Here is a 72089-nt window from a genome sequence, read left to right as displayed (position 1 = left end):
CAGTTTTAGGTTTCGGAGGTATTTTGGTCATTTTTACGTTTCGAGGGTATTTTGGTCATTTTTTGAGTTTCGGGGGTATTTTGGTCATTTTTTGGTTTTTAGGGGGCATTTTGGTCATTTTTTGTGTTTTGGAATTATTTTGGTCATTTTTAGGTTTCGGGAGTATTTTGGTCCTTTTTTTTTTGTTTCGGGGTATTTTGGTCATTTTTTGGGCTTTGGGGGATACTTTGGTCATTTTTGGGTTTTGGAAGTATTTTGGTCATTTTTTGAGTTTCGGGGTATTTTGGTCATATTTTGGGTTTTGGGGTTATTTTGGTCATTTTTTAGGTTTTTGGGGTATTTCGATAATTTTTTAGGTTTCATGGTATTTTGGTAATTTTTTTAGGTTTCGGGGGTATTTTGGTCGTTTTTTAGGTATTGAGGGGTATTTTGGTCATTTTTTAGGTTTTTGGGTATTTTGGTAATTTTTAGGTTTCGGGGGTATTTTGGTTATTTTTGAGTTTTTGGAGGTATTTTGGTCATTTTAGAGATTTTGGAGATATTTTGGTCATTTTAGTGGTTTTTAAGCATATATGGTGATTTTAGAGATATCAGGGGTATTTTGGTCATTTTAGAGGTTTCATGGGTATTTTGTTCATTTTAGAGATTTTGAGGATAATTTTGGATGTCCAAGGGTATATTGGTAATTTTGAAAGTGTAGGGAGTATTTGTATCATTTTAGGTATTTAAGGGTATTTTGGTAATTTTGGAGGTCAATAAGGTATTCAAGTTGTTTTAGAGGTATTTGGGTCATATTGGGTTAAATGGGTGGGTTACTAATTAAATGGGTTAGGTTGGTAATAGATAATTAATTTATATATAAACGGGTCATAAATGGATAAATGGGTAATTACACACCCAACCCATCTATGACCCAACCTATTTATGACCCAACCCGCCCATTTGCCACCCCTACTCATCACTGGGTCGACGAACACGAACCCGCTCCGAAAATTGAAACCTATCTTTAAATCTACCCACGGTGTTAGCGTCCAGCCCACAAACCTCCTTGAGGGCATAAAAAGCCCTAACCACTTGAGGGGCAGAGATGGCTGTATCCCCCTCCATTAGGCCACCGTTAGATGATAACCTAGTCTCAAGTTCACTAGACCTAACTTTAGACATCTCCTTTCCCTCTCTCACCAGACCCTTGAACCAATCAATTGACTAACGTAGTAGAGGCAACAACTTAGCTAATGCCACACCCAGACTATTGCCCTAAAAACCAAAGTCCTCTAGGTTTGGAAAAACACCTAAAGACCCCTCTAAACGTGTGAAAAGGAAGGAAATTGAGGGGCAAGCTATCCTAACTTCAGAGCTACTAACCATGGAAAACCAGACAAAGCACAAAAGGAAGAGATACAGGCTAAACCTCCAAAAAATCCAAAAAAAAAAAAAAAATCAGAAATTTACCATAGTTTATGCCTACACTGAAATGAAAAAAGAAGCAGAAAGGAAGAAGAAAAATGTACCTCGGAAAAAAGGAGATGAAAAGCACCATTGCACAGCACACCAGTTTGGAGAAGAGTCGCAGAGCAAGAGTTTGCAAAGAAAACGATGATTGGAAGTTTTTTGAGAAAAGTGAAAAAAAATGAGAAGGGGAGAAGTTTTAAATCAAGGCTCAAAACAACTGGAAACTAACGGGAAACCCAATAGTCCCATAAATTATAGCATTAACTCTACCAACTGGAACGTGCCATGTGGCTAGGACCTATGGAGCGCCGCCACTGCGCATTTAATACGGTGCGAAATCCCAAGAGTTGCCTACAGTCCAAAAACCTTTCATCTTCTATGGCCGTCATGACATGACACAACGACCACAGAATCTGAGGGCAGATGTTAGGACTGACAAATTCAACTACAGACGAACTCAATAAAACAGACGGAGCCATCCTCTAAAAGACGAGCCTAAATAAGTGCCTATCACCGATGAGGGTAGCAGGACCATTCAATACTGCCAATAATGTCTCGGACGGTTACAAAACCAGCTGTACAGACCGTTGTGAGCATATTAAAGCCCCATTACTAAGCAAAAGGTGTTACCAAGAAAGGCATTAACACCACAATAACAACCACAACGGCTATAATCCAAGGCAACATATATAAAGCCCTCACATTGCCAAACACAAGCATTGTTCTTTTTCAAAGAGTTTCTTGACCTAGTTCATCTTCCTTCAAGAAGTTGCTGTGTATTTGCACCGTAGGGTTTTGTAACCAAGCATCTTCCTGCTATTCATCATAAAGGATGAACTGAAGAACTTTGTAGCCAACCTTTTTTCCTTAGTTGGTGTTCTGAGGTCGCGTACTGGGATCCGCGCATTGGTTAGTCATGTACTTGGGAGCCGTGCATCAAAGGTGGGAACTGTCGCTACAGATCAAGTCTAATTGGGTATTGGGGTAAGGGTTCAACTATAGGTTGGTAAGGTATTTGGGATTCCTTTACTTGTAACCGCTTGATTTGATAATAGTGGAGTTTCGGGAGTGGTGACCTGAAAATCACTCGGTGGGGTTTTTGCTGTTAGGGTTTTCCCTATTCGTAAACAAATCACCGTGTTATTAAATTTCCGTTGCATATTTAGTTTTTGGTGATTTGTTTGTGCTTCCACGCAATTGCATGATTAATTGATTAATTAATAACTTGGCTAATTAATTAATTAGGGTTAATCACAAGGGGTCATTCAGATTGTGGCCTATCAGTTGCCAAACCACAATCCCTTCAGTGCTACAAGAGTTTAATGTCGATTTTAATGATATAGATAACAATTCAAGTAGAGATGATGATGAGCATTGCAATAAGTTTGCTTTCTTAGTATGCGTTTGGATAGAGTCTGCGTTTCAATGTTTGCATTTTAGGTTTTTTTTTTTTTTTTTTTTTTTTTTTTTTTTTTTTTTTTTTTTTTTTTTTTTTTTTTCGTGCCTTAATTCAACTGACATTTCTTGGTCTATCTTGACTGCTTCCAAGCCATAAATGAACGGTACACTTGTCTCATCTGTCACTCTTAAATGTCAATCCCCACACCATACCCGTATGTACAAGCAAAAGTGATCATAAAAACTCATACCAAAATGCAAAAAGCACTGCTTCATTATATGCCTCAGAGCTCAGATTATTAAAACACCAGGCGTTTTGCTGACTTAATTTTCTTATTCATTGGTAAGATTTTCAACTAATTTTTATTTTATTATATTGTGTTCATTGCTAGTAATGAATTATTAAAAGAACCAGACTCAATTAATTTTTCACAAAACTTTAAAAATAAAAATAAAAATAAAAAAAACTTTTGTTAACAACTAGTATATAAATAAAAAGCTACAAATTAAGATAAAATTTTATTGAAAAAAAATAAGACAAAGAAATGAGTGGACAATAGTTCATCTACACTTTGCTATATATATATATATATTGTGACTTTGAGAAGCAATTTCTTTTGAATAAAGTTAGGAACACAACAAAATTTTATAGCAGTTTCACAAAATTCTTAAATTAGTATAGTAAAATTTTTTAATTAAAGATTGTGATGGGTATATGTGTTAGTTGGCATGTTAATTTAAGAACATTGTAAAATTATTGTGATGTTTTATTGTATTCATAGCATTAATTTTTTTATTTTTATCTATTGGCTAATATTTGAGACCTAATTAATTCTCTTATAAGTATAGAAATATTCTTATTGGATAATATTTAGAGGTCTTGTTCAACTTTAGGGGTTTCCTTTGTATCCCCAACTGCAGCCACAATAAAAGCTTGAAAAGTCTAATGTTACGTACGGATAGTTTATAGACAACGGGTGAGGGAGTCTATCATTGTCAGGGTAAATTTCCCAATAAACATCCTTTCTATTGTTGAAGGAATCAAGCATCACTCGCGAATTTTGGTCCAGTTATTTATCCGCCACTCCAGCACCATAGGAAAATGCATTTTCATTTTCTCCACTGAAAAGGGACTGGTCATAACTTGTGACAGAAACCATTTTTCGTCTACTAAGTGAGCATTTGGATCACGTCCATATTTGGACGTTTTGCGTTTCAGCCCCCTTTTTTTTTTGGACCCGCNAGAAGATGTCAGTTGAATTAAGGCACGCAATTGACGAACTGATCCTCGCTACGTGCATGTTACTCCAAGGTACGTAAAGTCGTAACTAGACATATAGAGGACGTGGCCAGCGGCAAGTGGCAGCTTGCATTCGTTATGTCAAGCAAAATGATATTCACTATTTACCTTGAAGATGTACATGAAGAGAAGAGAAGAGAAGGTTTAACTCATGCTACTGATATAACAATTTTTCTCAGGTCCAATTCGCTACGATTTCTACAGTACAACACTCTCTAAATAAGCCACAATTTGGTTCCGAAAAACAATGCTACACAGAAACAATAAAATTTATCCCCAAAAAAAAAAAAAAAATTGCCATAACCTACGTGAAGAAACACACGGAGCTAGAGAGAACACTACTCTTGAAAACCATGTTACAATGTTGAATATCAAAAGCTTCAATAAAAAAAAAGGCACAAGATTTGCAAATTAGAGCTTGAAAAACTAACCGAAACTTCTGAGGTGTAATTATAGATAAAGAGAGAGAGAAAAGAGAAAGGATAGAGAAAAGGAAGAGAGCCTTTCTCTTTTCTTTTCTTTCTTTCCTTTTTTGATTTATAGTTTGGTTTTATTTATATTTATTTCAAAGTAGTTTCCATTTATAATTATTTATTTATTAATTAATGGATATCATATATGTATCTTAAGAATCAGGATATCATATATGTGTTCGTTTCTTTGTCTTTCGGCTTCTGTGCGCTCTATCTAATCCAACGGATACTTTTTTGGTAGATGCGTGGTGATGGAAGAGAAGTAAGGAAGGGAAGCAAGGCAATATAGATAGATAGAGTGGAAGACCAAGGAAAGAATCATCATTTTCTTCAAGAAAGTTTATAAAAAAAAAAAATTTAACAAAAAATTCTACATTTGCTTGGATTGGTAGATTGTCAGTAGTATGTAAAAAAAATAATGTCAATAGTAGTTTAAATAAAAATCAATAAAAACTTATCAACTCAATTGTTGTAAGAGATGTTATGAAATTTTTTTTATTCGTGACAAGCTAAGCCATAGCTGACTGCTTCCTCCCTCCACGCGCCGCTCTAACTTGCATTTGTAATTTGTTGCCAAGTAAAACTCTTTTTTAAAAATAATAATAATAATAATAATACACAAATCTTATATTTTATTTTATTATTTTTAGTTTCTAACCAGGTGAATGATGATTTTTTTTTTCTTTTTTGATACAAGATAGAAATTTTACAAAAATCTAATCTAAGTGTATATGTATGTGAAGCTCCCTTCTCGAGACTTGAACCCAGCTCTTGCCTCCCACACCCTATAAACACTTATACTTGTGGAATGACCATTGCGCCAAAGGTATGCAATGGTGTGAATGATGATTTTTAATTTTTAATTATTGTATTAATAAGAAAGAGATTGCCATATTTATTGCATTGCTTATGGGAATTTTTTAATATGGTTTTGATATTGGTTAAATATGAAAAAATTGCTTTATTTATTGAGTTAATGTGTTAATTTTTGAATTTGACCTTGATCTTTGGTTGAGATTTTAGTTTTAAAAAAGCGGGAAATTTTATGATGTTGGTTTGTGACCTTTGGTCATTTTGAATAAGTATGGGGGTATTTGGCAAACTACAGAATTAGTTCAATTTTTATACATTGTACAAAACATTAAACAAATTAAAATTTTAACTCGTTTTATTTCTATTAACTGTATAAAAAGCGGCTATTCCGCTATGGTGTTTGTATTTCACTGTTCATCTACAGTGATATTTTGGTAAGCCACTTTTTTTTCTTTTTTTTTTGGTTTTAGCCTTCCGTTTGTTCTCTCTCTCTCTCTCTCTCTCTTTGTGATGTGAAGCAAATGTGAGATACTGGAATGTTCTTGAGGTGAAAAAGAAAATAAAAGAAGAAGGGCTGAACACTTCTATGGAGGAGAAAAACAAGAAAAAGAAAAAAGAAAAAAAGAAATGAAACGTCGATGAAAATGAAATGAAAGGAAGAAAAATAATATAAAAAATAAAAAAATCCTAATTGAAAAATACTACTACAATATTTTTACAATAAATTTTAAGTAACAAATTGTTATTAGTTAATATTGGCGAATAAAAAAATAATTTCAGTGGTGGGTTCAAATTAGAACTAGTGACAACTTTTCACATAAATTTTGTTGTGAAAGTATTGCGTAAAATGTTGTGAACATAACACTTCTTATTGAAAAATATATTTGTTAAAAAAAGAATAAATGATGATTAAAAAAAGAATAAACAATGAATGGAAAAATAATATTTAAATGAGATAGAGAATGAGATAGAGAATCTGTTGAAAGTGTATTTGAAAAAGTGGGTAGATAAAAACTAAATGTCACTGTTTATTCTCTAAACAGTACAAAAATTTGGAGAAGCTGCTGGAGATGTTGTAAGAGGGGGTGACAAATTTTGATTTGCATAAACTATAATGTAAGAGTCATCACCGACTTGCAATTTTCATCCAATTTTCGGATAGCAAAATGTGGGCCCAACGGAATTTGTATATGTGCTTTACTTTTCTCCCTTAGAGCATCCACAACAGCTGTGGCATAATTTATGCCATTTTGCCACACCAAAGATCTACTTTATTATTTTACCACATCATTTTATAACATTCCATTTATCAGATGTTTTATCATTCAATTCTATACATTAAAATAATATTTACTACACATTAAAATAATATATTATCTCCTCCCTATCATCACCATCAACAATAACCCACACTCGTAAATCAACCACCACAGCCCATAACCACTGCCCATCCCCACAGATCAACCACCGACCACAAATATCAGCCACTGCTACCACACACACACACACACACACACACACACACACANAGTTCCCGGTTTTTAAGGTCCAACCTCCCGGTCCGGTCCGGTTTTGAGAACTATGATCTAGACAACCCCCCCCCCACACACACACACACACACACACACACACACACACACACACACACACACACACACACACACACACACACACACACACACACACACACACACCCACACACACACAAAAACCTCAAGCAAACACTACACAGCCACAAATCTCACACCCATAATCCAATCTCACTCCCAACCCACAATTCGATCTGAGACCATCCCAAATCTCACACCCACAACCCGATCAACCTACCACCATCAACCAAAATTAACCAATCAAAACAACCAACCACCAAAAGAGAGAGAGAGAGATCGGCGAGATCGGAGATAGCGCTTCTCGTCTTGGACGTCGGCGATGACGATGGCTCGTGCGCCATGAGTGGCGAACTCGCCACCCATGCCGCTGCGCCTCCAGTGATAATGGCTACCGTCAAACTGATCTTAAATTAAGGGAAAAGAGAGAACAGAGGGAATCGATAGTTGAGAAGAGAGGGAACCGGTGAGAGAGAAGAGAAAAGAATAAAGTGAAGAGAGAGGAAAGAGAAAAGAGAATAAAAAATTATTAAAACTTATACATTATGATTCCGTACCGTTGCAAATTTGCAACAGTATTGTTCACATGTGACAAATTTTATGAGATTTGGTACATCTGATAAAAGGGTTTTTGGTGTTTGGTGTGTCAAATGTGCCAATATTGGCATTTGGCACATTTAGCACATCTGATGGTAATGTTCTAACACTTCCTTTCTTTTCTCTTATTTTCCCTCAATTTCCAGTCTTTCCAAACACAACATTAAGAGAAATCTCAATCTTGAGAATCAAAAGTTTATCAAGCAAACAATCTTTTAGATAATTCTCTGAGTCTTCATTGAATAATTACACAAATTTTTATTTATTATTATAATAAGAAATACTATATATATATATATTCGATTCCATTGGCAATTTGAGCCCGGAAGCCAACAGCTCAGGCCATCCCCGTTGCATTGGTGCAGCCAATACAAATATCGCGCCCTAATGTCTATGAATATGTTCACCAGTACATACTAAACATTATGTTAACCAGTACACACGAAACATACACCAGTCACTAATCAATGTTGTCCAGGATTATTTAAAAATAAGTATATTGGTTTATTTTCGTCTTAAAAGTTAAAATAGAATATATACAGTTTTTAAAGCATTACATTTTTCAGAAGGTAACTTTTACATGATAAACAAAGACGACAATAACCAACTCTGACCTAGAGAGAGCAATATATAACATTCAAGTACAGCGAGTGATCTATCAAAAACAGCACAGCTAGAGAGTTTCTTAAATTTGAAGTTCATAAGAAATAATAGGCAGCTCGAAAGCTGAACCTCCTTCGCCCTTTACATAAGTAGTTACACAAACAATGAAACAATCAGAGTCCTACCTATTATGTTCCTCAATTAATTAACTAGTACTCTGGCTGCCTCAATTTCACATACCTTACCAGCTATTCAGCCACAACCCCACTGAATTACACAGTTTGGTCCATGATTTGCTGATGTAGCAACTTAATGCTTACAAATGTATTAATGTACTTGCTTATACAGCTTACTTACACCACACATAATGTACATATGAAATATTAGGAGGATCTAAACTTTACAAAATTTGTCTCCAAACTGCTTTTGGAAGAATCTTCTTCAACTGTGTGACAATTTCTATGACTATCCATGTATGCTTGTGATCGTATGAACTAAACTAGTTAGATTATTGAATACTTCATGTGATTAAAAGCACTGTAGATGGTTATTTCTATCATCACTTAGTTGACTTGAAGAATATTCCTCCAATGCAGTTTGGACGAAAAATTCTGTTAATTTAGAATGACATGAAACACAACAGATACTTCCAACACTTTTTCTTTTTGACAACAGGAGCCATTTTTTCTTTATCTGCAGCTAAAAAATTATGGCCACTGAATGGAGGGGTCACATTGTGAGAATTTGATGATGGGCCTTCATTCCTGAAGTTTGGCTTCTGAATTCTGTTCACTTGACAGCGCACAGCTGATTCGGGTGTGGACGAATCAGTCTTGAGGATTGCTGAAGGTGTCAACATTTTTTCTCTATCTCTATCAAGAGATCCTGCCGAGCAAACATAAAGTAAATTAATTGATGTATATTATTATAGAGAAACAACAGTAGCAATTGAGAGTAGAAGGATTGCCTGTTTACAGCAATAAAAGAAAGTGTAACAAAAGCACAGATGTTAGTCCGGGCGTCAAATTTGACGAGAATGCTATAAGAATTGAACAGGAGAAATTCAGAACTCAGTAGAAGACGGTTTGAACAGTGACAAATCATGGACCTACTAGGCATCTAAAAGAAAAGGAATTGATGCAATTTAAAATCCTAATCTCACTAAAAACACATCTGGACTTACTTGACAGCCTAAGAGCTGAATAAGATATTATTAACATATTTACAGCAGAATGATAACACACCAAGAAACAATTGTCACAATGAAATCTATAACAAATAGCTCAAATAGGGCTTACAAAGCTTTTATTTATTTATTTTTCAATTAGTAATTACACTCATCCAGTGGGTCTTGAACTCATGACCACACCCTCTATCTTACTCTTACAACTGGAGGAGTTGTCATCTAAGCTAGAGCTTATTGGTGAATGTACTTAGGAAGCCTTCTTGTTGTGAATAAAAATTTGAACTTAGCTAAGGACCAAAATACTAAACCTCAGCTGTAGCATGATACTATATTATGAATTCTAAAAAAATTTCTTAAATCAAATCATAATCCCACTGGACTGGATGGGAATATCATTGGTGCACATCAAACAATAATCTTAAATTAAGCAATTATGCCAGATATTGAACAGCAATGTTTCACTGAAATCAAAACCCATAAATCTTTAAGCCATGTGGCTGCCCAGCTTAAACTTAGTTGTAGCATGAACATGATCTATAATACTAATCCTTGGCTGTAGCATGATACTATATTATGAATTCCAAATAAATTTCTTAAATCAAATCCTAATCCCATTGGACTGGAATGGGAATATTGTTGGTGTACATCAAACAATAATCTTAATCTAAGCAATTATGCCAGATATTGAACAGCAACATTTCACTGAAATCAACACCTATAAATCTTTAAGCCATGTGGCTGCTTAGCTTTAGCTATAGACAGCATGAAAATAACAAAGCGTGTACTTTTTGATAAACACCATAATCACATATGTAAGAACCAGTACCTTGGATTTCCTCATGTTCAAAGGTGTTTGTGTTATTCAAGAAAGATGATAATGATACCAATAGTTCTCATAAAAACTACAACAAAAAATAAAGTGGAGCAGAAAACAGTTGAAAATGTTGACAGACCTGCAGTAGCTGGAAGCACCTTCACCTCATTTGGCTTGACAGGTGCAGAGACACTGAACTTGCAACCAGCACCATTCTGGTTATTTTCAGGCTTTAGTTCTTGCAACAATGCCAAGGAATCAAAACATTCATCAGATGACATGGTCACGCAACTCGATTCTGAACTTGAAGGGGATGCTGGATCATCAAGAAGATCCTCTAATTCCAAGAAATCGCCTTCGGGAGGGTAATCTATTTCATGCAGATTTTGATGCTCTGTTAAACCCAACATGACTATGTCGTCATCCTCACTTGCCTACAAAACATAATTACACTTCAACATACAGAGATGAACCCCATCCCCCCCTTTCTCCTCTGCCCAAAAAGAAGAAATAGAAAACATAAACCACCAAACACACAGAAGCAAAAGAAGGGGTAAAATCCTAGTAATAACCAAAAGTTTAAATTCTTCTAGATGAATTTTTATTGTTTTAAAGAATAAAGAATGCCTTTATGTTCATTGTTTTATCATACAGAATTGTCTTGAAACATCTAGTAGAGAAATATCCTCATTTCATCAATACTTAGCAATTAAGAATATTTGATATGGTACAGACTTTTAGGATGTGGAAAACCCAAAGCAATATTCAGCTCTAATATTGATAACTCTGACAATTAAAATACAGAGCTTCTCCCAATTTACTAATAAGAGGATAATGCCTTTCAAGGCATTCTGAAACCGGCAAGTTTTGCCTTCCTTGTCAGTTAAGTGTTCAGCCTATTGATTGACACTGCACCACGCCAGTTTTTGCCCTTGTTCCCCTTCTTGCCTCACCCCACCTGAATGGACATCACATCTTGTCTGCAACTTGTGTTTGGCTAAGCTAAATATCCCTGACCAGAAATTTCATTCTTAAGGCATTTGGTATATTCTTGTATTAAGTGATTCAAATGCATTTGCCAATGAGCTTTAGCTCAATTGGTACCCTCCCCCCTTATATGTCCTGGGTGGAGGGTGAGGTTGTGGGTTCAATACCTATTTGGTGCATCTATAACTTACCAATCAAAAAATAAGAAAAGTATTATAATGCATTCATTATTATTATTATTATTATTATTATTTATAAGCATTATTATGCATTCATTATGAAAGCAAATAAGCAAACAGGAAACTGTTGAGATCCCATATAGAAGCCAATGACTCAGAAGATTACTTCAAAATAACAATTAAATATTTGCAAGGCAGCTGCTCATCAACTAGTGTCAAACAAATATATTAATATTGATGTATGCTATTAAGTAATAATAAAGCAATAAAATCAGGCCCAAGCCATCAGACATGAACGCCAGGAACATGAGGTTGACATACCTGGGGCTGGCTTGAGGAACTTTGTCCAATACTATTGTTAGTATTTGGAACAATTGATCGCGTAGGGTGAATGTGGTTTTCACTTGCAGTATCAGTACTACCCAGTTCTGACTGTTTTACATGGTTTTGGTTCTGCTCACCATCAGAAAAGATTATGCACAATGTGCTGGTTTCCTGCACATAATCACCAAACCAGCAGTTGACCGGTGTTGATAACAAAAAGAGAAGATATTATCCGAGGTAACAAGTATATAGTACTAACAAATTCCATAGAATACCTTCACGTTGCTGCCTTCAGAATGTCCTTCCTGCAATATACAGTATTCTTGCATGACCCTGTTTGTTATACGCTTATGAGGTGCTTGGCTATCATAAAATTCAAGAGTAGTTCTCAAGCCAGTGGTCGTAGAGTCTGAGAATACATTACTGGCTGTTCCTTTGACCTTCCAGATCCCATAATCATTAAATGTCTTCACCTCAGAGTGCCCTAAGAACCATGTGCGATCTGCATAGACCAAATTACCAACTTGTAAGCTTCTTCAAGCTGAATTTGGCATGTTATTGTTTGTATACAAGATGAGAACAGCATTCCCAAAAGTATACTACATAAACTACTCTGAATTAAAGTAATATGCTTGAACTAATTGCAGTCTGTCACCTAAAAGTCTTTGCTTGTCTTAGGTACGATATACTACATGGAAGATCATTATAGCAACCATGCCAAAAACAATGATTACACTTATAAAACATTAAATCAAAACCCAGGAATATACTAAGAAGAGCAATTTTTATTCAAAGAAGAACACTATTTGAGCATATGTCAAAGAAAAAAACTAAAATTTTTCTTACAATAAACATGTTCTCAAGTATAACCAAACATTCTTCTTGTCTAATAAATAAATGCTTTCTAATAGGTATGGTGGCCGTTTACATCCCATTGGTCCCAACCAAGTAAAAGATTGTTACATCAACATTTATCAAAAAAGAAAGAAAACCCCATTTTATTTCTTCCACATAGTATGCATAAATTTCAGGACAACGTCTCATTCACAACATTTAACTTCAAAAGCCTATGATGGTGTTTTACTTATGTATTTTAGAAATCTTTTACCACTTGAAATCATAGATATGAAATACCAGCATTTATAAAGAGCTTTTGCTGGCCACTGAATCTGGGACCTGATAACAAGAGTCAGCAACCATAATGGTGAAAGGAATATACCCAAGATTGTAATTTTTGCAGTTAAATGATAGAACTTTGGAAGTGGAGACGTAAACAGTTAACAATCTAAATTGATACCAGAAGCACAAGTGCACAACCAAAACTATTTTGGAATATATATATTCAGAGGGGGATTACATTTCATTTAAATTTTTTTTTTCAATGAGACTATTATTGAATAAAATTCTCTTTATGAAAAATTTCTTTATTTTCTTGGTGGTGATTCCAAGCAACCCTTAGCTGGGGAAGCCTAAGGTTCTTTGGCTGCTCTAGGTGGTGAGTCAGTGAAGCCTAGATTGTCCTGCATCATAATCACATATAATATTCGTGTACAGTTCTTCTAGTTGCTGATACCTTAATCTCTTCAAATTTTACTGATCACTGAAATGAGAATTCAAATAGGTACTAAAATGGGTGATATTTTGGGAAAACAAAAAGAGGAAAAAAAGGGAGGGGGGGGGAGGTGCCAAATAATATAAACTACCAAGATTATACACTATCAAAATATTACAATCTAAAAAAGAACATGAGACTTACCAGGTAGAAATTCAGGGTGAGCATCATAAGGATCTATATCCTTTATCACATTACGAGGGAGAGGGCATCCCTGCTTGAATTTGAACAAAGTCCAAATGACTTCCTCATCAGGACAGTTTGATTCAAGATCACTGGGTAGGGGAGCTGCTGGATGACTCATTGTCAGAAAATTCAAAAGGAAAGGAAACAAATCTGCGACCAGAATCCGTCCCTGCACAGATTGTAAAACAAAGGTTCATCAAGCTGGCCAAGAGGATAAATAATTAGATGATATGTTGACAATTCAAAATTGGCTAGGAAATGATATGTTAGTTTCAGTGTGCAAGTAAACCTCAACTTCATGATAGACAATCATGCCGCATCATCGGAGATGGCCCTTTTGGGATCAATATTAAATGAAACACTCAAACACAGGAAGAATAACAACAAACAAAAACCAAATTACAGTATCCTCAAGAATTGGATCTGATATAAAATCTAAAGTTCAAACTTTTAGTCACCCAGACCAGTATCAGCTACCAGTAAGACTGTAAGAGCACCCCAATTGCAAAGTTCAATGCTTGGGACAAGATTTACATCCAAACATAATAGACAAACATGAATTAACCAAAAAAGCTGATCAAATCTCAATTAAACAGTATATACAAAGTCTAAAAAGTTAGTTTGGCATTCAAACAATCCCATAAAGTTCACTAACAAATGGTCTAAAACAACAAATCAATAACCAATATGATTTTGCACAATATTGTGCTTGACCCAACCAAAATTCAGAACAAAAATTCTTACCCACAAAAACTCTAAGCAAAAAACAGATAAATTCATCAAATTCAAACATCGATTACACTCAAACTAACTCTAACCAAAATAACAGAGTTTATTCTAAAATTAAATTTCCAAAATATATCAAAATACCAGTTTGATTCATAAGGGTTTTCTCTTTAAAAAAAATAAAAAAATCCAAAACTTCTGGGTTTCCTAAACTTTTCCATAAAAAGTAAATATATATCTTTTTAAAAAATTTAAAAACTTTCCTTCGCTTTTCTTTCACTTTCTCGTTAAACAAACAAAAAAAAAAAACCCAAAAAGGAAAAAAGGCCATGAATCAAGAATAAAGGAATTGAAGATCTAAAAGGGAAATCAAGGACAATTAATGAAATTATATGACAAAACCAAACAGAAAATTAATGAGAAATCAAACCTCAGAAAGAAAAAAAACAACTTCTAAGACGGATTGGTCACAGAGAGAGAGAGAGTGAACACTGGATAATTACTATACCAACAATCACCAAAGCAAAAAACGAATACAAGTATGGCTTTGGTTGTTATTTTATAGGCAAGCTCTACTCAAGTGAGATTGACTTGAGATTGACCATAAATAAAAGCAGTAATTAAGTAAATTAAGGTAATTAAAACTAGCCGCCGCAATTAAAAATTTAATTACCACCCAGAAATTTTGATTACGTGGCATTTCTTTTTGTGCTTATATAATTTAGATTGTGATATCATGAAAAAATTTTGTGGACCCCACCATAAAGTTTTACGCGGCAAAGACCTTGCTGTGCACGCTATCCCATTATTAACGGAAAATTAATTTGTTTTGTGCGTGGGAAAATATATGTGGGTGATGTGTCAAATTGTGGTTAGCTAGTGTTCAGACATCGAAATGTGGCAATGATTTTATTGCAATTTTCAGTTACAACTAGTTCGAAGATTCGATTGCTGATAAAGTAATCACTACGCCTCAACATGGTACATGTCATATGATAGATTAATGCATGCATGGCACATTGAATTGGACATAATAAGTGGCCAAATATTTGGAAAACATGAAATAACATGTCACTCATGATATGTAGCAATTGAAAATATTTGAATAGTTTTTTTGCATTAGCTAGCCATACGAAACCTAAGCATGGACCAAAAAAATTATTATAATTTAGGCATAACCTCATTGTTAGAGGAAAAAGTGTCTAAAGAATATATTTAATACAATAAAAGTTAATGCATACACCGACTTATATTTTCAACTCAAGATTTCAAATGTTTTTTATGCGTGTTTGTAAGTTGGTATGTGTAAACTTTAGTACAATTAATGAGTATATTTAATTAGAGAACTTTATGTATTACATCTAAAATAATAAATCCTATACCTAGGTTTTATCTTATTTAAAGACTAAAGATAAAGACTTTTTTTTTGAGTGGTTGTCTCATGTATGTGACTTGGACAAAATATTTATCACCGATTTATAAAAAACAAAATTATAGGTCCATTTTGCGTAACCTTATTTTGGTGAGGTGAAAATAAGTTGAAATTTAACCAACTTGTAACTAATATATCTATATGTGTGTGTACCCTTAGGGCACACATTAAACTATTCAGTTTTAGAAACATTTTTTTAAAAATTAAAAAAACTGTCAATACTTTTTTAATTTTTAAAAAAATATTTTTAAAAATATATTAATTATTGTGTGCCCTTAGCAAATTCCTATATATATATATATATATATATCACTGGTGCTAGATATGTTCCTGAAATGAAGCTTTAGATGCGCATCTTGAAAAAGAAAGGGTTGTCAAACTGGCAAAGAAAATCTAAAAGTCATGTCAGTTTCAGTAGATGCATGTAATCCTAAACTTCATAAAGACAAACACGTGGCATCCAGGAATGTTCACCCTTTGGAATTTATATCAAGTGAAAAGAAAATAACAATAATAAATAATAATAAAAAAGTCAAAAACCAAATGACAATGTCCTCCAATATTTCAGAAAAGGATTCGATATAATAATTTATAGTATAACTTAAAACTCAAGCTCCAAGTTTTAATCACCCAGACCATTATTAGCTACCAACTAACAGCATGATCTATGCTTTGGCCCTTTGGGAGACCATTTCATTCATACGTAATAGACAAAGATATGTTGATGATAAGATAAACACTAATCCAATCTCAATTAAAACATTCTTAAAGGGCATGCATGTTGTCATTCAAGTTTTCCCACAAAGGTCACAACACATGGTCTAAGAAAATAAATCAATAAATAATATGAATAATTAATGCTTGAAAAAGAAACATAATTAATGTTCAGAAAATAATCACTATATTAACTAGATGTCCCTGTGACTCGAATATGAACACGTTGATCAATAAATATTGTGCTTGAACCAATTAATGTTCAATTATTCAAGTATTGGTTTTCATGAAAATTAATTCTAACAAACAATATCTGAGTTGAATATTATAATCAAACATAGAGTTTGGTTCTTAAGTGGGAGACCAAAAAAAAAAAAGGTATTGACTAAAACTAAGATTCCAAAATCTATCACTGTTATAGATCCAAAAGAGTTGTGCTTTTCTTTTCCATGATTTTAAATAAACCCCCAAAAAAAAAAAAGTCATATTCCTATTTCTTGTCATACCCCAAAAAGGAAAAGGCAACGAATCAATACTAACGAAATCGTAGCTCGATTTATATCAAGAAGTTAATGAAAGATTAGAATGTAAGATCGTAAAACTAACCAAAATTAATGCCCATCTGGTTAGTGATTAGCTTTTAACACAGCACACAATTAAAACTTGATTGTCGACTTAGCTGTGTCATTGGCCACCGACCCAAAATGTGAGGGGATAGGGTTGGTAGTAACTACATATATTATATATAATATATAGTTGAAAATTTGATGCTTAATACCACTATTAAAAGTGGCTAAATTTGACACTAAATACTAGCTAGTAGTGGTGTGGCCGTGTGGGTGACTCTTAACCATGGTTAATTTTTAACCTGGCACACAATTAAAGTTGGGTCTGTCACTTGGCCACCCACACTAAGACACTTGATTACGTGGTCTTTCAGCATTCGCTGAGCTCATGCATTCTTTGTTATAAATTTTTTTCTCAAAAAAAGAAAAAGAAAAAAAAACATATTAATTTATTAGCTTGGAGTCTTTGACCCACTTTCCAATCGTATCGTGCATGGGAGATTTATGAAACCTTGTAGATGATGACGTGTCACATTATGGTTGGTTTTTGTCTATATTCTACAATAGGGTTCACATGAATTTAGTTTTTTTTCCCCCTTAATACTCTTATTGGACAAAGTGAATTTCCAATTAGGTTTCCCTTAAAAAAATATATTTCACATTTCTCTCTCCCACTATCTAACTAAAAAAACAAAAACAAAATTGTCCATATATGATATGATATATATTCCACAAGATTGACATGCGGCCAGGCCAAATTATTTGATACGCTAGGCTCATACGCCTAAACGTCGTAGGCATAGTTTTTTTCCCCCACGTATTGGATAAGCACGACAACTTGGCTCTTGGGTACATCACATTTCACAAGATATTAGAAATCAAATCATGTCACTCACTACATATAGCATATTGAAATATTTTGGATTGTTTATATCGTTTTAGCCATTTGTGACCTAACTTAACCTTTTAAGCTTGGACAAAAATGATCATGATCATGACATGACCTCAATGTTAAAAGTTAAACATCGGATTGAAGTTCATTGTTTCTCAATATATTTATTCACAACACTAAGTGCGAAGTGACTTCTATAGCCATAAAGGGAGGTGTATCATGAATGTGATTTGACCACATTTTTATTGTCGAATCAATAAGAAAGAAAGATATAGAAGTTATATAAGTCAAGAACCTTGCAGATTTAGTTATTGAGAAAAGAAAGAAAATACACTTTTTTATTTTTTTAAGAATACTTACTTAATTAGTTAAGGAAGTAAGGATATTGGGTTGAAAAAATACTAATGATGTAGCATATTTTGTTATATATGACTTTACAATACAAAGTGACATGGTAATGATCGTGATAATAGATGGATTTTAAATATTATAAGTTATGTTATGGTAATGACTGTGATGGATGGATTCCAATTATTATAAATTGTGTTATGGTAATGAGTAATGACTGTAATAGATGGATTTCAAATATTATAAGTTATGTCATTTTTTTCTATCTTTATCCTTCTCTTAGCCAAGGCATAAATTCATTAACTTTGTTTTATGCATTGTAGAAGGCAGATCTCATGTTCAACTCACCATAAATATGCAAAACTTGATTCCTAAGATGCCAAATAGTCTCTTATTTTATTATTATTATTATTATTATTATTATTTGCTAAATAAAAAAATTTAAAAAAAAAAAATCACAGTCACGGATGTGATCACTGTTTTCAATTCACTTAACCTTATCATGTATGATGTGGAACTATGTGCACTATAGTGAGACTTGTTAGTACTCAAACTCAAAACATACTCCTAGACTTAAGGTGTGATTTGTCACAAAAACTTCATACCAACACCTCAACAAGCGGATAATTACTAAACAGAAAATAGACTCTATGCTAATTATTAATTGTTCCGCAAATGTCAGCAACACCGTGACATTTTTTCAGGTGGAGAGAATGCAGTACTACTATAGTAGTACTTCGCAAGCAAGCAAAAGCAATCAATATTATTCCAACAAGTCTACCCATAAACGTTGCCCTTATATCTACCACAAAGTGATCTCCAATTCCTAATTGGCTAGTTATAAAAATATAATTATTTAAATAATATAGTTAAGCAATTAAAAGTTAAAAAAAGAAGAAGTGAGACATTTTGAATGTAGTCACTCATACCACATGTTATTGGAGACGTGCGGAACAAGGTAATAGAGTTGTGGTCAAATTTTAGTGGACCCCAACTAAAGGGTCTTATATTATTTTGTTATGATTGGTCAAAAAAATAAATTAAAAATTTGTAATAAACAGGAACCGTTGCATATAATCGTGCTTTATGAATAGATAGATTAAAAGTCTGGGGATTAAAACCTCAAAATCCCTAAAGAGCCAGGTTGCATCTCCAGAAAATATTACTTCGTATAGTCAAGGTTTGTCTTCTTCAACAACTGTTTTAGCCGATTTGAATGGAAGTAAATTTCCTAGGTTTGATGCCTCTTCCACAGTTAGGATGGGCAATCTGGCACAGGAACAGGGCGGTTGTAATTACAGACGAGATGATACTACTGCTTTCATGGGAGGAGGCAGAGATTTTAAGCAGGCAGAAGAGGCCATCAGTCTTGCCCCACTTCGACGAATCAGGGTGGATTATTCAAGAAAGGAGGATTGTGGACTTCAGAGGAACGGCTTCGAGTCACATGGGGAACCATCCCATGTTGAAACTGATTCAGATTCTCGTACCAGTCATGAGATGCGACCTGTTGATATGTTGCAGAGAGGAGATAATGGGGATTCTCAAATACACGATGGTATGGAAACCGGAGTGGGAGTCGTCCAAGGACCTGCTGAGGAGGCTCGGGTGGACTATGGTGGATGCTGCAATGATGAATCCTAATCCTGTGGAAGTGCCGCTCGGTCAATTTGTAGCAATGAATATATTATTGTGGAATTGTCGGGGTGCTTTAAATCCCGATTTCAAAAGACGAGTTTATGAAATGGTTGTCAATCATAATCCAGCAATAATGGTGATTACGGAAACTAGAGTGGGAGGACATAGAGCTGAAAGGATCATTGCTGACCTTCCTTTCGACGGTTTTATCACTACAGAGACTATTGGTTATGCTGGGGGTCTTTGGGTGCTATGGAAAAAGGAAGAAGCTGATGTTGTTCTCCTTGCAGCTACGGAGCAGGAAATTCATGCCACGGTGAAGGTATGTCACTCTAACCTGACCTGGTTTATTTCTGCTATTTACGCGAGCCCTCGATTAGCTGAGAGGAGACTTGTCTGGTCTAATCTGTCTGAAATTGCTAAACTCCATAATCATCCTTGGTTGATGCTTGGTGATTTCAATGAAGTGTTGAGTAGTGAAGAGAAATTTGGAGGGAACCCGATCAATCTGAGCAGGGCATTAGAATTTAAGGAATGTTTGGACAATTGTAATTTTATGGATTTGGGCTTTGCTGGCCCAAAATATACATGGACTAATAAAAGGCCTGTTACGAGTCTTATTCTTGAAAGGATTGATAGATGTTTTGTTAATCCTAGCTGGAGAATGTTATATCCTGAAGCTGCTGTAACCCACCTTCCCAGGACTTTCTCGGACCATTGCCCAGTCTTAATTGAACTTTTGGGCAGTAAATCCAATGTCACAAATAGACCTTTTCGTTTCCACACCATGTGGTTATTGCACCCCCAATTCCCGAAGGTGGTTGAGGAAGCTTGGTCTGGGGATAGATCCCTTCCTTTAGCCATATCTGATTTTACTGTCAAGGTAAAGCAATGGAACTCTGAAGTCTTTGGGAATCTTTTTGCAAGGAAAAGAAGGGTGCTTGCTAGATTGGGGGGTGTTCAAAAAGCTATAGCCTGCCATCCGAGTGAAGGTCTTCTAAGATTGGAGAAAGAATTAATTGAGGAGCATGCCTTGATCTTGCTCCAAGAGGAGGAATTCTGGGCATTGAAATCCAGGTTGAATGCTGCGACTTTTGGGGATCGGAACACATCGTATTTTCACATCACAACGGTGGTTAGGAGACAGAGAAATAAAATTAGATGTTTAATGGATGGTGCTGGTGATTGGATTTATGATGAGGATAAGGTCAAGGAACATATCCAGTCTGAATTTACTAAGTTATATACTTCTGAAGTGTGTTTGGCTTATTTACACTCTTCTATCACAAATTTTTCTTGCTGTATGTTGTCGGATGTGGAGAAGTGTAGAATGGGTAGGGAAGTGAGCAATGAGGAGATTAGGGATGCTCTTTGGTCTCTAAAGGCATTCAAGGCTCCTGGACCAGATGGTTTACATGCTGGTTTCTTCCAGTATTTTTGGCATGATGTGCAAGCCTCTGTTTGCCAGGAAGTGAAGAAGGCATTTATTTCTGGGTCCATTCCAGCTTATTTGAACACTACTTTAATTACACTCATTCCTAAGTGCAACAACCCGGAGTCACTGGCCAATTTTAGACCCATCAGTTTATGTAACTCTGTTTACAAAATCATTTCTAAGGTACTTGTTGCTAGGATCAGACCTTTGCTTAATAATCTCATTTCCCCAGTTCAAACCGCCTTTGTTCCGGGTAGGAGAGGAGTTGATAATTTTGTTATTGCTCAAGAATTACTATATACGATGGATAGAATGAAGGGAAGAGAAGGTTATATNATTGATATAAATTATAGCTTCTCATAAAAATATATATAAATAAATATAAAAGTGAGCACAACCAAGGAGAAAGGGAGGAGAGAGAGAGAGAGGGGGGGGGGGTAGGGTTCAACAAATCACTAACTAGCACTAATAAACTTAAACCTGTGCCTAGTGTTTATCCTTTTTACTACTAAACTAACCAAGCATTCTTCAAAATAGATCATCTAAACAAAACTTTATCCACCATTCCTCTCTAGTTAGGCAATCTATTTTGCAGAACATCATCACCTCATCCCATTTCTTCACATTTTAAACCGTCTTGAATTGCTGCTCTCATCTTGCCCTCGGTTGTAAGCAATACCTCTACTTTCCCACTAATGCATACAACACTTTCTGTTTCTTTTCTAGTTATGCTTATTCACCCTAAATGAGTGACAACAACAACTGTCACGCCCTCAACCCAACTATAAAGATAGGCATGTGACAACCGCCACGCGCTTATAAAGTAAGTACCCTACAAGTGTGCTAGGCCTTCTTAGCAACTAAAATTTATCCCCAAAATTTATAACAATTAAATTCAAAATACCTCAACAATTTCTTTATTTTTTATGAATAGATCTCCAATAATTTAGAAGAAACAAAATTCAAATCTTATGTACATAATGCCAATCGGCCAAAAGATATAAGAACATCAAAAAGCCATCCAATCCCAAAATTCACTAAGCTTCTTTTCTTGCTCACAACACAACATTAAAACTTCCAAAACTTGCTATTCTTCACGATCTGAAACTAGAGGGGAAAAAAGGGTGAATTGACAACTCAATAAGTAAACAAAACCCTAATAAGTTCTATCAAGGAATAGATCTGTAAAATATAAGATGTAATATGAGTCTTCAAAAGTTATAATATGCTATGGGTTTTCAAAAATAATTAAAGAAGTTCCATAGTCTTAAAATAATAAGTTGCAAATAGATCACATACTTTAATCTTACAAATATATAATGGATGACTTAGAAAATAGTTAGTTTTTCATATATCAAACCTATAACTTACAATAAGTTCCAAAAATACATAAGCAGTTTTAATGACTCAAAATAGTTCAAATACTCAAACATTTCCAAAATCAAATATATAATTTAAGGACTCAAAATAGTTCAAATATTCAAAATCAAATATGTAGTTTTAAGAACTCAAAATAGTTCAAATATTCAAACATAATTCATATTTTTAACAATCTTATGACTATGGTCATGCTATATCCCTGTGATTAGGTATCAGAGTACCAATGAATAACCCTAACTGGCTAGGTATCAGAATACTAATGAATAACTCACATTGGCTGGGTATCAAAATACTAATGAATAACCCCCATTAATTTGGGTATTAGAGTACTAATGAATAACTCCCATTAGTTTGGGTATCAGAGTATCAATGAATAACCCCCATTGGCTAGGTATCAGAATCAATTCATAGTCAGATTGTCCATAATCATATATATGAAATCATAGTTTCTAACAAAAATATATCTTATCCAAGTATGTATATAAAAATCATATACTCAGTATTAAAATATATTTGTAATAATTCTTTACTTGAGATCAGTAATACAATAGAAATAAAAATTATAACAATTATAAATAATTTTCAGTAGTTAAAAATTCATTAATATAAGCAAAATAAAACCCAACTAGGATAAGGTTATTTACCTCCAAAAGTCATACCAAAAAGAACTTCTCCCTAACAATTCTTCTAAAATTCTTAAATATCACCTAAAATAATTTTATAAGTATCATTTACTCAATAATCAAATAATTTAAAAATAACTTATAATGATATCCGGTCAAAAGACTACTAATAATATCCAATAATACTTTTTTGCTATCTCAAAGTAAAAGTCCTTGTATATATCCTTTACTGCCTCTATTAAATCCTAGGACACATATTGTCATATAGGGTCAAAAGCCTAGACCATGTTCCACGATCTCTTGCTGACTTCCCCAAACGCCTTAATTACCAAACCAATTAAACAATAATAATAATAATAATAAAAGGAAAGGTCTTCCTTCTTCTTCTAATTGGAAGGCTATTAAGGTTGGGTTTCCTATATTTTCTAAGGGAATTTGGTGGAGGGTTGGGAATAACTCTAGAAAGAGTGTTTGGATGGATAGCTGGATCCATGGGCAAGCTTTAAGGGAGCTTGTAGAGGGGCCATTAACTAGGGAGGATATGCAGCTTACCATAGCTGAGTTTCGGAGTAATTTTGAGTGGAAGTGGGAGGCTTTGTCCTTTGTCTTGCCTCCTTGCATTAAAGAGAAAATTAGAGCTATCCCAATCCGTGAGTTTGGAAGTGGTGAGGATAACTTGATGTGGAAATTTACTAAGGATGGGGATTTCTCTACCAATTCGGCTTATCAGAGTATTCTGAAGGATGTTGGTGTGGAGAACATATTTAAGGGTGCTTGGATATGGAAGTTGGATACCATTCCAAAGATTATGAGTTTTTTATGGCTGTGTATGCATAATAGTGCACCTGTGAGGGAGGTCCTTGCAAGCCGTGGCATCAATTGTAATACTCTCTGTCCTGTGTGTAAAAAACAGAGAGAGTCCATCAATCATCTATTAAGGGAGTGTTCCTTTGCTCTTCATTTTTGGTCAAAGATGCGGACCCCTCATATCAATCAGCCTATACATAGTCAAAGTTTGGGTGATTGGTTGTATGAAAATTGTCACAGCCAGCGTGTGCATCACAGTAGCATTCCTTGGGGTATGGTTTTTCCTTTTGCTGTTTGGTTTTTATGGAAACACCGTAATAGTGTTGTATTTGAAAACACTCCACTTAATATGAATCTTCACAGTCATTGTTTAAGCCAAGCTGTGGACTTCTTCTTCTGTGTTGGAAAGGTGAGAAAGGTGAATCAAAGAAGTTCTATCCAAGTGAGATGGTTCAAACCGCCTGAAGGGTGGTTTAAACTTAATACGGATGGCGCATCAGGTGGGAACCCAGGCAAGGCAGGGGGTGGGGGACTGATCAGAGATAGCAGTGGACATTGGGTCAAAGGTTTTGCGAGATCCATTGGTTTTGCCACTAGTGTCACAGCAGAATTTTGGGCTTTAAGGGATGGGTTGAAATTGGCCTTGAGTGAAGGAATTCATAATTTGATTGTGGAGTTAGATGCAAGAGTGGTGGTTGATCTTATTAGCTCTAATGTGGATGTTGTTAAACCATATTCTCCTTTATTGTGTGACTNATCCTAAAAACCAAAAAAAAAAAAAAAAAAAAAAAAAAAAGATAATTCCATTTATCATATATACATATATATAAATGTATATTTTTTTTTTCCTGCCACTACTGCCGACCCTAGTTCTCTTTTCGCATGAGGACAAAACTAAGAAAAACACCATATCAAATCAGAATCAAGCTCCTGACATGCTTTTACGGAAAAATACTATTTGACATATATATATATATATATATTTTACCTTTGTAATTTATCACACTACCGGCCTACACCATAACTTTTTGCTCTTCACCAAAACTCAATTTGGTAAATCTGTGCAGCATTTACAGTTAACGCAACACCAGCACAGGAAATAATAGATCTAATTCCTTCTTCGTTTACATCATCATATTCATTGGATTTTTTAGATGGTCTCATTATTGTCCAAAATATTTACATAAAAAAAATACTTTAATTCTAAATAAAACTTAGATTTGACAATAAAGCAATTTTTAGACTCTTACTTCAATTGTGCAGTCAAACTTTCTCTACTTGAGTAATTTGGGTAGTCTCCTCTCTCAAAACTTAATAAGCTTATATATAGCTAGAATTTCAACTTTATTTTCTAAAAACTCCTTTATAATTATAAATTATAAAATTGGCCCAACAAAAAATTTACTTAAATACCCCTCCTTTTAAATCCTTTCCCCCACCCCCCAGGTTATTACAACAACAATAACAACAGGAGTAATAATTTGTTACTAGTAGGGTTGTAGGTCAAATTAAAGAGCAAAATAAGCAAGTACAAAATTTTCATTGATATGAAGGCTTTAAAACCAACAAAGAAGCATTTTATTTCAAGTCATTTAATAATAGTACATTTCTATCCAACAAAAACTTAATTCACTAAGAATTTGATTCTAATATGCTTGAGAATTGGGATGATAAACAAAATTGTGTTCTGACTTTTGACATCGTTCATAAGTTCGTAACAGGATTTGGATTGCCTTGACATGTAAACTTTTGATGTGACAAAAATGCATATTTAGCCAGCAACCTACAAGAAAATGATAGGAAAGAAACGCTGATAAGGATAGCATATGATAGTTCTATTATTGGGGGTGTCAATAAAAAAAAACGTTAAATCTCTAAGTAAACAAAGACTTTAGAACGTAACGGCATTGTTGATTGTCAAAATCAAGCTGGTTTCTGTTTTCAAGCTTATTGAAACAAAAAAAATTTGAGGTAAAAGGCATTTCAATTTTTATAGATGACAAAGTTTTCAAGAAAACAAAATTAAAAATTCCCGAAAGTGAAGCATAAAAATACATTTCAACGTTATCAGGGAGGGGAGAAATCATTATTGATTATTGCACACTTTGTAAATGACAAAAGATTTCAAGAAAAAAAAAACATAAAAATCCCCAAAAGTGAAGCTTAAAAAGACATTTCAACATTATTAGGGAGGGAAAAAACATTACTGATTATTAAACAAAGGAAAATATTAACAGATGCCCTAAGAGCATTTGTTAATGAACCAATTTAAAAAAAAAAAAATTATAAGAAAAAAAAATTAAGCTATGTTTGGTAACTGTTTTTTTCCTTTATTTTTTGCTTCCAAAAACAAGTTTACATTTTTGAGACTAAAAAACTTATTTGACAACCCAAAATGGATAGAAAACAAAAACTGTTTTCAAAACTTAATTTGTGAAGGAAATTGAAAACAGGCAAAATATGTTTTCAGTTTCTAGTTTTCAAAGCCAATGAAAACATGAGTCTGATTTAATGAATCCATATCATTTAATGAGTTGGAGCCAGAATTCGAATCCTAATAACAACATATTTTAATTTTTTTTTTATTTCAACTAACAAAGCATGTTTTTTTATTTCAAAAATACAAAAAAAAAAAAAAAAATTGCCTTTTCTTTTTGTTCCCAAAAACAAGTTTTTGAAAATAGAAAACAAAAACTATTATCAAACATAACTTTAATGTTTTAACAGCTTTTTTTATTTCTCATAAAAATATTATCAAAACTTTTCTAAAATGGTTTGTTAACAATTATTCTAAGGGCCCTTAAACAAAGCCTTATATCCAGAACACTCTTCTAATACCACTTTTCACGTTATTAACCACAGCAAAATAACATTTGCAATTAAAATAGGAATAACAAAAAAGCTAAGAAATTGCTACTTGGACTATATATCACTCTTTTTAAGAATAAAGAGTACAGTTGTTAGGAAGAGAGTTAAGCTGCATCGACCTTAATCAGCTATCAATTCATTAAGACATACATAGTTACATACCAAGGCTCTTTATGAGAATTGTGAGTGGAACTCTGATACTAAAGCAAAAAATGTAGGAAGCATAGTCTCTACATAATACAGCTAGTATAAATACAACACAAAGGGATGGCATCTTTGATTGTCCAAATCAAGCTGGTTTTCTGTTTTCAAGCTTACTGTAATTAAACAAAACCTCCAGGTAAAAAGGCATTGCACTCAGCAAAAGTTTTCAAGAAAACAACATTAAAAAAAATCCCCAAATATATAGAATGGAGGGGAAAAACATTGCAACATTATCATGGAGGGGGAAAACATTATTTTTTTTTTTTTAAACCTAATATATAGAATAACCTTCTTATACCACTTTCATGGTTACCAAACACAGCAACATATATAACTTTTGCAATTTTAGTTGGAAATAACAAAATAGCTAAGGAAGTGCTACTTGGAATGTCACTTTTAAGGAAAAAAAGCATGCTGTTATTAGGAAGAGAGTTAAGCTGCATTGACCTTGTTCAGCTGTCAATTCATTAAGACATACATACCAAGGCCCTGTATGAAAATTGTGAGTGGAATTCTAATACTGAAGCAAAAAAACGTAGGAAGCAGAGTCTCCCCATGATATAGTTTCTATAAATAGAACGCAAAGGACTGGATTGAAAAGATGGCCAAAAAAAAAAAATTACAATCTAGCTAAATTACGTGGTATATGAAACCTTCAACTCATTATGTACAAACAAGGTTCAGTCGTCTCCCAGCCATAATGAACAGTTTAAGAACCACCCAACAGTTTAAGAATAGCCCAAAAAATCTATCAAGACACATATAATAGATATATGATTTTTGGAATTGAAAATCGCAATCCACATACTTGCTGCTTCTTAAAAAAAGCACTCCATATCATGACACCCATTTTATAGATGACTTTTCATAGTGGAGATAGATTGAATATCAATGGCAATACACAGTGCATGAGAATTAAATGCCATACTGGGCCTTTTGTATGCATAAACAGCAATTCATAAACCACATGCTTACGACTCCAAAGTCCAAAGTAGGATAAAACAATATTATAGCTTTTACTATAAGATGCAAATGATGCAACTGAGTTATTTATTAGAATTTAGAACCAAAAGCCATACGAAAACATTGAACAACTAACCTATGAAGAGACCCGGGAGATGATTTACAACCAATGGGGGACACAACGCTCGATGGTTTGCCTCTTTCTGTTGGCGAGCCTCAAACATCTCTTCTGTCTCAACTAAAACCAATCTTTTCACCTTGAAATGTAACACAACACAAACAATTTGTTCCACAATGAACATAACATACAAACCAGATATGAAAAGACATGACAAAATAAAAATTATTTCATCACCAAACTAACTATAAAATAAAAAATAAAAAATAAAACACACCTAGTTGCAGCATTCCCCTGATAGTGAGGTTGTTCCAGCACATTACAGTGCGATTGCATTTGCAGAGATGCAACGCCTCTAAAGTGCGGCGGTGAAGCCTCCTAGGGCCTAGAATTCCCCTCACAAGGGTTATATGCACATTGGGGCTCCATTCAATTGGGGCACAGGCTTTGAAAGCTTTGAAAGCATTCATTTCTATCCACTAACACTGCCTCGTTGTAGCAACAACAAACACATTAACTAACTAACCTTTCTTCTTAACAGAAAAGAAAGCATAAAAATGGAAATAATTGCTTCAAGAAGTGCATGAACCTGTTGGTACCAATATTTGATCAAACAGTATGAGAAATTCTTGAGGGATTAACAGGGCTGGCCCAAGCGTTTCTGAGGCCTAAAGCAAAATTTTCAAATGGAGTTTTTATGTTATCACTTAAATAATATTTAACTAGTATTTTATATAATAATTTTTTTTAAATCCATTCTTTTTACTCTTTAATATGAATTTTTTTAAGAAAATACAAAAGTTATAACAAGTTTTACTACAAACTAGTGTTGTAATGAATGTGATCAATGACATGAGGCTTACAAAAATACTAAAAATATTATAAAATTTACAACATGAGAATTACAAAGATATATCACCAATCACAAATATTTATTCAAAAATGCATTCAATAATTTGTTGAAATCTACCTATCATATTTATTGTCATATTAAATTATATAAGTTATGGAGATCGCCACGTACACTTGGTGCAGTGATCACTCCGCAAATATAAATTCTTGTGAAGCGTAGGAAGCACTGGCCGAGATTTAAGTCTTTAGAAGAGAGTTTCGCACACATATACACTTAGATTAGACTAAAGTATAATTTTTATTTTGTATAAAAATAAATAAAATTTATGTAATAAAATTTATAGTACTTTTAACATTTTTATATTTGAATTACTTGTGATTAGTAACACGTCTATTTGTAAGACCTATTTATTTAAATTTGTATTATCTCTATCTCTAGCATTACTTAATTCTTTGAGCCTTCTTAATAGTAAAAAAAATGTAAACTAAAATGTTTTAATATTTCTCAAAAATATTTATATATAAAAAAAATAAAAATTTGCCCCCAAATTTGAGGCCTTCTCTAGTAAGGGGCCCTAGGCAATGGCCTAATTGGCCTAAGCCTAGGGTCGGCCCTGGGGATTAATGAAACCAAATAAATATGAAACAGCTAAGTATACCTATAAAGCAAAGCAATTAAGCTCTAAACTAGTAGCCGGAGCTTTCAATTTCTAAGAAATTCCAATGCGGAAGTGGGAAAATGAAATCGTATAAAAGAAAATTCTTCAATGAATTGGCCAATTTCGCATTGGTTTTGTGTGTGTGTGTGTGAGAGAGAGAGAATTAAATAGAAACATGAAAAATAAACATTTCAATAAATAGAAAGATATAAATAAAAACTAAGCGAGTGATGCTGGATTTTTTGAGGAGATGATGATATACAGAATAAATATTGGTAAGAAGGTTAAACGACGTCGTCTCTTGGTTCAGATATGGCCAAAGGGGCTTTCCTTTCCCTTTTTTTATTTTTTATTTTTTTAATTTATATATTAATATGTACTTTTTTTTAATAATGTCGTTTCAAATAGAGATAGTAGTGACAGTAGCAAATAGACCAAATAGATATAATATGATGTTACAAATAGATAGTAGTGACAGTAGCAAAGAATGACGGTAATTAATGATAATGGAAGACACGTTGATGATAACGATAGGTTGTAATAGATGGTAGTTTGGCAATGGCAACATCAACAACGACATTAGTGAAAGCGTTTGCAGTGGCAAGGATGCAACAATGATACTAGACTACTAGTAATACTATAAAAAGTAATAGAGTGAAGATGATGACAATGATACTTATGATAATATGAAAAGTAAAATATATTCTTTAATGAATTAGCCCTTAGAAATTAAGTGCTAGATTTTTTTTTTTTGGTGCATTTAGGGGTGGCAAAATTTGACATGACCCGCGAATCCGACACGACTAACCTGTTTATAAACAGGTCATGGGTTGAGACTAAATGAATTCGGGTCATATTCAGGTCGACACGACTGACCGTGCATTATATGAATAGAAAAAAATTAACCAACCGACTTTATGCTGGATTTTCCAGCGTACAGCCCAGATAGGGGGAAATAGGAGTTCCGGGGAGCTCAACTTATATGAGAGCAGATATGGGAGGCCTTGGGCAGGAAGGTTAAACAACGTCATCATTTTTGGGTTCAAAATTCTGGGCCTAGGTGGGCTCAAAGAGTTTCATTTTAAAGCCCAATTTTGTTGTCAAAACTCAAAAGTGAAAGAAGAAAGTGTCCCTTCATTTTTCTTTGAACAAAAAACATTAATACCATGAACATAACATTTTCCATAACAAATTATATAATGGTTGAAGTCTTTAAATGTGAGTGGTGAACTTCCGGACATAACTGACATTTAAAATTAAAAACTTACCACATTACTACTTACAATGAATCGCTTCAACAATTATGAATTTTTTTTTAAAAAATTGTATATATAACATTATTAAATGAAAAAGTTTGAAGGTCAAATCATTAATATCAATCCTACCTAATATGTTAGGAAGAGAGCTACATCAAGTGCCCCAACACCACACCCCCCCCCCCCCCCCCCCCCAAAACAAAAAAGAGAGCTACATCAAGTGAGTTAAATCATAATTTAATCTTTAGTCCTGTTCAAAGTGCAAATAGTATGGTACGTCTTGAGTTCGAACCATTGGGATCACATTGGCCGTCCCCAAGGTTCAAACTCAAGGCTCACTCTATGCAAGACCTTAAGCACTGGACCATGGACCATGAATTTGAGTGGTGGATGGACCACGAATTTGAGCAGTGGAACAAAAAATCCATGATTGTACCCCAAAAAAAAATCCCCTTTGGAAAGGGATGATTCATAAGCATCCCAAAAAAATAATAGTTGATGATTACTTCGAAACAACAACCATATACAATCAACCTCGAAATGAGTACATTCAATTTCAATGATCTTAACAAAAGGTGGGTTTCAATTAAATCAACTATAAAATTTATGTGATAAATTTTATTTTCATAAGAAGAAAGATTTAAAATCTATCTATATGAGAGGGAAATTTTAATGGATTTAACTCATAATTTCTTGAAAATTATAAAATAATAAAAAGAACATATTGTCATATGATAATAATAAATTGGCGAAAATGCACTTTTGGTCCCTACATTTTGGGCCGATTATCGATTTGGTCCCTAAATTAATTTCGCTCCTAGGTCAGTCCCTAATTTCCAAAAATCGTTTTTATTTGGTCCCTACCGTCAACCCAGTAACAGAAAAATCTAAGATGGCAAATAGAGTGCATTGCTGGCATATTAAATGCTGATGCAGCCGAAAAGTAATAATAAAAAATATGAAGTCAACATCCATGTTAGCATTTAATTTATATATATATATATATCAATTTTAACAAAATTTAAAACATAAAAATACATCAATTCAGATTTGAATAAAAATAAACAAGAACATGAACACTGATCACAAGAACACAAGAACATCAGAAAATTTATAAAAAAAGAAATTAAAATTAAAAAAAAAACTTAAATCTAATTTAATTAAAATTATTTTTAAAAAAATTTATCCTTTTAATTCTTTTTCTTTTTCGTTAACCTTAATTCTTTTTCTTTTTCTTTTAACCTCATCAGCAATTAGACCCAAACTCTAAACTCTCTCTATCTCTAATTCTCTCTTTCTCTCTTCACCCTTGACAAAATCTCTCTCAAACCCAAACTCTCTCAAAATCTCATCTCTGCTGATCTGCCAAACTCCGATCTGACCCAAACTCTTTTAAATCTCAGTGATGAGGTCGCCGCAGTTGAACTCGTTCATCCGTCGATCTGCCAAACTCTGATCTGACCCAAACTCTCTCTAATCTCAGTGATGAGGTCACCTTTTCTGGTGAAGAAGAGCATCGCGGCCCGTGATATCTACAGCTCAAGCTATTGCTAGTTTACCTCATTATCCATGCTTAGCTTCTACTTATTAATGTCCTTTGATGCTTAGAATTTTTGGGATTTTTGTTGAGGCTGGGTTTATGATATATGAGTTGTACCTGTCCTGTATGTAGTTGCTATGTTTGCTTGATTCTTGTTTATGCCTTTTGTAGTTATTTTTGCTTCTCTCTCTTTTCTGTGTTTAATGGAAAAGGGAAAAGTAGAAAATTTATATTTATGGAAAATGGGAAATGACATTTAAGATTTGGTGTGGTGGTAACTTGATTTTTGTGGCTTTTTTTTGGATCGATGGTTGGGTCCGCTGATGATTTTGGTTTGGGTTGTGATCTAGGTTTCGTTTTTGTATGATCTCTATTTTTTTTTTCTTCGTTTGTGTTGTTGTGATTTGGGTCCGTGTTTGATCTCTATTGGTGATCTGGGTCTATGTTTGTGTTTAATCTCTGTTTCTTTTTCTTCTTCTTTTTTCGTTTGTGTTATTGTGCTCTAGGTCTGTGTTTGATATCTATTTGTGATTTGGGTCTGTGTTTGTGTTTGATCTCAGTTATTTTTATTTTTATTTTTTTTCGTTTGTGTTGTTGTGATCTAGGTTTGAGTTATTGGTTGCTGGGTTTGAGTTCTTCGTTGCTAGGTTTGATTGGGAAGAACACAAAGAACAAGTTGTAATGGTCTTATGAAAATTAATAATGATAAGTAATAATTTTTTTAAATTAAATTAGATTTAAGGTTTTTTTTTTTAATTTAATTTCTTTTCTTATATAAATTTTCTGACGTAGCTTTGTTTAAAAAATTTTAAATGCCGACGTGTTATTTAAAAATGCCAAATAATTATTTTTAATAATATTTTAATGGTCATGTCAGCGCTACATCAACAAACAGGGCATTCCGTCTGCCACGTATGAGGTTTCCATTACCAAGTTGACAGTAGGGACCAAAATAAAATTTATTTTTTGAAATCAGGGACTGACCTAGGAGCGAAATCAATTTAGGAACCAAATCGAGAATTAGCCCAAAATGTAAGGACCAAAAGTTCATTTTCGCCTAATAAATTTAGGGACACAACATTTTTCACAACTACTAACATATAATGCATAATACTTACTAATTACTATGGTTACTTTAATCCATAAGTCATGTCAACTAAAAAGCTAACATGGACCTAAACCAACAGACATTATGTGGAAATCTATCACTATATAATTTCCTTATCATCAACCACGCCTTACCACACATTTTTCTTGTGTTTCATCACCAAACAAACATCTTGTACCATTTGTCTTAGTGTCCGTTTGGTATGATTAATTTTGCCAACTTATTTTATTATTTAGCTTACTTTTGTTACTATTCATGGGTCTCACTGCACTTTTTGGTATTATTCATGAATCTCCCTGTATTATTTCAATTAACTTTTATCTTTATCTACAGTACTTTTAATAAAAAGTTTTCAGTTTCAGCAAAATAAATGGGTCCCAAACAAACCCTTAGTGTTAGATTCCACAATGATTGATTCTTCTGCCATTTGATTCATTCCTTTCCTAAAAATTTCTTGTCACGCAAGAGAGAGTAATAAACACCTACCTTACCCCTCTGATACCAAAATTTCTAGGCGAAGAATACTAATCATAGAAAATAAAATTTAATCAATACATGATTTATTGCAGAGCTCAATTACGTAAATTGCATAAGGGAACTGTCTTGACTTTGAAGACTTTAAATACTTGCTGCCTTATTAAGTACTCATAAAGTACAATAATGTGATGCTTCATTTTCTTATATTCATAATAAATTTCACTAATTAAACTCATTATAAGATCCACTATGAATATAATAGGATGGATGAATGTAATAAAACGGAGTGTCATACTCCATGATTATCTAATAACTTTCCCTTAACAATCAGATATATATGTAGCCAGTAGCTAGCCGATTAGCTAGGCCTTGTTGGAAAATGCTTTGTCACCCAAAGTAACCTCTTCCGTACCATCATATTCCATTTCAGCAACTTGACTAGCCACTCCTTGCTGGGCCTTCCTCAGCTTCTCCTCAGCCATTCTTTTGAATTCTCTAGCGGTTGAAGGTGCCCTCTCTTCTATTATTTCACGGGGATCGTTGTGCTTGCTTGCTTGGGCATAACTCTGAAAACATTAATTAGGCCAAAACACAATGAGCAACAACACTTTCTAACACCTTTAAGTTTGATTAATGATTTTTAGAAATCACATTATGAGAGCATGGAAAATTCACCAACAAAAACTGTCAGGTTTTGTTTTGGGCCTTTTGGCATTACTTTCTTCCTCTGCTTTTACTTTTTGGCGGAGATCTATTTGACAAATCGCTATCCCACCCAGAATGGACTGAATCAAGACACTGGCCTCAATAGATATTAGTATTATAAATTGGCCAAGCTTGACCAAACGGGTCCCCCATTAGTGGGCATTTGTCACATGACCTAGCCAACCAAGCTAAAGTTCAGAAATGTTACATGGGCTGGAAGATTTCAAAGGGGGAAGTAACTAATGCAAGAATTAAATAACTGTCTCTAAGATCACAACGCAAAACAAACAAACAAACACATACAGGGTCTCAGAGGAATGTAAAATCCACAAAAGTAATCAAGATATGATTTACTGTATCCCAAGTAGTTATACATACTGGCAATTAGAAGACATTTAACAACCATATAAGCCTTGTTAATTAGTTGTTACACCATTCAAAGATTGTTTATTGAGATCAACCGATGTCATCTATATACTTGGATGATGATCTTTACTTAAGAACTTGGGATCCATTAGATTCTGGCAGTCTTGACTAATAGACTTGGATGATCCAGAATGGCAAGTCATGGAAGTAGTGGACAGACATATATAGAACAACAGACAAAAAATACTAGACACTACCTCATCTTGAATTCAAATTCCACCCCATTTTGTTTCATACATTTTACTCAAAGCACAAGAGGCATAGGAAATCAATAGCTACCCTAATAAACATAAGAAGTACTCCTTCTAAGACCAAAAATTGACCAAAGACTAGCCAAGAAGGAAGTGATAGTAGTTACCTTGATGGACTGGTAGACACATGCTCTCAAGGGCTTGGCCAGGAATGGCCGCAAGGAAGTGTTGAAGGGGAAGAGATGGCCACTCATATTGGTTACCAAGCTAGATGTGCAGTACAGACTCAGAGAATAACAAAGTTGGTTCTATAATTACAATTGATGAAGAGTGAAGAAAGTGAATATTAGTACAGAGATGATGCAGTACACGTTCTCATGAGCTAGGATATCACTAGAAAGTAGAAACGTGGTGGTGTCGCATAGATTTGCCATTTCAAAATTGGCATGCAAATGTTGCTAGGTTACATGTCCTTTTTATATGAGAAAAATGAGTAGAATGTGTGGATGCTCTCTTCCTTTGGGGCCCCTCAATAGACACTTTCTTTCTATTCTTCGCGTCTCTTCGGAAATTCCAAGAGCTATACAAAGTTACAAACTGCAATAAGCTACCCAAAAAAAGAAATACAGACTAGCTTGTCGACACATTTGAGAAAAACAATATCCTTTGGGAAAGTAAACAGACAGTTTCAACTTTCAAGTATAGCCAACAAAGTTAATACACCACTAAAAACAGTTTTGGTCATATAAAATAGGATGGCGTATGAAAATAGGATAATAAAGACTAATGCTTTCTGGTAGCCCTATTTAAAAACAGTTTTGGTCATATAAAATACAAAAATTGGTAAGTTTTCACCATCCATTTTCCATTGAAAACGAAGATAATGTTTTTTATATTTTTCTGTACTAGGTAATATAAAAAAAAATATTAAAAAAAAGGGTCAAAAGGAAAATTACCTTTTTATCATCAAAAAATTCTATTAAAAATACGATTTACTTTTTAGAAAATAGTTTTTACTAAAAAAAATTGAAAAAAAATTCTATCCCGTTCAAAACAAAATATATTGGCAAATTACTTTTACAAAACAATTTTGTGAAAATTATTCTCGCAATTTTAGGTAAATTGCAAAGTATATTCCTAAAGTTTGAGATTGCACCTTGAAGTTTACCTCCATTAATAAAAGCAAATCCTTTGTGCGGAGTCCAAATCTTCTTTCTCATGTATTGTATTCCACTTCATACTCCACCAATAATATTTAGACAGCTGGCCTCTTTCTTTTAGTGAGATAACACCTTTAAGGTTAGGGAAATAGAAGATCAGTTAAGGTAAATCTCATGTGATTAACTTTTTTATTTTTGTCCGTCAATTTTTGTTTTTTGTTCTGGTTTAGTTTCTTCTATCCGTGGTCTAATTGTATTCCTTCCTTTCTACACATATCCAACCAATTTATGGGCTTAAACCCCACCATTTATTGAGACAAATCCGACCTTATCTCAATTGAAGCACACAACGAAAGCATATTAGTCCAAGCATTCTAAATAGATAGCCATCAACTAAGTCATACTTATCTGATAGAGTTTGAAAAAATAATGAAATCTGAAATTTAAATAAAATGTTATCTGTATATTCAAATCAAATTGTAATCTCAACAATAATATATATTCAAGAGAGCAAGCTTCCCATCCCTAAACTCATTGAAGAATTTCAACAAACATGTAAAATACAAAATCTAGCAACCCCAAATATTTACTAAATACAACCTTTACAAGAAAGAAACTTTTTTCTTTCCACATGTTTCCTAATGGAACAAAAATCAAGCACCATTATTGCCATAAACAAGTCACTCTGTTTCTCTCCACACTTTACTCCCACATCAAACCCTAAAATTTGTTCGGTGACGAAAAAACCCAAAAAAGTCCTTTTCCACAAACCAATAGAAGCATAATTGATTTTTGAAAATACGTGCGAAAGATTCAAAGAGAGGAAGAGTTGGTGATTGGTAGTTCATAGAGAGAGGCGAATGTATCCATATCTAGTGAGTAATAAGGATGAAGATAAACACTTCAGATTGAGACCACAAAGAAAAGAAACAAAACCAAAAACAAGAGCGGCGAAAGAGACAAAAATCAGATAATGAAGATATAGAATTAAGAGAACCCCCAGAAGAAAGCAGCATTATCTCACTAACGTTAAGTAAAGACGTTATCTCAGATAAGAAAGAGACGTTACTTTGATAAAAAAGAGCTGTTACCTCACTAAAAGAAAAAAGTCAATTGTCCAAATATTATTAATGTAGTATGAAGTGGAGCACAACATATAAGACCCTGGATTTAGATTCTTCCTTGAGTCACCACATGGCCGATAAGTGAATTGTGATTCACTTGTGTCTGATGTGTATTTTTTTTATTTATTAAGAATTTCATCAGTACCATATAAATAAATAAATAAATAAAAAAACAAAAGCAATTTAACAAATGTGACCCTCTGTTCAGTCAAACCCTGACGTGGCAACTGAGCGGTCCACCTCTGCATCAACGTAGAAAAGAGTCAAAACCCTCCAAAACTCTCTCTCTCTCAAGTTAGGGTTTTTACAATTCTTCTTCACGTACAACTCACGAACACTTCCACTCCAGCTTTCCACCGAAAACCCGAACCCAAAAATGGAAGCCAACGGCCATGACGAAGCCTCTCGGATCCTCCACGAGCTCCAATCCCTCAAAGCCACAAAATCCGACATAGACCGCCGAATCTCCGCCCTCGAATCTCAGCTCCGCCACCTCAATCTCCAAAACGGCACCGTCGTCAACACCTCCGCCCTCCCAAATCCAATCACAGCCGCCCATCACGATCTCACCCCGGAGATGATCCACCGGTACAGCCGCCACCTCTTGCTCCCGTCGTTCGGAGTCGAAGCCCAGTCAAACCTCATAAACTCCTCCATCCTAGTCGTCGGAGCCGGCGGATTAGGCTCCCCGGCCCTCCTCTACCTCGCCGCTTGCGGCGCTGGCCGATTAGGCATTGTGGACCACGACGTCGTCGAGCTCAACAATATGCACAGGCAGGTCATTCACACCGAGGCCTTCATTGGTCAGCCCAAAGTGAAATCCGCCGCTACGACTTGTCGTTCTATCAACTCCTCCGTTCAAATCGTCGAGCACCACGAAGCTTTGCGCACTTCCAATGCCTTAGAAATCTTCAACCAGTATCCTCTATATTATTTCTTTGCTCAAATTCAAAGTGTTTCATTTAATTATATTGTTGAAATGTTAGTATATGATTTCCGTGACTGGTAACATTTGGAAAGATATGATGTGATAGTGGATGCGACAGACAATGCTCCTAGCCGTTACATGATCAGTGATTGCTGTGTTCTGTTAGGAAAGGTAAATTAAGCTTGATGTAATATTGTTATTGGATAAAATTTACATAAATGCATTGAATTTTATTGTTCTTGGAAAAGATAATAGTGGGTTGTACTTCATTGGTCAATGCAATCATGTGTTTGATTTTAATTGGGAACTTAAATGTACTAAGGAATGATACCTAAGCTTTACTATAAGGATAAATTGCTTAGCCCGTCAGGGTTGGATCACCCGGTAACCAGCTCTGGTGGGTGGGGTCAGTTACCTGTAGGAGTTTGATTAATAGTGAGAATTGTTGTACAGTGCAACTAATCTGAGTGAAGTTTTTCTACGTCATCAAAGCCAGTTTGGAGGAAAATTCCTCCAATCCGCCACATGGCGATTCATAATGCCAATAAGGCACTAACCAGCAGCCTTTATTTTTAGTCACATGACCTATTTAATGGGTCATGTCTACTTGTTTAAATATTTGATGAGACTCGTGATTTAGTACACATGGATAATTTTATGAATCACTACATAATGGTTTAAGGGAGATTCCTCAAAACCAGTTTGGAAGAAAAATTTGTCTTAGAGGGACTGATTTTTTTTTTTTTTTTTTTTTTTTTTCCACATTCAAGTACTAATTGCATCCATGTTTATGAATGCAGCCTCTTGTATCTGGTGCTGCTCTGGGATTGGAAGGGCAGGTATGCATTGCTGGTTATCTTTTCTACTGTAAATATAAGTTTCAGCATGAATCATATTGTTAAAATTCCAAGAATAACTACATGATCAAACTCATTGTATAGCTCACAGTTTACAATTATAATGGCGGTCCATGCTATCGATGCCTATTTCCAACTCCACCTCCAACAACAGCATGTCAAAGATGTGCTGACAGTGGTGTCTTAGGAGTAGGTAAGCTAATGAATTGCTGTATTCTACCAAGTGAATTTCTTATTACAAGTCTACAATTCTGTCTACAATGTCATCAAAATTTGAGTTTGATAAAACCAGGATAAAAATGGGGGTACTGCTATAAAACCAGGATAAAAATGGGGAAAGAATAAAAAATAAGAATAATGAGCAAGTTCTTAAGATGAGGAAACAGTTGCAACACTACGAGCCTCCTTGCTATTCATTTGACACTTAATTGATTCTAATTCTGTATTTTTGTTTATTAATTTCCAAGTAGTAGAACCGCTCTGTTTCTTACATTCTGTTTATTAATTTTCAGTACCTGGTATCATTGGCTGTCTCCAAGCACTTGAGGCTATCAAAATTGCAAGTGCAGTTGGTGAACCACTCTCAGGACGGATGCTTCTATTTGATGCATTAGCAGCAAGAATACGTATTGTATGTATCATGTTCTCCTTTAATAGTTCCTTCCAGTGGTTTATACATTTTTTCCTGTGAGCTCAGATTGAAGTCTAAATCTTGTCTTAGAAAATGAAGTGCTGTTAGGTGAGACAAGACCTTTTGAAGGATCATAGAAGATAGGAAACCATTTGAGCAATTCTTAATATGGAGATGGCTGGACCAAATCTTATATTATCAAAAGATAAAAAGTATTTGTTTAATAAGTGACTAACTTGTAAAAAAACAATAAAAATTTGTAGACCTAGCTGGACTTGCGTTAAACACATGTCAAAGGTTGGGGGCCTGTTTCAGTAGTGACTTCATTCAACAGATGTCAAAATCAATTAGTAGTTCATGTTTGCTCTGCTGCTTATACCTCTAACCCCATTTCCTGCCCTCACCAGCCCCATAATATTTCTCTACTTACATTAGAGTTTACCATCATTTTGATCTTCTGTAGTTAGAACACCTTACCTAGAGCCTCTAGGCTAGAGGACATTGATAAGAAGTGGGTTTTCCCCAACTGTTCTGGGCTTTTGCAAGGCATCTTAATGTGATATACTCTTACTGTCTCAACTATTTATATTAGCGGCTTGTAGTGGTTGGCATTGACAACTGGCACTTTTAGAGTATCTTCTTGATATCATCATCAAGTGTTTCTCGATAACATTTATGTTATTAAGAAGACATTTATTTTAGAGCAGTTATTATTAGAATCAGATTTTCTTTGGTATGATGGGAGTTGGTCTAGGTTAGGCCTTTAACCCTTTTTTTCATATATAATATAAGTAATAGAAATTTTATTGAAGATGAAAAAATACTCTATGTTTGTAATGATGCTAAGTATCTCTAAAATTTACAAGATCAAATGTAAGATCTAAAAGAGTGTTGGAATTCAAAAATGGAAGTACAATGTGTACAACTCCATGCCTGACTTATCAAAAAAAAAAAAAAAACTCCATGCCTGAGACCAGTCAAACAAAGTACGGATCAGCGAGGATTTAAATTGATCAAAAGGTCTCACAACATCCTCAAATGCATGACTATTTCGTTCCTTCCTTTAACCCTTTTAAGTGGGCTGAATTTGCTCTCATCATGATGTAATTAGTTTATTGCTTTATCGATTGTGTATATTCATATTAATAGATATTGGAAATTTTGTGTTTATATATTGAGCTTTGGCATTTATATATACATTTTCATTTCTGACCTATGTTGCAGGTAAAGATTAGAGGAAGGTCACCACAGTGTGAAGCTTGTGGAGAAAATGCAACATTCACTCAGCAGCAATTTCGAGAGTTTGATTATGAGAAGTTTACTCAGTCTCCACTGACTCCAGTAATTACACTTTCTGTTTCTTCTGTTTTCCATTGATAATTGTAATCGGATGAGTAGGTTGCTTAAACTGTTAGTGTATTTGTTTTGGCTTGTTTGCAATTTGATTTCTCTCTCATTTGACTAAGAAATATGATATTTGAAACTTGCTGCAGTCACCCTTGAAGTTAAAGCTGCTTCAATCAGATTCCAGAATAAGCAGTAAAGAGTATCATGATAGGGTTGCTAATGGGGAAGCACATGTATTGGTCGATGTCCGACCAGCTCACCATTTTAAGATTGTTTCTCTCCCCAAGTCCTTGAACATCCCACTCCCGAGTTTGGAGGCTAGACTGCCTGAAATTTCTTCAGCTTTGAAGGAAGAAGAAGAGCGAAATGGAAGTTCGAGTGCCAAACTATATGTAATTTGTAGGAGGGGCAATGATTCTCAGAGGGCTGTTCAGAATCTGCACAAGTTGGGTTTCACCTCAGCCAGGGATATTGTTGGGGGTCTGGAGTCCTGGGCCCATGATGTGGATTCCAACTTCCCTACCTATTAGCAGGCATGTTCATGGTGGGCTGTCTTTAATGTAAACTTTTCTTTCTGGTTGTAGTAGTTTCTACATATATCTTTTTCTATTCTACTTTTTGGGTCCAAATTTCTATATATTTGTTACCGACTTATTGTCAATGTCCCATAAACGAACAAAAAAGAAAATTACACTGGCATTAGCTGTATTATTAACTAAAGTAGTCTTTGTTGCTAATGTTTGAAATCTTACACTATTACTCTCTCTCTCTCTCTCAATGCGTCTGCATGTGGCATGGAAATGGATTAACTATTTTTCAGTGTTTTGGTGTGTACCAGAATTCATAATTGCTTAATTTATCACAGCCACTCTGAACCAATGTTGCAGTCCTGGGCCCCGATTTTTTTTCTTGCAAAGCTTGGAATAACCTTTTGTTTGATCTATGTTTATGTGAGCAAAGTTACTAGCCAACAGCTACTGATAAGATTACACCCAGAAAGGGGATAGGTTAGGCTTTAGCTATGAACAACTTGTGCCCAAAGTTGTCCGTTTAGTCTGATGGAAAATGCGTAGAATTATTATCAGTTTTGCAGCTGCCTCGATCATTTTTTGGAATGAGAAGTCGCAGGAGTGTTAAAGAAAAATGTCATATCACATCTTCCTTGTTATGAAATAGATAAATTTTGAACCATGTTCTTCATTTTGTCAGTCTAGGCAAGTGGTAACTTAGTCAACTTGCCTGGCAGTTCACTCTTAATGTGGCCTTCGCAGTTTAGGCAAGTGGTAACTTTGTCTTACACACCCTTGAAAACAACTAAAATTGTAATTTAAAGTCACAATTTCAGTTGCTTTTGAAAAGGTGTGTAAAATAATTTGTGTGCAATAAGTTTAACATTTCCGTTTAAATATATTCTTTTTCACAATTAAAATGATACAACTTATGGGTTTTTCTTAATTTTTTCTTCTCCTTTTATTATTATTATTATTATTATTATTATTTTATGCTAGATAAACAGAGGAAGATAAAAGGAGAAAATGGGAGAGAGAGTAGGGGTATCCAACCAAACCCGTCAACTGACCCACCCGCCCAACCCGGCCGACTCGGACCGAGAACCGACCGACCTGACGCAGGCGACGGTCGACGGTGAATCTCGGCTCCCAAAACCCGAGACCGGCGGGTCGGTTGACGGGTTAAAGCATGGAAAACCAATCTTCATCCGACCCGACCGGAAAACCCACCAGAAATAGCTTTCCCCGCCCATTGAAGTAGTTCACCAGTCTATTTTGTCCAATCTGTCAAGATCCGGCGAGATCTCGTCGAGATCTAGCTTGATCTCTTCGAGATCCACTGAGATCTCATTGAGATCTCACCGGATCTCTTCGAGATCGGGCCTGATCTAGTTGGGATCTGCTGAGATTTCTTCAAGATTTGGCCTAATCTCGTTGAAATCCTCCAAGATCTCTTCGAAATCCAATCAATCAAGCAAAAATATGCAGATTTTGGCAAAATTCGGCGACAATTCGCACAGTTCGAGCCCGACCGGAAAATGACGACGTCCGACCACCCGAACCGTTGCCTCTGGTGGGTCCAAGTTTAGGAGACCCGAAGTGATCGGGTCGGTTCCGGGTTGGGCACAAACCTGACCCGGACCGACCCGTGGACAGGCCTAAGAGAGAGAGAGAGAGAGAGAGAGAGGGGGGGGGGGGAGGGTGGTTGTTGGGACATTAATAGCTGTGAAAAAAAAAATTATTCTAGATTTATTATAGAAAGAAACACCAACTAGGGCCAGCAAGCAGCAACTTGGTCACAAACTGATGAGTTGAACAGCGCAATTGAGACGTAAAATGGCACAGATTGGATCTTCTCATAAGAGCTTCAGGGTCACGACTCATGATCGAGCATTAGTGAAGTTCAGAGCACAACGGCAGGCAATCAATTTAGAGTTCCCCCCACCACCCCCCACCCCCCCAAAAAAAATGGTTGAGAGCTATGGCTTTCAAACTCAAAAACAATTTAGTCTCGCAGTTTCAGTAAACCATGGAAACCAAGTCAAAATTGGAATCCCTATAAAATAAAAAAAGGGTCAAAATTTGAAACTAGAGGTGAGGCATTTTCACCACCCAACAAGTAAGAGCTTCAAAAGAACCATCCGTATATGAAGTCCATTCTTTGCTTGTCTAAAATAAGCAGCCTGTGGATCCCCATCAACGTCCACAGTAATCTGCAAAAATTCATGAGAACAAACAAAAAAACCAGTAAATACATAAGAAGCACTTAAAAATGTTCGCGCTCATAAAGAACACACCAACATCACTTAAACATCACATGGGTACCTCATCAAGCCTTGGTAGAGGGTGCATGACCACAGCATGCTTCTGCATAACATCCAAGACATTCTGATCTACAATGTACTTGCCTCGAGCTTCTTCATATTGGTCAATTCTCTCCCCCAAATCTTTCTTTCTGAATGCGAGTTTGATACACTGCATCACACTTAGAAGCCACTTCCATTAAATCAGCACTTTCTTCCCATTCCACTCCCTTTGATGTCAAATAGTCTTTTATATCATCCTGTAAGATGAAATTGTAAATATTGAGAGGCCAAAACCCCAAATTTTCTGTAGTATTTCCACTTCTCATTTGCCTAAACCACACAGAAGACCTATAGGTAAATTCAAATGACAATTGGATCAACATTTACCTTCATTTTTACCACGTCAGGGGAGACAAAGTAGATCTTCACATCTTGGTACTTGGCAAGCAAGCAAGTGAGCGGACAGTCCTTCCATTGGCAAGATCACCCACTAGCCCAAATTTGATGCCATCTAGCTTCCCCGCCTCTCTTTCAATGGTATATACATCCAAGAGAGCCTGAATCGTACACAACAGCAAGAATAGATCTTTGAACTAAACTGTGTGAAACTTACTACCAGCAATTAAAATATGACGAAATGATTAAAAAAAAAAAATCATCAAATGAAAATACAGAACATATTCTCCCCCTCTACATTAGGAGAATAAACAGTTAATGTCACACCAAGACAGAACAACATTGTTACTTGTCTTTGAAGATATTTGTAGATGAACACCTCACCCCATCTTTTGCAGCAAGCCTTGGATATAAGATGTGATCTAGCAAGCCTTGGATATGCTCTGCTCATTTGTTTGTTTGTTTTTTTTGTTATTTTATTTTATTTTTATATTATTTTATTATTATTTTTTTTTAATCTCAGAGAATCAAATTGTTCATCCTACAGCAAACAATTAGAGTTTTCAACTGTCCATTAGTCCATATAGTATGAAAATTGAACAATCAATATACATCTAAAAGCTAAAGCATAATAGTGGGTTTCAGTTAGCTCAATTGGTAAAGTCTCTGATAATTGTATAAGAAACCTGGGGTTCAATCCCCACCTACACCAAAAACTGATTGGTATCTTGGTTTAATGATAAAGAGCTATCATCAGGAGCAGACAGACGCCATAGTTTGAAATTCTCTCAAAAAAAAAAAAAAAAAACTAAAGCGTCACATTTATTGTTGCTAGGCTCCAGTTGAGCCACATTATCGACCATATCACTTTTTTTTCCTTCATTTTTTAAACAATATTAATAAATAAATAAATAGTGCAACTTTACACATTCTCTAACTCATTAAATCCAACTCACCATGAACAACCTTACACATTCTTTAACTCATTAAATCCAACCCATAATTAATTTATCATTTTTCCAATTCTCAACTCTTCATTTTCCCCTTCAAAACCATTTCACTCTTTTGAAATTCAAACCCTTCAATTGCCACTCCTTGTGATTGACCATGTTATTTTTAACACTATAAATTTACAGTTGCTCTCTCTACCTCTACAAAAGTTGCCAAAGTGGCATCAAATTTAGAAAGTCCCTTTGAGGTTTGTTCTTTCCCATCTTACTTTTTCTTTTCCCTCAACTTTAGTTTTTCCATTGGATTTCTAAAGCTTGTGGATGATATGTTTTTTTGTGGGTTACTGACAATGTGATCACTTTGGGGCTATGTGTGGCTAGGATTGATTTGTCAGTTATGAGAAGGGTTTTCAAGAATTAGAAATCTCTACAACAACTTCTTACTTCATATTCATGTTGTACAATTTTTATTTTATATTTGTGTTTTACCCGTTCAATTTGTTTATCTTTGACATTTTATTTTTCTTACATTTGACATATGTTTAACTCTATGTAAAAAAAAGGAAGAAAAGAAAACCAAAGTTTAATGTATTTACCTATGATTGTTTTGAAACAATAATAGAATATACGTTGTAATTGTACTCCAATTACTAGTTTCATATTTTTTTGACTCAATGGTTCTTTTTTGTTGTGGAACCTTTCTTAATTTTTTTTTTTCCAAAACTTCCAATATTATATATAGTATAGATATGTATAGACATTGTTTTTTATTAAGAAAAACCCAAAATAATAGAACGGAAATGGATAATACGTTTAAAAATAGTTCAATTTTTAAGGAGAACAAATTATTTTCAATAATTTTTAAAGAATAAATTATATATTATAGCATATTACAAAATAATTATATATTCTCACGCATCGCGGAGATTTGCAACTAGTAATATCTAAAAGTTCAACCATAGCATTTATTTTTGTCATACTCCTATTAAGCCACATTAACGTAGCATTTTAGTCAATTTCGGTCTAGTTAGAGAAATACTTTATTCATAACAACTTACTATCTAAGATTTGTTGTGATAATCTGTTGCCTCTTTTGTTATCCCCTATTTTTTTTTTTTTTTTAATTATCAATTTGGGTATGGTCTTAGAGTCGGGTGTATGTTTTGGGTTGAGTATACTTTGATTATTTTTATATTCAAATGAATGAAATCACTTGATTTAAAACTTGATTAAATTGATATTTTTGAGCTAAACCGATTATGGAGCTATGTCTTGTTAGTTGCGAATCTATTATTTTTTTGGCCAAAATGCAAAACTCACCCTCTAAGTTTCATCATTTTTCATTTCAGTCCTCTAAGTTTGTATTTTGTCATTTCAGTCTTTTAAGTTTCACTCATTCTCAATTAAGTCCTCCGTTAAGACTCTGTCAATTGCTGCCGTTAATTTATTTAATATTTATTTATTTATTTATTTTAATCTTAATTAAAAAGAACCAGAAAAATACCTCAAACAAGGTTGCTCCCCCACATCCGAAGAACTCAAAATTGAAACCCCACCCATGATGAAATCATCATTATGTTTACTCAAAATAAAATGATGTATCTGTCATGAAAGGAAAGGCAAAATTTAAAATAAATAAATTTTGGAAAAGAAAGAATTGACATTGCAAATCCCTGGAATCATTCGATGGCTTGTTTGGTGTGGAAGGTGTCATTCTTTCCTTTGATGCCTTGGCAGATGACGCGAGTGTTCTTGTCCACGAAAACTACCGGCGGAGGATGCATAGCCGCGGCGGCATATTGCTGAGTCTGAGTCCATGAAGAAGAAGAAGAAGAAGCTCTAGAGATTGAGCCAATCAGCTTGGCGAAGGCTTGGCGACCCATCTAATTCCTTCTTTCACATTTTTTAAATAGCAAAGATTCCATTCGTGTCTACTGTCTGCCTTGCCTTCCTCTATTACTGCTAGCTCTCTTTCTTTCCCTAATACTTTGGTGGGTGGGGTTTCAATCTTGTGTCCTTCAGAAGTAGAGAGTGACGTTCTGTTTTTTTTTTTTTTTTTTTTTTTAAATAAGTTAACGGCAACAATTGACAGAGTCTTAACAGAGGACTTAATTGAGAATGAGTGAAACTTAAAAGACTGAAATGACAAAATGCAAACTTAGAGGACTGAAATGAAAAATGATGAAACTTAGAGGGTGAGTTTTACATTTTGGCCTATTTTTTTCAATCTAGTAACATTTATTGTTGTTACACTTCAATTGAGTCACATTATCGACCATGTCACCTTTTTTTTTTCTTCATTTTTTAAACAATATTAATAAATAAATTAATAGTGCAACTTTACAAATTCTCTAACTCATTAAATCCAACTCACTATGAACAACCTTACACATTCTTTAACTCATTAAATCCAACCCACCATTAATTTATCCTTCTTTCAATTTTTAACTCTTCATTTTTCCTTTCAAAACCATTTCACTCTTTTGAAATTCAAACCCTTCAATTGTCACTCTTGTGATTAACTGTGTTATTTTTAGCACGATAAATTTACAGTTGCTCTCTCTAACTCCACAAAAGTTGCCAAAGTGGCATCAAATTTGGAATGCCCCTTTGAGGTTTGTTTTTTCCCTTCTTATTTTTTCTTTTCCCCCAACTTTAGTTTTTCCATTGGATTTCTAAAGCTTGTGGATGATATGTTTTTTTTGTGGGTTGCCAACAATGTGATCACTTTGAGACTATAGGTGGCTAGGATTGGTTTGTCAGTTATGAGAAGGGTTTTCAAGAATTAGAAATCTCTACAACAACTTCTTAGGTACACAAATAATCAATTCATGTGATATGGAATTGAATTTCTTATAATGAAGTTCACAAAAAAGTATTGCTTAGAGGCATCTAGTAGTAGTAGTACACTAGTACGCACTCAGAAAAACTCAAAGCAGCCGATTCTACAAAACCTTTATGTCCTTCCAAAGTCCATTATTCCCCTTCCCTCACGTGAGCTACACGTATGGTCCGTTTCACCCAACAACTTAGGACTTAGGTTGTGCAGATACAGAATCCCAAAGTAAACTGATTCCTTGATAATTTTGCAAAGTAAGACTTTGATTGTTATAGCGTAACGATGGTACAACCGTAGTCCCAAAACCAAAAGGCAGTTTAGCAACGAGCAAAATTGAAATACAAAAATAATGCTATTAAAAATGTATACAATATTACAAAATCTTATTTTTGAAGATGTAATTGCGTAAGAATGAAAATATATAGAGGAGGAGGAGAAGGATGGAGTAGAAGAAAGACAAAAAATAAATTCTTCAAAAATGAAAATGGGATAAGAACAAGAATAAATTAAGAAAGAGAAAAGAATAGATTGCTTTCTTCTTTCAGTGTCCTTCAATCTCTTCTTCATTCACTCAACTGCAACTGCTCGTCTATTTAAGATTAAGAAGCTCTGTCTGTCTATCCTTACAATGGTAACTTGGTAAGGTAGCCTTCAAATCATTAAAAAAAATCTCTGGCTCTGAAATTGATACATAATAACATCTGAGTTCATTTATTGTTTTCTCCAATTGGGTTACTCTAAAAAGGATAAAGAAAAAAGAATGGCGTTCTTACTGCCAGTGGCCTGGGGAATGAGCTGGGGATGGGGCCTCTTACTGGGAGCTTGCTGTGTCGGCGCTGCCGTAGCAGCCGGATCTATACTCCGTAATACTAACAACAGTGGATTCCATAACACTCTCATCCACAAAAACGAGCCCACCACGCCACCAGTCACCCACCAGCCCACAGCAAAGCAAGTCACCGTCCAGCACACCCTGCCTCCAGTCACCGTCCACCAGACCACCACGCAGCCAGTTCACGTCCAGGCTCTCCAGCACAAGATGGTATTTGTCGCTTTTTAGCAAGTTGTTTAATTATGTAGCATCTTTTTTTAAAACCAAAATCAAGTTCAAAGTAAACCTTGATTTCGCCAATGTCAAGTGCTATGTAGTAACCACTTATGTGACAAATTAAAGTTTAGTTCCAAATCGATCATGCCACATCACTAATTACTTGAATAAAATTCAACTTTGGTGAAATTAAGAATTACTTTGAACTCAATTTTAGTAAAATCAAGTTCTAAAAAAGGCTATATAACTAAATAACTTATGAATGATACTTTTTTATAATTCACAAAAATCAATCTTTTTTGCAAAATAGGCCTATTACAGGCTAATGTTGTTTGTACTATTACATTGCCTACAATGATATTAAATACTTCTTCCTTTTTTGAAAGAAACAAACACACACAAAATATTTATATTAAATAAATAAATAAATAAAAACCCCCCACACACAAATTAAAAAAAAAAAAAAAAAAAGAGGATATAACTTACAACTTATAACCAAAAAAATAAGCATAATTCACATAAATTTTTTTAAAAAAAAAAAAAAAAAAAAAACATGAATCACACACACACATATATATAAAGAGTTTAAAGCCAAAACTAAGAGAAAAATCCAATTAAATTTTAAATTGGATTTTAATTATTGTCTAATTTTGCGCCACATGTGTTATCTAAGTTTTTTTTTTTTATTTTTTTGTTCTATGTGAGTTAATGTTATGTAAAAGACAAAGTGTCTAATATAAATAAACCATTAAAAGCCCAATAAAATAAAGTGTAAACTCATGTATATATCCAAAAAAAAAAAAAAAAATTCATGTGTATATTTATGGCTTAAAAGGTATAACTCTTATACTAAATATAACTCGAACTTATATATGTGTAATTATGATTTTTTTTTTTAATTGTAATGTGTATATACAAGGCTTATACACTATAATATAAACTAATAAAAGAGAAAATTTGATACACATAAATTTTGTAAATAAATTACTTTGTAAAAGATTATTTTAGTACTAATATTTAATCATCATGCAATGATGTGCTAAAGAGAAATCATCCAAATGCATCACACATATTTTCCTTCTACCTTATCAAAAAAATATTAATACATTTTTTCCTTTCTTACTCATCCATTTTTTTTTTCTTTTTTTTTTTTAATAATATAAATATTACGGTTCTTCTTCTTCTACTTCACAGTCCGAAGTGGAAGAAGATGCAAATGAGGCTTCTTCTAAAAAAGAAGAAGATGCAAAGAAGGCTTCTTCTGAAAAAGAAGAAGATGAAATTAAAAAACTGGGCAAAGAAATTGTAAAGGAGGTCACCGAAGGTATTGTAGAGGAAGCCTTAGAGGTCGCAGCTGAATACATTGAGAATAGTATGATGGGACCACCCCAAAAAAGTATAGAGCAATTCAAAGGGCAAGCTCGGCTTCCGAAATTCCCAGTCCCGATACGCTACAACATACGGCTGAAACCGGACTTGAACGCATGCAAGTTCGCCGGGTCCGTGGCTATCGAGCTCAACATCGTGGCAGATACCAGCTTCATCGTCCTCAACGCTGCTGAACTCTCTGTTGATACCGCCTCCGTATATTTTACCCACTCTTCTAATTCTAAGGTACGTATCAGGATATCATATCATTTTTCTTTTATTTTTAAGATTAATATAACTGCATGCATGCTTTAACTTATTATAAACATTCTTTTTTTTTTTTTTTTTCGATAAGTATTATAAACATTCTAAACTATATATTGTTAACTTTCATTAGTTTAGTTTTAGTCGCTGTTGCTCAGCTTAGCTGATCAAATACTCAACCTTTTTATCTATTGTGAGTTTGCAATTATCATATTCATGGGCAAACCAAACGCCGTGTCGTTCAAATTAAAATACTGAATTTATGAATGCATATATTAAGTTTTGGATACTTGGGCAGGTGTTGGAGCCTTTAAAAGTTCACGTTGTTGAAGAGGACGAGATTTTGGTTTTGGACTTCGCTGACACCCTTCCCATCGGGATCGGATTTCTCACTGTCCACTTTCACCGAACTTTGAACAACAGAATGAAGGGCTTCTATACAAGGTACACATTTTTGCTGCTAAAATTAAAAGTTTAGCCACACAAATTTTTTCATAATTTTTCTTTTTCCACAACTACTTACTTGCTTTAATATAATTGATGAATAATAAAAATGATGTAAGTGGTGTCAACTGTCACCTCAACATGTTTCTATGTGAAAGTTACATTGCTCCATTCACAACTTGTCAATTCTCACCTTAGCAAGCTGTGCATGGGCTAGTCAAGACGTGCTTGCACTGGTAAAGATGTAGATGTGTGTGACGACAAAAAATGGTTTCAAAAATGTTCTTGGGAATGAGAATCATTTTTATAAAAGTATGCTTTGCATTCCACATGTATAATATCAACTAGGATGTGAATCACTTAAAATTTTAAGTGATTTTTTTCATCTAGGTAAGTGTTGACTTTAGTTTTTTTTTGCATTTGATAAACACAGTTAAAAATTATATATAAGTTCTTTCAAGTATACTTAAAATGATTAAATTTTTATTTCCAATACTATTTGAGATTATCAGTCTGGCCTTTGAACAAAACAATTAAAGGTTTAAGTTACTGTTTGTACTCTTTTTAATGGAATTGAACCTATGATTTCACCCTTCACCATTTACTTATGAATGGAGCTAAATGTCTTCTGTTTTCTGCTAAATAAGAATTTTATTGATAATGTGTATATATTTTAAATTGTTATTTTGCTTTCCAGTACATATGAGCACAACGGTGAGAAGAAGAATATGGCAGTTACACAATTTGAACCAGTTGATGCTAGGCGATGCTTTCCATGTTGGGATGAACCTGCTTGCAAGGTATCACAATCTCTCTCCCTCAGTTAATTTAAGATATTGTACTTCTTTGCTACTTTTTTCTGAAATCAAATCTTATATCTAAACACAATTCATGCTGAATTTTAGAAGCTAGTGTTTTGATAATTATGACTAAATTATTTTTGGATTGGAAGTAGATTTGTTTGATTCTGTTTCTAATGAATGCAAACAAAATTCCTTATTTGGCCCTTCTTTCTTTTTGGGCATGAGTGTTGCAGGCTATGTTCAAAATCACATTGGACGTGCCATCCAAACTTGTAGCTCTTTCCAACATGCCAATAATTGAAGAAAAAACAAATGGGGATCTGAAGACAGTTTCATACCAAGAATCACCAATAATGTCTACATATTTTGTGGCAATTGTTGTTGGTTTGTTTGATTATGTGGAACATCTTACATCTGATGGTAAAACAATGCACCATGTTCACTATTTCTAATGGTATCATGATCCCCATTATTGATAGTGTAATCTTACATCACTTTACAGGAGTCAAAGTTCGAGTATACTATCAGGTTGGTAGATTAAATCAAGGGAGATTTGCATTGGATGTTGCTGTTAGGACACTTGAATTGTACACAGAGTAAGTTTTACTGTGAATCACCACCAAACTACTGATCACGAGACACAGTATACACGTTTTAAGCTAAATAATGAATTTAAGTGGACACTGGATCATGGTTATTGGCAATCCCTTAAGTTGTTACATTTTGTTGCTTATGCTGTATTATTTGAAATTCTAATTAACCACGAAAATTTCTACAGATACCTTGCAATGCCTTACTTTCTTCCCAAATTGGATATGGTTGCAATCCCTGATTTTGCTTTTGGAGCCATGGAAAATTATGGTTTGGTTACATGCTGTGAAACAGATTTGCTCTATGACAATCAATATTCTACGGCTGCTAATAAGCAGAGGGTAATATGCATGCTGTGAATGCTACTTTTTTTATTGTTAGAATTTCGTTTGGCTAATATAGTTTGGAGCTACTGTTTTAATAGCACTACACAAAATGTTTAATTATTATTTTTCTCTAGGTTGTGATCGTCGTAACCCATGAACTAGCACATCAGTGGTTTGGCAATCTTGTAACGATTGAATGGTGGACTCATTTGTGGCTGAATGAGGGGTTCGCAACATGGGTATTAAGTGCATTGGGTTGCAATAGATCCAAACTGAGCTGTTTATTATAATTTCAAGACTGGTTTATTTAATTATGTTCTAAACTTGAGCCAGACTCAATTTTATCAGCAAGCTTGATAACATGCTCATCCTTACGTCATTTATTTTGTTTATTAAGCTGAAGCGTGTTCACATATATTTATGAAAATACATGCTCACTTATATTTACTTATGTTTTAGGTGATATCGATCAAGTTCCTTGATAGGCTACTTTTCTTCATTTATGGCCCTATAAAAAATTAAGTTCATCAAACTTGTATTCACACACAACTTTTTAACCATGAATTAGACTATTCATATAACCAACTGCATAAGTCAAAAAACCGATAGTTTTATTTATCTTATAAGTTATGACCTTATTTATAATTTTTTAAAGAAAGTTAATTTAAACTATATATTTTATTATATATATATATATATATACAAGTCAAGCCTCAGGTTCATGAACTTGTCCACTAACTTGATACTATGATTGAACTTGACTTGTTTATCAATCAAACCTCAAAGGTTGGCTTGAGCTTGGCTTCATTATTAAAATAAACTAACATAAACATTTTTGTCTGGAATGTAGCCCAAGCTCTTCGTAAATGGATTTGTTTCTTTACAGCCAGCATGGGTCATGTGACTATATATTTTTCTTTATTGATTGCATGCTTGTAAATTATATATCGGTTATTATTTGACTGTGTTCAGGTTAGTTATTTAGCAGCTAATCACTTGTTCCCAAAATGGAAAGGGTGGACTCAGTTTCTTGATGACTATACAGAGGGTCTTAGGCTGGATGGGCTAGCCGAGTCCCATCCCATTGAGGTAATTCTACATATGCTGTTTTTCTTTTCTTGGTATAATTGCTTTGAGGATTTAGTATTATTATTTTTCGAGTATATCTCAATTTCAGCATACATTTTTAGGTGGAGATAAATCATGCAAGAGAGATTGATGAAATTGGCAACGCGATAAGTTACAATAAATGTGCATCTGTTATCCGGATGCTGCAAAGCTATCTTGGTGCTGAATGCTTTCAGGTTGGTTGATAGATTTTTTACTAGTATAGGTTGCAAGTAGAAATATTTCTTATTATTCAAGAAACTCGGTTCCCTCTACCTCAATTTCACATGAAATTTATGTCATTAAAACCCTTCATAAATTCAGTCTTCAAGAAAGATAGCAATAGGAATTTTCTATTTGCGAGTTCTGAAGAGGTTAGAGAGGTTTTGTTCAAAGTTAGTTGGATATATAGCATGAAAGAGGTTTAGGAAGTCACCATTAATGTAATGAATTGTATATAATTAATATTTTGAAAAGTGCTCATTTCTATTTATATATAGAAACAATGGTGATACTCATCTAGATAAGAAAAATTAGAAAGCATATCTACTTGATATCTGGTCTCGATTAGCTTCCAGATTCTTTCTTGGCTGCCATGTATTACTTTTATTTTATTTTTTGATAAGGAATAAAATTCATTGAAAAAATAGATAAAGAAAATACAATGAAAACAAGGCACAAGGCACACAGACAGTATGCTATAGCGGCAACAGAAAATATAAACTAAATAACAATGAAAGTACAAAAAAAATCAAGCAAATCAGGCATAGAATTGAAAGTAACAACACCCGAAGTATTTCCCGTTCAAACAAAGTCTGAAAGAAGAAAAGCTTTAACTCATGAATCAATCTTAAATTCCCTTCAAAAGTACGTGTATTTCTTTTCCTTTAGATGACCCACATGAGACAACGAGGGATCATGCTCCAAAGTACCATAGTTCTGTGTTCATTGAACTTGCCTAATCAACTAGCTAAAAGATTCACAACACCATACATCGTGACCCAGTGAACCCTAAATAGTGAACACACCATATTCCACAACTCTTGAGCTACAGGGCAATGTAGGAGTCTCCATGATCCTCTTACACATACAACACCAATCCTCCACCACCACTTGTCACCTCCATAAAATATCAATGGTCAAAATTTTCCCCAACACAGTTGTCCAAAGAAAGAAACTAGCCTTTGTAGGAATTTTTGGTTTCCACAAAGGGTTCCATGAAAATTATAGCAAATTTGCAGGCTGTAAAACCCTATAAAAAAGATCAGACATCGAAAACCCTCTGAGGAGAGTTTCCAACGTATTTTATCCACCCCATTTAATCTCAAAAGTCTAGAATATATGAGGTCCATAAAGGAGATAACCAATTTTAACTCCCAATCTTGAATCAGTCGAATAAAACTAATAATCCAAATAGTAGTTCTTCTCTGACAATGGTAGCAACTCAGCCACTGAAGCGTGCTTATCATTGGCAATATTGTATAGTTCTGAAAGATATTTTCCAAGGGAAGTCCCTCACACAAAGGATCATGCCAAAACTTAATAGAAGAGCCATCCCCCACCTTAAAGATGATAAAACGATAAAACTCATCCCACCCCTTCCTAATATATATTTCCATAGACAAACCCCATGAAGGCCCCTGCACACTATTAGCACTCCAACACCCAATCCCCCATTCTGAACCGTTGCACAAACGGTCTTCCCCTTAAGTCTTGTTCTTTTAAGGTCCATCTTTGTCAACCAATCATTTTCTGCAGTAAATGAGACAATTTTTAAAATCTATTCATTGGATTAAGAAGCTCATTTTGCTCATTTGTAAAGTATTTCTTATGTAATCGTATGTCAGACGTTAGTTAATAATCTTTTTTCTTGCATCTGTAAACACTTTTTCTCCCTGGGTTTTAAGTAACTGTTTTGCCCTCTTGTTTTCCTGATTTGTGTATGCAATTAGAGGTCACTTGCTTTATATATAAAAAAATTTGCTCGCTCAAATGCAAAGACAAAAGATTTTTGGGCTGCACTTGAGGAGGGATCCGGTGCACCTGTGAACAAGCTAATGAATTCATGGACAAAGCAAAAGGGGTACCCAGTCATCTCTGTCAAAGTCAAAGATCGAAAATTGGTGTGCGAGCAGGTTTATTGTGTCTGGTCTCTTTCACCCTTTATTTCTTGAAATAACATATCTTAACCCTGATGTATACCAAGTTGTGTTATTTTGTAATGAGTTTCACTTAATAATATATTGAGAACTTACTGACTTCTAACAAATGAGTGTTATAATGGCAGTCACAAGTTTTGGCAAGTGGTTCTCATGGGGATGGGCAATGGATTGTTCCAGTAACATTATGCTGCGGCTCATATGATGTGCAAAAGAATTTTCTACTGCAAACAAAGTCTGAAACTCTTGATATGAAAGAGCTCTTAAGTGACGAAAACAATTTAGCATCTACTTGGGTAAAACTTAATGTCGATCAGACTGGTTTCTATAGGGTTAAATATGATGAGGACCTTGCAGCTAAACTCCGATATGTAATAAAGAACAAATACTTATCTGCAACGGACAGATTTGGTATTTTTGATATTTGTACTCATACCTACTTTTATTTCATGATGGTATGTGTTGATGGTAGAAAAGGGCACTTACCACAACTTATTCGTTTAATAGGCATCCTGGATGATTCATTTGCCCTTTGTATGGCTGGCCAGCAGTCCTTGACTTCATTGTTTACTTTGATGGATGCTTATAAGGAGGAACTTGAATATACCGTGCTGTCTAATTTAATCAATGTAATGTTCACCTCTTGTCTAAGACTTGAGAATATTTCAGTTGTGCGCTTAGTCCTAATTCTGATACCTCTATTACAGATAAGTTATAAAGTTGAAAGAATTGTAGCTGATGCAACCCCTGATTTGCTGGAATTCATTCAACTATTTTTTATTAGCCTTTTCAAGGGTTCAGCAATGTAAGTTGTCCTATATACCAATAATTGAAATTCATATGGTGGTCCTTGTTTAAAAGTCATTCTGGTTGCTCTGCCTGCCGTTTTTTCAATATAAGTGATATCTTTGAAGTTGATTGTATTCCATTTGGTTGAAAAAGCCCCATAAGATGTTAACTATTAAGGTACTAGAATGTATGACAATATATTTCCTCAGATTTATAGCATAAAAGTATCATTTCTTTATATACTGAATAATTAGAATATTAACAGGTGATTAATATGCTACTGCCATTAATACATATATGACATTTTCTGAATTTAAGTCAATCTTTTTCTTGCTTAAATAGAGATGCTTATAGCAAATAAATAGCAGTCAGAGCTATTTTTTTTCATTAAATCTTGGAGATAAATGTAAATGTCTCAGAATGCAAAAAAGAGAGCTTTAAGGAAGAAGAAAAAGTCACTTAAGGATCGTTGTGATTCCTCTTTCAAGTTTTGTAGTGATAGACTCACAAAGTTTTTACTCAGGATTTAAGATGTAGATATTTCTTGCATCATGTGGCTGGCAAATAGTATATGCATATTTATTTCTTTTATTTGGAGATACTCTATATATGCGTAGTAAAGATTAATAAAACTATCATACATACTAATAACTATATTGAATAAATCTTAGAGATCATGTCTGATAAAAACTGTCATACATACTAATAACTCTATTGAATAAACCTTAGAGATCATGTCTGAAGTTGTGTAACCTGTATAAAACTATCTAGGAAGCATGTAGGATGTCAGAAAATGTTTTAGGGTAAGGGGTCTTTGACTTGATGGTTGCAGACCACCACTGAGTTCTATCAGACCTTATATGCTAATGGAAATCCAGTGTGTATCACTAAGCCAAATAATGAACACTCAAAAAACTTTGAGCAACCCCAAGAGTCTTATAGCTCAGTAGCATTGCTTGCTCTCCTTTATGAGGAGAATCAGGGTTCAAATCCCCCTCCCCCATTGTTGTAGCTAAAAATAATAATAAAAAAAAAAAAAAAAAAGAGAGAGAAGAAGAAACTTTGAATTGACCAAGATTAGCTTCTTTTTTATTTCATTCTTCCATTAATTTTTTCTTCAATATTTGAATTTCTTTGCAGGAAGCTTGGTTGGGAGCCTAAGACAGGTGAGAGTCATCTAGATGCAATGTTGAGAGGAGAGGTTTTGACTGCCCTTGCTGTGTTCGGAGATGATCTGACACTAAAAGAAGCAAATGGAGATGATCTGACACTAAAAGAAGCAAATAGACGTTTTCATGCATTCTTGGATGACAGAAATACGCCCCTACTCCATCCTAACATAAGAAAGGTTGGTAAAAAAACCATTAGTTAATCAGTAGTATTTCTCCATCTACAATACCTATCAACTTTTCTAATGAGCTGCGGTCGCAGGCAGCATATGTTGCTGTAATGCGTGAAGTTAGCACCTCAAACAAATTTGGTTATGAATCTCTTTTGAGAGTGTACAAAGAGACTGATTCGAGCCAGGAGAAAACACGCGTTCTAAGTAATAACATATCATTATTTAAAATATTGCAAAATATTTGAATCTCTCTAGTATGTTGGTGACATGTCTCTTTTTGTGCTTGTAGGCTCATTAACTTCTTCTCCGGATCCCAACATAATTGTTGAAGCTCTCAACTTTTTGTTGTCTTCTGAGGTAAGTCAAAAAATTTTCATACATGTTGATAAAGAATGGTCTGATGGAGCTAGGGATGTTGATGCTGGCTTTATTTCCCATTTGATCTAGGTTCGTACCCTAGATGCTGTTCTTGGACTAGGCGTTAGTAGGGAAGGACGCGAAACAGCTTGGACATGGATGAAGGTAATAATCCATTAGTAACGTAAAATGCAAAAAGGTACATTGCATTGAAGAATTTTAAATGTTCATTTGCATGCACTATGTCCATGCAATACATTGATCAAAATTGTCTTTAAACAATTAAGAGACTGATCTAAGATTTTGCCTGTGGATTTGAGGAAGACAAAGGAATTTAAGCGTATAGGAGGACAAGGCACTTTCCTTCTTTCATGTAGGAAAAACATTCATCGTGGTGCACCCAGTAGACCTTAGACCTTTTCCCCCAACTCCAAAGAAGACGAAGTTCTTCGAAGAGCTGCAATTGAACCTTTAAGATCCCTATTCCTAAGGTGTTGTCTAAGTTTTTGTGATTTAAGGCTCAAGTATTTGTGGAATCCCATTTGATTGATCTAAACCTGATAATGGAGCTCCTGAGAAGATGTAGTTGTTTGTGAAAGTAGCAAGTCCTGAGGACTTACATGCTTAAGATGGACGGACTAAATAGATTGTACTATTGTAGGGGCTTTAGATTTTGGATATGTCAATATCAAGTTAAGCCACATCTATATCATATTTTCTGGTTTTAACACAACTACAGTTCTAATTTATTTTGGTCAAAAATTCCATTATGATTCTATTACAATTCTTTTTCTAGCTTATTGTTGTTGGAATCTTTAGGTATAACATGAATGAAAGGGTAAATTGTTTTTATTTACTTTGATACTGAACCCCTATTTTTCTATTCTCATGTTCATCACTATTACATACCACTTTTCAATTTATTTTGGTCAGAAATTCCATGCTGCTAGTCTATAACAATTCTTTTTCTAACTTATTGTTGCCGAAATCTTTATGTATAACATGAACGAAAAGGGTAACTTGTTTTGATTTACTTTGGCACTGATCCCCTATTATTCTATTCTTGTGTTCATCAACAGGAACATTCATAATTCATCACTAGTACATACTACTTTGTTATCTAATGCATTTTTTCTGCTCTTAAATTGATTGAAAAACAGGATAACTGGGAGCATATTTCAAAAACCTGGGGTTCTGGAAATCTAATAACTCACTTTGTCAACTCAATTGTCTCGCCGGTTTGTCTCTCCCTTTCTCCTTCTCTCTTCTGTTGTTACTTGTTAGTCCCACAAGTATCAGTTTTTGTCCTTTGTGTCTCAATAAAAAATTTAGAAAATTTAAATTCAAATGCATTTTATCAGTTATTGTTATTGCTCATCTTTTTTTTCTTTTTTCTTTTTCTTGTTATGTTTTATCTATCCCCCAGTTTGCTTCGTTTGAAAAGGCCAAGGAAATAGAGGAGTTTTTTGCAAGCCGTACTAACTCCAAGATTGCTAGAACCTTGAAGCAGAGCATTGAAAGGGTTCATATCAATGCAAATTGGGTTCGGAGAGTTCATAATGAGGAACATCTGGGTGAGACAGTGATAAAATTGATTTGTCAAGGTCGTGAAATTTAGTGTGTAATACTATGAAGAATCAATAAAATGATTGGTTAATAAAGGGCTTATAGGCGAGAAACTTTGTTGTCCTTAGACAATATTGGCTGCCACAAAAATTATGCTTAATGGTTATTGCAAATTTCTTCCAATGATACAACTAAGTTGATAACTCTTCAAGTAGCACTCTTGAGAAAATTCTTGTGAATTATTCCTATACAAATGGTGAAAAAGTACTCATATATGAGTATATGACTATGCATCATTAATTATTTATAACCAAGGGCGTGATAACCCTTCAAAAGGCACCTTTGGAGAGACACTTTGGATGGTGTTAACATTCACAAAACATACTAGTCGTTGGAAGCACCTCAAAACCATTATCTAATAAATTTCTGCAGAAAAACTGCTTTTCCAAAACTCGATCAATCAAAATTTACACTTGGATCAATATAGCTTAAGAGCTCAATAGATTGACACCACATGCTGTTCAGGTAGGTGTAAAAAAGAAAAAAAAGAAAAATTAGGAAATCAACCCACTCAAGCTTCAATCGATCACCATGAATTAAGCTGACTCGATTGATTGAGATAGGAATCGAGCCCTCAATTTGTCTCTTCAACGACATTCTCTCCATTTTTTACCTTTTATATATTATAACCTACTTTTTATATATGTATATCCAATATGTTTGACACTTTATTATACACTAGTCGATAACCCGCACATTACATGCGATAATATTTTTAGGATGATCTCATTAAATTTATTTTTTGCAGTTTGGACTGATTTAATAAATAGTAATGTATTTCATAATCATATTTTTATTTATTATAAAAACAATCACAAATGTAATATATATATATATATATATAATTTTAATTCAAAAAATAGCAAAAATATTAATTTTTTAATAAAAATTATTTATACACATTTTTTGTATCATTAAAAAGGTATATAAATTTCGAAAATTATTTTTTTTAGTTTTAAACAAACATTTTCAAATCCAATTGTATCCACTGTATAATCAAAAACACCAAAAAAACATATAAAAAAAAATCAACAAAAACTACTATTCAAAAAAAGAAAGGGAAAAATAAAAATCACATCAAAGTCAAACTTCTTCTTTTGAATGTGTAGAACATTTCAAAAGTGATGTGATCAAGGCAAATATCCAATGCATAATCAAATTTAAAATTTTTAATAAGATTTTGAAGTGACGCATTAGAAATATGTCATTATTCCCAAGGAAAAAAGTGTTGGTTATAACTTTATATATAATGATTGTAACCAAGAGTACAAAGGGGAAATTTAGAGAAATGTTTTTGTAAAAATAATAAGTATTGTGTTAATACTATCATAATCTAATCTAACATCTAATCCAACATATGAAAAATGAATAGACAAATAAATAATTTTAAACACAAAATTGAATATGTTTTCTTAAAAATCTCAAACAATACACAAATGAGATAAGGAATATGAGCAATAAAATATATTTGCAAATGCTTGAAACAATTACTCAGGTATCTAAAAATATCATGTCATAAAGACATAACAATTTGCTGACAATTTGTTAAACAAAATATTTACAAATAGTGAAAGAAAACTACACAAATACCATCTTCTTCAACTGCATTAATTGTTCTCCATCATATTGTCCAGACTATTCTGTTGTTTTCCAAATTAACTAAAACCTGACAATAACACAAAATATGGACATATTATAATATGATTTTTCCCTAAATTTGGTCAACAACATTAAAACTATTTTGTGTTGTAAATTAAAATGATTAAAAAAAAAAATTGCATCAAGTAACACATAAAGTTAATCAATAATAAGACAATGGGAGTTACAAACCTCATACAAATCCAATAAAAAATGGGGGAAAAAAATGAGAGAGAGGGTGAGAAATAACCTTTTTGTGTGGGAAAAATATGCATAAAATGGAAGAGAGTGACAAATTTATAGTAAGAAGACGAGAATAAGAAGAACCAAAATAAAGGAAGATTAAGGGACAAAATTATATATAAAGTTAAAACCGTCTAAGAGAAATATGTATAGATAATACTTAGTTATAACATCAAAAATAATGTAGGTGAATATGTAAAGTTAAAACCGCCTAAGATGAATTTGTAAAGCCAATGTATTTGTATATTTAATATTTTCAAAAAAAATTAAAGGTAAAAAACAAATATGAAAAACAATAATGATGTGGCAATGACGTGGAAGATGAGGTGGCTTAATAAGAGCATAGCAACAATAAATACTACATTTCAACTTTTAGATATATATAGATATAGATAAGAAAAAGTGTCATTCAACTTAAACTCCCCCTTAGTGTAGTAATCTCAAAGTCCCAAGAAATTAAAAGGTGGTCATTGCTTAAACAAAACTCTGTCTTAGAACCAGAGAAAACACACACATGAAGATGTCCCTAAACACCAAAAATTCACATCTTGTTAGTACCCTATGGCCTTTTGCTACTCCCTTAATTCATGAGCATTTACATGAGAAAACCAAACTCTTGTTCAAAAGCGAGACCACTTCTATTCTTTTATATGTTTCTGTTATACAGACATTTAACTTGTAATTAATTACATTAAGAGTATAAAACTCATCCTCTAAACATATAGACAACACTTATCCATCCTCATGAGACCATGAACTTAAGTGCCCAACTAACCACTTATCAATAGCATGTCGTTAGCCATTCAACCTCTTTCAAATGAATCTATTAAAGGTTTGAGTTTCCGCTATTGGTGATTCTTTTAAAAGGGTTTTACTCTAATTCTAATGGATGTTATCCTTACCAAATCTTGAGACAATGCTTTGGTGAGAGGATTTGTCAAGTTATTACTTGAAGATTGAGAGTAAATTGGTCTTTTAATACTACATTCTGTTAGACTCTCTTTGTTTTAATGTTAATGTTTTTTAGAAAGTATGTCATTTTTCAAAAAGTATTTCCTGTAAAATTATCTCATTTTCTTATGTTTGTTAGCAACTTAAATGAGTTAGAAAACGATCTCATAACTTCCCTTATTTTGCTTGTTGTGACATTGAGTTGTTTTCCAAAAAAAATTAGTAGAAGAATAATAATAATTAATGTTTTGATAGTTTTTTTAATTTCTTATAAAAATGATGTCAAAATTTTTTTAAATAGATTATTAACTATTACCCTAAGGGTATCCGTTAGCATAAATCTTATAAATTTAGCTACTTATAATAATTGAAATAAGACACAAAAATAAAATACTAAGTATTAAATTAGATAATTAAAATAGAGAAATAAATATTTACAGTGCTAAAAAGAAGCCACATGCAGCTGCCTGTAGCTCCAGCCCTAGCCGTACCCTTACTTTTCTGTTTGCTCATATTTATATCACACAACGACACATGCCTATATATGGCACTTAAAAAGAGAGAAGCCTGAAAATCTGACGTATTCCTTGTACAAGACAGACAAGGAGTTTATTAATTGTAGGCCACACGTCATGGACGTTAAACTTGAGCTTTAATTCTCTTTCTTTAATTTTTTATCTTTCTTTTCTTTTATTCTTTCTACACCTCACACCTGGACATTAGACTTGGGCTTTCTTTCATTTTTTTTTTTTTTTTTCTTTTGCTTTTTCTTTGTTTCACTAGATCTGTTCAAGGATCATTCTCAAAATAAATAAAAAATAAAAAAAGATATGTTCAAGGATTGGCTAGACTTTTGGTCCATCAGGTAGCATTTAACTTCCACGTGAATTGTTTCTTCAATGATTTTTCTATTCCCTCTCTTTCACTAATTGACTAATTCTCTTTATCATGCAAATCCTTTATCACTTATAAAACAAAGATTATTTATAATCAGTCACAAATCTATATATATATATATATATATCCCTAAAATTAAATCACCGGAAAAAATATCTAATTTTAGACCTATTAGCCTTTGTAATGTGATATATAAAATTATTTCAAAGGTTTTGGCAAATAGGTTAAAGAAGATTCTACCACAAGTGATCTCTCCTTCTCAAAGTGCATTTGTACCAAGTCGTCTTATCACTGATAATATACTGGTGGCTTATGAATCTCTTCACACCATGCACTGTTGTAGAAAGGGTAAAGCAGGGTCTCTTACTTTGAAGCTGGATATTAGCAAAGCCTATGACCGGGTGGAGTGGAATTTCCTTAAGGGAATTATGGATAGGATGGGATTCCCAAATACATGGATTGAACGGGTGATGAGCTGTGTTACTACAACGACTTTTTTAGTCCGCATTAATGGTAAAGCCTATGGGAATATAAAGCCATCTAGAGGGCTTAGACAAGGAGACCCGTTGTCCCCTTATCTCTTTCTGTTATGTGCTGAAGGGTTTTCTTCTCTTCTGGCAAAGGCAGAGGCTGAGAACAGATTACATGGAGTGACAGTTTGCAAGAGGGCACCTAACATCTCTCATCTCTTGTTCGTGGATGACTCTTTACTTTTTTGCAGAGCCACACAAGATGAGGTGCAAGAAGTTGTGGATATTTTGCAGCTCTATGCCAAGGCTTTGGGTCAACTTATAAACCTGGTAAAATCCTCCATCTTTTTTAGTAGTAATGTTGATGGTGCAAAAAGAGATTGGATAAAAGATAAGCTGAATGTTAAGGAAGTTGACAGGTTTGAGACATATTTGGGCTTACCTACACTGATAGGGTGCTCAAAATACCAAACCTTTGCTTTTCTTAAAGATAGGGTCTGGAAAAAATTACAGGGATGGAAAGGGAAAATGTTATCCAAAGCTGGAAAGGAGGTGCTAATTAAAGCAGTTGCACAATCTATTCCAACCTTTGCTATGGGTGTGTTCCAATTGCCGGTGAAGCTTTGCAATGAACTAAATTCTATGTGTGCAAGGTTTTGGTGGGGTCAGGCGGATAATGAAAGGAAGATCCATTGGAAGAGTTGGGATTTTCTTGCTCAACCAAAGAGAGAAGGCGGAATGGGGTTTAGGGACATTCGAAGTTTCAATTTGGCAATGCTTGCTAAGCAAGGTTGGCGGCTATTACAGGATGAAGAATCACTGCTCTATAGGTGTTTCAAAGCAAAATATTTCCCAAGGTGTAACTTCTTGGAGGCAATGGACAAACCAAACAGCTCCTATATGTGGAAGAGTTTAATGGCAGCCCAGCCAATTTTGAAGAAGGGGTGATGCTGGAGAGTTGGGAATGGGACAGACATTGGAGTCATGAAAGACAAATGGATTCCTAACTACACAACAAACAAGGTGCTTCACCCACCAGAGGAAGAAGAATGGGAGTGGAGGGTGTGTGAGCTGATAGATTGGTCAGCCAAAGAATGGGATTGTCAGCTAATTGATCATATATTTAAAAGAGAGGATGCAGAAGCCATCAAGCTAATACCCTTGAGCCGGCGAAATATTCCGGATAGAATTTTCTGGTTGCACACAGGAAAGGGAGGGTTTACAATCAGGTCAGGGTATCACGTGGCTAGGCTACTCATAAAGGAGGAAGACTTGAGGGGGGCGAGCTCTCAGGCAGGGATGCACACCACGGTCTGGACAAAACTATGGCAGCTGCACATCCCAAATAAGATAAAAATATTTGGGTGGCGGGCGTGTCACGATATCCTGCCTACTCGGGAAAAGTTGGTTCAAAGGCAAGTATTGGATGATGAAACATGCGGACTATGTACCAGAACAAAAGAATCAGCGATTCATGCACTGTGGGATTGCAATGTGGCTCATGGGGTTTGGGCGGAGTGTACACGAAGAGTGCAGAAGAGTATGGGTGGACAATCTGATTTTCTGCAGCTTGCATCGGAGCTTCTGAATAAGCTATCGCAGGAGGAGTTTGAATTATTCCTTGTCCAGGCTTGGTTGCTTTGGAATCAAAGGAACTCTGTCTTACATGGTGGAAGCATTCAGGAACCAACTCGGCTGGTGAGAAGGGCAGTGGAACTGTTAGAAGAATTCAAGGAAGCTCAACAGCGTTTAGGAGTTCAAACAACAATGGTGAGAAACGCTACTTGGAACACTCCACAGGAGAATTGCTACAAGCTTAACTTCGATGCGGCAATATTCAAAAATATTAATGCCTCGGAAGTTGGAGCAGTTATACACAATGAGCGAGGGGAAGTAATGGCTGCGTTAGCTGCTAAGGGCCCACAGGTACATGATAGTGAGGAGGCGGAGGTGTTAGCATGCCGAAAAGCGCTTGAGTTCGTCGTGGACGTTGGTTTCGCGGAGGTGGTGTTGGAAGGGGATAATGTCTCTGTTATGCAGAATTTAGAAGCTTCAAGAGGTACTCTGTCTCGCCTGGGTCACTTGTATGGAGATGTCCAATGTCTCATGTTGGGGCTGCATGTTGTTTCTGTCAATTGTGTAGGTAGAACAGCAAATTCCGTTGCTCACTCCTTGGCCAAATTCGCAAAAGGAGTTGAGGATGAATGTATTTGGTTGGAGGAATCTCCCCCACCTGCATTGGAAGCTTTGTATTTTGATTCATCATAATGAAAGCTTACTGAGTTCCCTTTCAAAAAAAAAAAAAAAGTTGAAGCGTAACATTTATTGTTGCTACGCTCCAGTTGAGCCACATCATCGATCATGTTACTTTTTTTTTCTTTCATTTTTTAAACAATATTAATATATAAATAAATAGTGCAACTTTACACATTCTCTAACTCATTAAATCCAACTCACCATGAACAATCTTACACATTCGATCCAACTCACCATTAATTTATCCTTCTTCCAATTCTCAACTTTTCATTTTCCCCTTCAAAACCGTTTCACTCTTTTGAAATTCAAACCCTTCAATTGTCACTCCTGTTATTAGCTATGTTATTTTTAGCACTATTAATTTACAGTTGCTCTCTCTACCTCCGTAAAAGTTGTCAAAGTGGTATCAGATTTGGAAAGTCCCTTTGAGGTTTGTTCTTTCCCTTCTTATTTTTTCTTTTCCCCCCAACTTTGGTTTTTCCATTGGATTTCTAAAGTTTGTGGATGATATGCTTTTTTGTGGGTTGCTGACAATGTGATCACTTTGGGGCTATGGGTGGCTAGGATTGGTTTGTCGATTATGAGAAGGGTTTTCAAGAATTAGAATCTCTACAACAACTTCTTACTTCATATTCATGTTGTACAATTTTTATTTATATTTGTGTTTTACCCATTCAATTTGTTTATCTTTGACATTTAAGTTTTCTTACATTTGACATTTGTTTAACTCTATGTAAAAAAAAGAAAGAAAAGAAAACCAAAGTTTAATGTATTTACCTATAATTTTTTTGAAACAATAATAGAGTATACGTTGTAATTATAATCCAATTACTGCTTTCATATTTTTTGACCCAATGGTTCTTTATTGTTGTGGAACCTTTCTCAATTTCTGTTTGGCTTCGACAAATAGTATGTTTAGCACACTTTTTCTTATTATGTGTAGCACATAATAATTTGATCTTGCAGTCCAATAGACAATAAAAAATCTACCTCAAAAGTTTGGTCATGAGGTAATAGAAAATCTCAAAACATGATTAAGTGGGGGTTTAATTTTTGTCTGATTTTGATAGTGCTAAATATGGAATTTGGTTCTTGCAAGGTTTAGGATCATTGACCTAGATACATGAGAGTTTGACAATGAAGGTTTCTTAAGTGGCCAAAGACATTTCTAAGGAACTTTAAGAGAAGAGAGATTTTTTTTTTTCAAACTTCCATTATTATATATCGTATAGATATGTATAGACATTTTTTTTTCCTTCATTGATTTCATGATTTAGTTATTAAGAAAAACCCAAAATAATAGAACGGAAATGGATAATACTTTTAAAAATAGTTCAATTTTAAGGAGAACAAATTATTTTCCATAATTTTTAGAGAATAAATTATACATTATATCATATTATAAAATAATTATATATTCTCATGCATCGCGTGGGTCTACGGCTGGTTAACATAATAATGAGGCCAAAGATGCAAATATGAGGGTATTTTATTGTATATATTTCGTGCACATCAACCTCCCTGCTATTCATTTGACACTTGATTGATTCTAATTCTGTATTTATTTTTATTAATTTCCAAGTAGTAGAACTGCTCTCTATTTCTTACATTTTGTTTATTGATTTTCAGTACTTGGTATCATTGGCTGTCTCTAAGCACTTGAGGCTATCAAAATTGCAAGTGCGGTTGGTGAACCACTCTCAAGACGGATGCTTCAATTTTTTTTTTTTTTGGATAAGTAAAATATTATTGAACAGAAAGCCCAAAAGTTGGCTAAGACAACATAAGGGGAACCTACCCATAAAAATCCTCACAAAGAACTCAAGAAGGGATGGATGAGATGGGTTGGGGTCCCCAAGTTGAACAAAATGATGCCCAAAAAGCAATAGAATGGGCTAGGCCATTAGAGGCTCTATAACGAAAATTAAATACAACTTGAGAAAAGGAGGGAAGGAGGAGCTGAATATCAAAGATGATTGATCTAAGGTCCCAAAAAGGAGTGTAACTAGGAGCTTTAATTGAGCCAATTACGATCTTAGCATCGCCTTCAAAAATGACGGATGGGAGCTCGAGGTTGGTGGTGAGCTATCAAAAACCAGTTTGTTGCGACTCCACCAAATTCAATCATATGTTATAGCAGCCAAGAGAGTAAAGGTGTGGGCATCCTGGGGGTTTAGACCAAGATGTGTGGACGGGTTAAGGACCAGTTGAATCCATTCAGGAGCCAATCTTGGAGGGATGTTGCTGATGTTGTAGGGGTGGGATAGGTGTCTCCATATGACATTGGCAAAAGGGCATTCAAAAAATACGTGGACAATGGATTCTTGGGAACCATGGTAGCAAGGACATATTGAGTCCACATCATGGATTCTGTGGCAAAGGAATTCTCTTGTGGGTAAGAAATCCCAGGCAATTTTCCATAAAAAGAGGACCAGACGGAGTGAATCTTCCTTCTTGGTTGGCTAAGTAAGACGATTTAACCGAGAATTTACCGCTTTGATTCTTTGCCCAGATTGAGGTATCTTCAGTGGGGGAGGCAGAGAGATGGATTTGTTGGATGGAGGACGTAGTTTATTGGTCAAAAAGAGCATGGTTAAAGTCACAATTCCATAGCCTAGTACTTGGGATAATAAGCTCAGCTACCAAGTAGATGTCCAATGGGGATGGAGGATGTAGGGGGATGAAACCTTGGAGAGAAGGTATCCATGGATCGTTCCAAATGTTGTCAGAATTCCCTAGCTAATAAGGTGACAGTGGCCCAATTTTAAGAGAGAGACAGACTTGATGATACCATGCCAAAGAGAGGACGACTTGGTTTTGGCTAAGGCATTTAGCAAGCTGTGACCTCTTAAATATTTAGACCGAAGAAGGTTTGCCCATGGTTTATCAGCATTAAGTTGAAGTAATGGTCCAACCTAACTTGGAAACAAAAGCCTTGTTAAGATCATGGGCTCTTCTGAAACCGAGGCCACCGAAAGATTTAGGCTTACAAATGGAGTCCCAAGCTTTTGTATATAAGTGGCGGTTGGAATCAGAGAACCCCCAGAAGAAATCATGAAGCCTTGCATCAATTTGGGCACAAGTGTTCTTAGGCAGTTGGAAAGAGGACATCCAATAGGTTGGAATGGATGTGAAGACTGACCTGATGAAAGTGGAGCAGATGGCCTGAGATAGAACTTTTGCCTTCCAACTAGTGATCCGACTATTAATTTTATCAATGATGGTGTTGAAAGGTGACTGGTTCCCACGCTTAATGTGGAGGGGCAAGCCAAGATATTTGGAATTTGGATCCAAGAGTTTAAGCCCTGTTTGATTGCAGATTTCAGCTTTGGCTGGCTGTTGAACGTTGGTGCTAAAAGAGATGGCAAATTTGGTGGTATTGACCGAAAGACCCGACCATTCATGGAATTAGTAAGACAGTCTTGGATAGCTTCAAGACCTTTTTAAGGATCATAGAAGATAGGCAACCATTTGAGTAATTCTTAATATGGAGATGGCTGGACCAAATTTTATATTATCGAAAGATAAAATGTATTTGTTTAATAAGTGACTAACTTGTCAAAAGTAATAAAAATTTGTAGACCTAGTTGGACTTGCATTAAACAAATGAGTCAAAGGTTGGGGGCCTGTTTCAGGAGTGACTTCATTCAACAGATGTCAAAATCAATTGGTAGTTCTGTTTGCTCTGCTACTTATACCTCTACCCCCATTTCCTACTTTCACTAGCCCCACAATATTTCTCACTCCTTACAGTAGAATTTACCAACATTTTGATCTTTCGTAGTTAGAACACCTTAACTAGAGGAAATTGATAAGAAGTGGGTTTTCCCCTCTTGTTTTGGGCTTTTGCAAGGCATCTTAATGTGATATACTCTGACTGTCTCATCTATTTATATTAGAGGCTTGTAGTGGTCGGCATTTACAACTAGCACTTTTAGAGTATCTTCTTGATATCATCATCAAGTGTTTTTTGATGACATTTGTTTTATAAAGAAGACATTTATTTTAGAACAATTTTTATTAGAATCAAATTTTCTTTGGTATGATGGGAGTTAGTCTAGGTTAGGCATTTAACCCTTTTTTTCATATATATTATGGGAAATGTTAACGAGCACAGTGCGGTGCTTGTTATGGTCTCCCTAATATGGGTCCTACATAATGAAAAAAAATGAGAAAAATGAAAGAAAAATACATAAAAGTACTTATAAAGCTTTAAAAAAATAACATAAAACTGCAAAAAAGATGAAAAATTTGTCCAAAATAAAGGTCAAAAAAGTTGTTAACAGCACCTTGTGGTGCCCATTAACACAACCCATATAATATAAGTAACAGAAATTTTATTAAAGATGAAAAAAATACTCTTATGTTCATGATGATGCAAAGTATCTCAAAAATATACAAGAAGATCAAAATATAAGATCTAAAAGAGTGTTGGAATTCAAAAATGAAGTACAATCAGTTCATGTACACCAAGCGTTCTCAATTTTCAAATGTCTATTTTTAATACGTGATGACAACAACAATGTGTAAAACTCCATGCCTGAGACCTGTCAAACAAAGCACGGATCAGCGAGGATTTAAATTGATCAAAAGGTCTCACAACATCCTCAAATGCATGACTATTTCGTTCCTTCCTTTAACCCTTTTAAGTGGGATGAGTTTGCTCTCATCATGACGTAATTAGTTTTTTGCTTTATTGATTGTGCGTTCATATTAATAGATATTGGACATTTTGAGTTTATATTTTGAGCTTTGGCATTTATATATACATATTCATTTCTGACCTACATTGCAGGTAAAGATTAAAGGAAGGTCACCACAGTGCGAAGCTTGTGGCGAAAATGCAACATTCACCCAGTAGCAATTTCGAGAGTTTGATTATGAGAAGTTTACTTAATCTCCAC

At 34.4% G+C, this 72089-nt stretch overlaps 4 protein-coding genes and 1 long non-coding RNA gene across 6 annotated transcripts; 2 read left to right on the top strand and 3 right to left on the bottom strand.

Annotated features, from left to right (window-relative positions):
* Nucleotides 1-8296: 8296 nt before the first annotated feature.
* On the bottom strand, nt 8297-14820 carry LOC112025493 (uncharacterized). 2 transcript variants are annotated; one of them, XM_024058178.2, is made up of 6 exons: nt 14688-14820; nt 13490-13700; nt 12009-12235; nt 11731-11904; nt 10383-10677; nt 8297-9128 (listed from the first exon to the last, which is right to left on the bottom strand). In XM_024058178.2, the coding sequence occupies exons 2-6, from the start codon at nt 13647-13649 to the stop codon at nt 8863-8865; spliced, it is 1122 nt and encodes a 373-aa protein (XP_023913946.1). In that variant the 5' UTR covers nt 13650-13700; nt 14688-14820; the 3' UTR covers nt 8297-8862. The 2 variants fall into 2 exon arrangements, with proteins under 2 accessions (XP_023913946.1, XP_023913941.1); XM_024058173.2 differs by lacking the exon at nt 14688-14820 and adding an exon at nt 13821-14292.
* A 13438-nt stretch (nt 14821-28258) lies between these two features.
* LOC136064940 (uncharacterized) lies at nt 28259-28715 on the bottom strand. The gene is made up of 2 exons (XM_065767416.1): nt 28569-28715; nt 28259-28384 (listed from the first exon to the last, which is right to left on the bottom strand). Exons 1-2 carry the CDS (start codon nt 28713-28715, stop codon nt 28259-28261), a joined length of 273 nt encoding a protein of 90 aa, XP_065623488.1.
* Nucleotides 28716-34219: 5504 nt separating this feature from the next.
* On the bottom strand, nt 34220-35989 carry LOC136064941 (uncharacterized). The gene is made up of 2 exons (XR_010626596.1): nt 35627-35989; nt 34220-34703 (listed from the first exon to the last, which is right to left on the bottom strand). It is a non-coding gene; the product is annotated as an uncharacterized LOC136064941 (long non-coding RNA).
* Nucleotides 35990-38014: 2025 nt separating this feature from the next.
* Nucleotides 38015-42243, top strand: LOC112025484 (adenylyltransferase and sulfurtransferase MOCS3). Its single transcript, XM_024058163.2, has 7 exons — nt 38015-38661; nt 38764-38842; nt 39472-39510; nt 39613-39721; nt 40041-40159; nt 41384-41500; nt 41653-42243. Exons 1-7 carry the CDS (start codon nt 38120-38122, stop codon nt 42034-42036), a joined length of 1389 nt encoding a protein of 462 aa, XP_023913931.1. The 5' UTR covers nt 38015-38119; the 3' UTR covers nt 42037-42243.
* Nucleotides 42244-49149: 6906 nt separating this feature from the next.
* Nucleotides 49150-60765, top strand: LOC112025441 (aminopeptidase M1). The gene is made up of 20 exons (XM_024058113.2): nt 49150-49548; nt 50749-51168; nt 51485-51630; nt 52328-52430; nt 52667-52853; nt 52936-53029; nt 53212-53365; nt 53485-53589; nt 54323-54439; nt 54541-54654; nt 56410-56592; nt 56745-57027; nt 57124-57245; nt 57324-57421; nt 58546-58753; nt 58837-58951; nt 59037-59104; nt 59195-59269; nt 60265-60342; nt 60531-60765. Exons 1-20 carry the CDS (start codon nt 49267-49269, stop codon nt 60720-60722), a joined length of 3144 nt encoding a protein of 1047 aa, XP_023913881.2. The 5' UTR covers nt 49150-49266; the 3' UTR covers nt 60723-60765.
* The last annotated feature ends 11324 nt before the right edge of the window (nt 60766-72089 follow it).

The sequence above is a fragment of the Quercus suber genome, unplaced genomic scaffold (genome assembly GCF_002906115.3).
Source record: "Quercus suber isolate HL8 unplaced genomic scaffold, Cork oak 2.0 scaffold_803, whole genome shotgun sequence".
Lineage (NCBI taxonomy): Eukaryota > Viridiplantae > Streptophyta > Magnoliopsida > Fagales > Fagaceae > Quercus > Quercus suber.
This window is presented reverse-complemented; position numbering and strand designations above follow the sequence as displayed.

Excerpts from the sequence above, each read along its gene's own strand:
- LOC112025441 (XM_024058113.2), top strand. The coding sequence starts at position 49,267 with ATGGCGTTCTTACTGCCAGTGGCCTGGGGAATGAGCTGGGGATGGGGC. Across the intron at positions 51,631-52,327 it reads ATGAAGGGCTTCTATACAAG|TACATATGAGCACAACGGTG; the intron begins GTACACATTTTT and ends TTTGCTTTCCAG. Across the intron at positions 56,593-56,744 it reads GAAAATTGGTGTGCGAGCAG|TCACAAGTTTTGGCAAGTGG; the intron begins GTTTATTGTGTC and ends TTATAATGGCAG.
- LOC112025493 (XM_024058173.2), bottom strand. The coding sequence starts at position 13,844 with ATGATTGTCTATCATGAAGTTGAG. Across the intron at positions 13,701-13,820 it reads TTGTCTATCATGAAGTTGAG|GGACGGATTCTGGTCGCAGA; the intron begins GTTTACTTGCAC and ends CAATCTGTGCAG. Across the intron at positions 11,905-12,008 it reads CTGAAGGCAGCAACGTGAAG|GAAACCAGCACATTGTGCAT; the intron begins GTATTCTATGGA and ends GATTATGTGCAG.
- LOC112025484 (XM_024058163.2), top strand. The coding sequence starts at position 38,120 with ATGGAAGCCAACGGCCATGACGAAGCCTCTCGGATCCTCCACGAGCTC. Across the intron at positions 38,662-38,763 it reads GCCTTAGAAATCTTCAACCA|ATATGATGTGATAGTGGATG; the intron begins GTATCCTCTATA and ends ACATTTGGAAAG. Across the intron at positions 41,501-41,652 it reads CTCAGTCTCCACTGACTCCA|TCACCCTTGAAGTTAAAGCT; the intron begins GTAATTACACTT and ends AACTTGCTGCAG.
- LOC136064940 (XM_065767416.1), bottom strand. The coding sequence starts at position 28,715 with ATGAATGCTTTCAAAGCTTTCAAAGCCTGTGCCCCAATTGAATGGAGC. Across the intron at positions 28,385-28,568 it reads TCTGCAAATGCAATCGCACT|GTGAAAAGATTGGTTTTAGT; the intron begins GTAATGTGCTGG and ends TTACATTTCAAG.